This window comes from Glossina fuscipes, unplaced genomic scaffold, assembly GCF_014805625.2.
Source record: "Glossina fuscipes isolate IAEA_lab_2018 unplaced genomic scaffold, Yale_Gfus_2 61, whole genome shotgun sequence".
In the NCBI taxonomy this organism is placed as follows: domain Eukaryota; kingdom Metazoa; phylum Arthropoda; class Insecta; order Diptera; family Glossinidae; genus Glossina; species Glossina fuscipes.
In genome coordinates, this window is record NW_023998433.1 from 5,297,216 (window position 1) to 5,368,048 (window position 70,833).

Sequence of the window (70,833 nt, forward strand, 5' to 3'; positions counted from 1 at the left end):
ACCTGCCGTTGTGTTCTTTATTGAATTATTTGATCATAACTTTGTTCAATACAATGATACCCCTAATTGCAATGGTAGATTGCTTGATCTTTGCTTTGCCAATTTTCCTGAGATTTGCGTTAATCGTTGTCTTCCGTTTAGTTTACCTGACGAACCATATCATCCAGCATTGGGTATTTCCTTTCATCACAAGCATGTTGGTTCGGTGAATTTCTATAACGTTCCAAATTCAAATTTTTCATATAAATTTTATGATTTCCATAAAATCAATGTCTCCATGCTAAAACCACATCTTTCTCATATTGTGCTTGATTTTTCGGTGGGAAGTATTGATAGCTTACTGAAGCTATTTCTGCATACGTTCTGATCAAGCAGTCCCGTCCTCGAAGCAAGTGTCCTCCGTGGTTTAATAAAACAATTAAATATTACAAGAATAGGAAAAACAAGCTTTTCAAAAAATTTTCGAAAAGTGGTTCTTCTTTCGACCATTTCGCTTACTCTGTTGCAAGGCATAAATTTAATTCCCTCAACCGCCAATACTACTGCAGATACCTTTAGTTTGTTAAATCCTCCTTGTTTGCTAACCCTAAATACTTTTTTAAGTTCGTTAATTCCAAAAGAAAAATCTCCATAAATCCGTCGTTTGTGTCTTTTAATGGCTCCGAGTCCTCGGATGATTTTGAAACCTCAAATCTCTTTGCGGAATACTTCCGACAGAACTTTTCAACTGCCAATTTTGATTTATCGGTAAACTATCCATATCCGATTTCTAATTCGATTTCAATTCCTAACTTTGTTATATCTGAAAATGACGTTTTTGAAGGATTGAGCTCTCTGAAATATAATTGTTCGCCTGGACCTGATGGGATTCCCTCATGTGTACTTATATCTTGTGCTGGCGAGCTTTGTGATGTTATCTCAAAGATTTGTAATAAGTCTTTGAATTTAGGTGCTTTCCCTTTGTGTCGGAAGACTTCTTTCCTTATTCCTATTCACAAAAGTGGTAGTAGGCAACTTGTAGAGAACTACAGAGGCATTGCCAAGTTGAGTGTCTTACATAAACTGTTCGAGCGAATTGTGGCTCAGCATATAGCCTTTTCCATGAAATTGTATATTTCTCATTTCCAGCATGGTTTTCGAAAGGGAAGATCTACGGTCACCAATCTGTTAGAGTTTACTTCCCATGTTTTCAAGGCTTTTTCTAGTGGTTCTCGCACTGATGTCATTTACACTGACTTTAGCAAAGCGTTTGATATGGTTAATCATAGACTACTTAGATTTAAACTCCAGACCTCTGGCTTTCCTCTCTTCTTAGTGGAATGGTTAAGCTCTTATCTGCATGGTAGATCATTCAGGGTTTTGTTTAACCTCATTACCTCGGATGAATTCCCCGTGACGTCTGGCGTACCTCAAGGTAGCCACTTGGGACCTATTTTATTTAATTTATACATCAATGATTTGCCCTCCGTGATTAAATTCAGTGAGATTTTAATGTATGCTGATGATGTGAAACTGTTTTCTTCTTTTTCCGTAGAATCGCAATCATATCATCTTCAAAGTGATTTGAACAATTTGGTTGCATGGTGCTCTCTCTATCTTCTGAAACTAAATCTATATAAATGTAAGAAGCTGTCTTTCTTAAGAAGGAACTCGTTCAGTACTCAATACTTCATTGATTCGCACAGGTTGGAAGACGTCGATTCGTTCATAGATTTAGGCGTTCTATTCGATTATAGGTTACGTTTCAATTTGCATATTGAGTCCTCGTTAAGCAAAGCTAGGTCCGCGCTTGGTTTTATAAAGAGGTGGTCCAAAGAGCTTGATGATCCTTATATTACGAAAAGGCTTTACACGTGTTTGGTTAGACCTATACTTGAGTATGCCTCCGTTGTGTGGTCTCCTTCGTACAAGTGCTATGTAAACTCAATTAAATCTGTTCAAAAGCAATTCTTGCTGTTTGCCCTTAGAAATTTGGGTTAGGGCCCGATTGCCTCTCTTCCTCCCTATGAAAATAGGTTGCTTCTGTTGTCCTTACCGTCTCTCGAGAAACGTAGATTTGTTCTTGGCGTTTCCTTCGTAATCAAAGTAATAAATGGTGCTATTGATTCGCCTGCATTATTTGGTGAAATAAACTTTAATATCCCCAACCGCTTCTCTAGGCATTTCACCTTGGTTAAGCTTAGTTAATGTATATATAATTATGAGCTGTTTAACCCGCTCAGAGTTGTTTGCAAGAACCTAAATGATGTCTATCACTTATTCTCATTATCGGACTCTTTAAAGTCCATTAAAGCAACATTGCTTAATGCGCGTAATTTACCTATGTCGTACTTAAACTGACTTAACCTTAAATATGTCATTATGAGTCGAAAATTAATTTGTTGTGAACAATTATCGGTTACCAAGCTTATGCATGTTTGCGATGGCTTAGGGGTTCGCTTGCAATTTGGTCCTGTATCGATTGTGGGTGTGGCTCTATGCTAATTGTGTACATGCTTTTTTTTTTTCTTTTTTTTCCTCCTTATTTGTTTTATTGTACTTATACTAAGTTTTATTATTAATTAATTTTAAGATTTACTTAAGAGTCAATTCAACTCGACTGCCATTTTGTTTTAGTTGAGTTTCTTGTATAAGTGGAATAAATAAATAAATAAATAAATAAATAAATAAAAAAAAATAAATTTATTATAGATATACTGATATATGTGTTTCTTACTATTATTAAAGTCACATTTCTTACACGTTACTGTCGAAGAGAAATGACCTTGCTGGCGATATATCAGATACTATTTTTTTCAAGGGAAAAATGTATACTGAGAAGAAGCGTTCGAACTGAGAAGAATAGACATGCATATGAATGCAATAATATATATATGTAGTTTCAATTATAATATCGTTATTATGCATATAGTTATTTGTACAAGCATCGCGATTAAAGTACGAATTTGATCAGAACGCGCCGATTTTGATGCCGCGCAGAGGTTCAAACTTAATTCATTTTTGCTTAAATGAGTTCTTGAGTTAATTCGGCAATAAATTGACGAAAAGTGAGAAAGTAGAAGTAATTTTACACGATTCCGATACAACACTGTACAAAATTTGCGAATAGTATTATACGATTTCAAAAAATTGAATATCTGTTTTTTGCCAATTGACTTCCCCTTTTAGTTTTAACTTATTGTTAATAAGAGAAGGTTGAATTAACTTTAGGAAAAAAAATAGATTAGTTTTTATTTTTGATGACAATTGATTTCATGATCGTCACCATTACTTTTAATTTAAGTAAAAAACCTAGCGATCTCGCTGCAGAAAGATAAAAAATTAATTGTGTTCAACGGTGGTCGCCTATAAACGGACAAAAAAACGAAATAAAAATGATCTCTGATAAAATTCTGAAATTTTTCGAAAATTGATTTACCATAAACCATAACCACAAAGTAAACAGACCACTTATTAGATCTTACAAAAGTTTGAAGTTCTTGACCTAGATGTTTTTACAGTAGATCCAAAAATAAGCAAAAAACAATACCACAAAAGAAATAACCAAGATTGGTGATACTCGAAACGCGAACAACTTTTAAGGAAAGACATGATGAAATATTATAAATATGCAGTGTTTATTTATTTAAAAATTTACAGTAAAATAAAAAACTTTTCCTTCGGTTAATAAACGTATGTTACAAAAAGAAATTCCTGTAATATTATATACACATAAACAAAATTATAGTACCAGTTATAATACAAATTGTTATATAAATGTAATATAAAACAAGTAAGAAAATTATATTCAGCCTCGAATAAATCCTTTATACCTACACCTGTTATTAGTTGTCTTCTTTATCTTTCGAGTAATAAGCAGAGAGCACTAAAAAAGTCGCGTACGCCTTTATGTAGGCGTGACCGATTTTGCCAGATGCTACAGAAGCACCCACATAATATGCATACGAATTCTTATCGTTATATCTGTTGTATTATATTTGTAACGAGCAAAAAATAACTGTTTTTATTTTTAAAAAGAGGTGGTTTCAAATATGATGATCGGTACAAAAAAATAAAAAGCTATTACAAATTATCTCCCCAGCCACATGAGGAGATTAATATTGGAAAAAAAATTAGACAAAAAACAACGTCCCAAAGAAGTAGCTACAGCAACTATAACAAGAATATATTATTTATACTGTTTGTTATTATTTTATATAAACAAATAAGCATTTAAATAACGGCTACCAACTTTTAAAACCAACAAAACGAAATTTCCGCTTCAATATTCTGTTTACTTGCAGATTACAGATAAAAACAAATTAAACGGCCTTACACTCTAGTAGAGAAATGCAGAGAGAGTTGTAAATGAAACGGCTAGTAATTCCAACATCGAGCAACTCGAACGATTGCTCAAAACAAACACGTCTTATTCTAGGAATAATATTATGTATTATAATTATATATTATATATTGCAATTATATATTATAATTACATATATATTGCAATTATTATTGCGGATTTCTAGTAGAATTAGCAAAGCAAAAGTTTATCCAAAGCTTAAAAATTTACATTTCGTAGGGGTTACAATTAAACAGCAAATGGCAAAAGTTAAAATTTTATGTTACAGCTAAATAACAAACGGGGGAAATTAAAAGTGTTTTGTTCATCTGTTTCATAATAATTTATTCTATATTTTAATTATTCCACTAACTACTGCAATATACTGAAAAATATTCGAAGTGTTTCATATCGAAAATTTTATTTATGGCAGCGCTGTTGGTTTCTGCTTGGTTTGAGTCCGAAATACCTTGCTAAAGGTATCAAAGGAAAAATCAAAATGTATATATACAGTCCCCTCTCTAACACATTGACAAATCAACGGTAGTGCAAAGTATTTTTTTTTCCAAAGTTAAGGAGTTCATTCACTGTTGTTGGAATACTTTGCAGTAATGTAAGTTTTTATATGTATTTAATTATATGTGGTGCTATATAGGAAGTGATATTGTCTAAAAAAATTTAATAGTGTTGTAATGTATGGATTTTGTTAAAAATAAGCAAATGAATATGGTAATTAAAATATGATTTTTTTTAATCAACGATTTAGAATAAATGCTGGCGATTGAAGTAGAAGGAGAAAATCAATACAAAAAGCAAACGACAGCAACAACAATAGCTATACTAAAAGCAAATGTATAGTTAAAAAAGAGGAACAGGGACAAAAATTAACAAACAGAAGAACGCTATAAAAATTGCAAATTTTTTATTTATCGAAAAAGTGTATAAAATAGCAGAGACAAGTGCAATCGCAAAATCAGGTAATAATATAAAATTATTATAAATTTATAAATGAAAAGAGAGAAAGAAGGCATTTTTCTACCTCCCCTTATTTAAATCCTTATATCGAACAATAATGTTTAACACTGAGTACTCCATGTATAAATTAGTACAGTCGTTCAAAAAAATCTGTTGACAATTACTTCATTAAAAAGAACAATAATAATTACTAGGAGATCTTTATTTATTATTGCACAAAACTTTTAGTAAACTTTTAAAAAATAGTTTAAAAAAATATTACAAATCGAAAACCAAAAAAAAAAAAAGATACTTGTACACTAGCACTCGAAATGTTTTGAAATTAAAAACAAAAACATTAAGGAGATTTTATTTATTGCTTTTCGATGTGCAACTATTCTACGTCCAACACATTGAATATATTACATATCTTAAAAGTTTTTAATATATTGAAATTGAAAAAACTATCCTTTACTATATCAGTTGAGTTGAGTTGACAAATAGATTCAACCTTAACTGCTTCGGTTATTGGTTCATATAGTTAACAGAAAAAAAAACTTGGATTATTTCCACTTTCCCTTTTTATAATGACCGTAACTTTCCATATGTTTTGCTAAGACATTTCGTCTATGTTTATATTAAATTAATTATTTTATGTATATGCTCGTCGATGCTTATTTTCCCACTATGGTGAAAAAAAACCGCAAAAGGTAGTATTAGAAGTTTTGATTGAAGTTAAGCATCACACTTTTTATTCCTTTATATTAACGGTATTAGAAGTTTTTAGATGGGTTTTATTCTTTTATGGCTGAAAGAACCTCGGAATAAAAAACTATAGAGCAGTAGAAATTTTCAAAGTAATTGCGACATCGTATGCAGTGACAGTACAAGTCAACTAAAACAGATATGAATATAATTCATTGTCTAAATACAAGCACACACACACGCACAACAATTGCTTCAATTTATAGAATATCGCCCAACCCAACCCAATATCGCCCAACGTCAACCAAAATACACATTAATAATTTTACGAAAGAAAACCGTACAAATGGATTCAATTTTTTTTGATTATCAAACAAAAATTTTTTTTTTCCTCTGTAATCATAAAATAAAAGGAAAGATATATACAAAATCTATTTATAATGAAGTTAGTTTGACTTAATTAATTGCATTCAAGTAATAGAGACAAACTTTTAACAAAAATTTTTCCATTTCAGATAAAATGTTATCTTAATTTAATTAGCTTTTTTGAATTCAATTAGAAAGACTGTTGTGCAGTTGAATTGCAAAATTTTTTGATTTGGATATTTGACAATATATGAAATAATAAACAAAAAAGAAAAAAAATTAATGAGCCCTTAAAATTCACGCAAGACAATTTCGCTACGATAAAATTTCAGACAGTAGGTGCAAACGTTAGTGTTAAATATATGAACGTAAATGGATTTTCAAGCGACCCGAATGACGGCAATGGAGATACAAAACTTATATGTTAACTAAGCAGAGCAAAGAGAGGGAAATATGTAAAGAAGAGGAATCCTCATATGGTCGGTTAAGGCATAAGTAAGATTCATGATTCGTAAATAGGGGCAAGTCCAAACTAAATTTTTTTTTTTGTGTTTATTTATTCTCTTATATTGAATTACTGTCCCCTATTCCCAAAAATTTTTCAATTAAATAATAAAAGATCCATGTTAGTTTATATATGTATTTGTATAGAACCTAGTGTCCCTTAGTCTCATATCTCATTGTAATTACCGATAGCACTGAAAAATTGAATTGAACTACTCTTTTTCTAAATAAATTCCTTAAGTGATAGAAATTTGTCAATGGAAATATGGACAACGAACAGCCTCATCAGGAACTAGTTAAATGTGTACTTGTGGGTGATACAGCTGTTGGAAAGACACGTTTGATTTGTGCAAGAGCATGTAATAAACACGTTTCTCTTTCGCAATTATTATCTACACATGTTCCCACAGTATGGGCTATAGATCAGTATCGAATCTATAAGGATGTAAGTAGTAGTCCACTTATATTAATTACTACGTTATTGTTAAATGATCTCTAGGTGCTTGAGCGTTCTTGGGAAGTAGTTGATGGGGTAAATGTATCATTACGTCTCTGGGACACATTTGGAGATCACGACAAAGACAGACGATTCGCTTATGGTCGGTAAGTTTCTACATTCAATAAATATAATGCGCGTTATAATCATAATTGTCATTGCAAATTTTTACTTTGTTTCACCTTTTTCTATTTTAATTTTCCCTTTTTTTTCAAGTTCCGATGTAGTTCTGTTATGTTTCTCAATAGCTAGTCCAATTTCTTTAAGGAATTGTAAAGCAATGTGGTATCCAGAGATAAGACGATTTTGCCCTGATGTCCCGGTAATACTCGTAGGATGTAAAAATGATTTACGTTACATGTACCGCGACGAGACCTATCTTTCATATTTTGGTGAGAGAAGCACATTTGTTAGGTAAGTAAATATACGTACTTGAATAACATCATTAAAAATTTGAGTTATATTTATATTTGCAACAATTGAAACAGAGCTGCTCTTAAAAGTGATCTAGTAATGCCAGATGAGGCTCGAGCAGTTGCCAAGGAATTGGGTATAGCATATTATGAAACTAGTGTTTTTACATATTTTGGAGTAAATGAGGTCTTTGAAAACGCCATACGTTCTGCTTTAATTGCTCGACGGCAGCAACGCTTTTGGATGACAAACCTGAAAAAAGTGCAAAAACCTATATTGCAAGCCCCTTTCCGACCACCCAAACCGCCACCACCAGAGATAACGGTCATGGTGGGAAATTACCGTCAAGACATGTACAACATGTTTCTTGCTCAGACCTACACTGATCTCATACTTGTTATTAGCACGAGTAAATTTCCTGTACATCGATTTATGCTAGCTGCTGCTTCCAACATTTTTTATAGAATATTGAACACGGAGATTCCAGATATGGGCGGACGAAGTAGTAGTGAGTCAAGCATGGTAAAGCCTGTACAAGATTTTTTTCGATAAGTCGGAAATATTTTGTTTATTCATTTTGAAATTCTTGCAGGTTAGTTCTACTTTTGGCGAAGCGACCACAGCAGACTTTAACGATGACACTGAATGTTTGATACGAAATGAATCACGCACACAAAGGTAAAAATTTCCTTATCTAAAGGATAGGGCCTTTTTATCTCTTAATTATACCCACCATCAAGTATGGCATTTCATTTTTAACATTTTGAAGATCGCAGAACCAACGACTAAAATTAATCCTAATAATTTTATAACTGCATCTACACTTTCCCTTAAAAAAATGCATGAATGTTACTGAAAGAAAAACACTTACAAAGAGATGTTAGCACCGATATATATGGAGTGCGACCGGTGATAAGCGATTAGTCTGTCAATCTTAGACGTTGTATGGTTTGTTAGACCCACTTCCAACCAGCTTTTTCATTTTCATACTTTTATATTCTTGAACTTAGCCATGTATACTTTTATTGAATTTTGCATTGTTTAAACAATTCGGATGGAAAAATAAGAAAAGTGGTTTGAACTGTTAATGGCAGTAAACTTCAATTTAAAAATGAATCAGCATCCTTGCATAATAATTTAGCATTAGTTATTCTCTCTTTGTAAATATTGTAGTGAAGAGTGAAAAGAGTGTGAAGGTGGTGGGTATTGACAATTTGAACTTAAACGATTTTAGTTATCTCATTCGTTGTTCAACCAATTTTTCATTAGAATGTGGGAACATCTTAAGCGTAGATCAAGTTACCAAGCACTCCCTTTAATTGAAACTAAAAGACCCAGTGATCTCTACAAAGACCTCCATCATCCATTATTCCAAAGCATACGCATCATACAAGTGGATAATAATCGAAGTAACTCGGTTAATCAGACCATAGTTAACTTGACAAAACTCGTAACATCCCAAGCTTTACATCAGTGCCTGAAATTCGTTTACACTGGTACAATAGAAATAGAAAAGGAGTTAAATAATTTACAGGTACTTAAATTATTGAAAACAAATTTCATTTCGATTTCATATTGAATGCTTTCTTAGGACATTAAACAAGCTGCAGATTTACTGGAACTAACTCAATTATCGCAATTATTATCAAAGCCCCAAACTGTCTTATCCAGCATAAATGATGAACCAAGTCCACATATATGCCTTGTATGTTCCATTAAGTGATGTATACTTTTATATATTATACATTTATGTGGATTTATTTTTTAATAGAGCATTAAAGAAAATATGGAAAAGCATTGCATTGGTGATGGTTGCTTTAGTGATATTATTTTTGAGTTAGACGATGGCCAAATGAAGGCGCATCGCGCAATTTTAGTTGCTCGTTGTGACGTTATGCGAGCTATGTTAACTGGAGACTTTCGAGAGGCTCATTCCAATGTGGTAAACATAATCAGTCATAAATTATGTGTACACAAATTAATCAAAACTATTAATGATAATTTCAGATTGTGTTTCCTGGTGTTACTTTATACACATTTCATAAATTACTATGCTACTTGTACACCGACGAAGTCCCGGCGATTTCCGCTGATAAATGCCTCAATTTACTGGAATTGGCAAACCGTTTATGTCTACCGCGCCTATTAAATTTAGTAGAATGCCGCGTTATTGAGGATCTGACATTGATATCTCAAAATGAAACCAATGAAACGGTGGATCATTGTCTTAAACTTTTGGAGCCGGTAAAAGTTAGTCTTCTCATCTATATATATCAGTATCAACATTTCGATTAGAAAAAATCCTTAATTATTCCAGCTGCATAACGCCCATCAATTGGCTGAATGGTGTATGTCCTATCTGTGCGTCAACTATAACATAATATGTAAATATTCCATTAAAGGGCTTAAAGCTTTACATCAAGACAATCAGGAATATCTTCGAGAGCATCGATGGCCGCCAGTCTGGTATTTAAAAGACTATGATTACTATCAACGCTGCATTAATGAAATGAATAAGGAGTTAAAGAACTCTCGTCGCGACTCACGTAGCGATGAAGAAGTCTGCCTCTGCTTTACTGGTGGTAAGTAATGCTTTTAATTTATTAATTACTTACGACCTATTATTTACACTTTTTTTGTAACACGCTTAAATTTAATAACATAAACCAAGTTTATATAATGAGAATATGCATACATTTAAATCAGGCGATTAAATTCATATTCATATTTTCATTTTAATTCATATTTATTTTTTTCATTATACATACCTACAAGTATATGGTTTGTATTTGCATTCTTATCAATTATCAATAATAATTCGTTAAAATAGCCTACAAAATATGTGATGAGAAGGTTACAAATATATGCGCATATGCGTATTTTTATATTCAAATCGAGAACTAATTATATATAATGTATAGAATATATAGTTCTTTCAATATATTTCTTATTTAAATTTATACATGCATAATCCCATTGCGATTGTTTTTCATTCACATTTTGATTTATTAACGTATGACGTTTCGAAAAGTATTTTCTTGGCTATTAGGAAAATCAAAACAGAGACTTGCATCCGGGGTTAACAGTGGCGAAAGTTCAAATGAAAATCAAATATTTAATAGCACAGTGAACTCGATGAACAACATTGATTTGGAGGCAGATGTTGACTTAAATCTCTGACATCCAGCTTTGAGGCACCGAAGGTTTATATATATATATACGCAAACAGATCTGAATGTCTTTCAATTTTTTTTTTTTTTACAATCCTTATTATTATAGATCGCTGCGCTTCATTGTGATCTTGCCCGTGTTAATTTGTTTTATTTGCACCATTTTAAGTATTCTCATACTTTTTCAAATCTACACATAACGGTTGCAACATTGTGACACCATGCCAACTCGAAAAAAGTTACTTGTATTTCATCATCTTCCAAATGTCGTCATAGCATACCAACAAATTCAAAAAATGATAGGGAACTGTGTCTAACCATTGTAGCTTGTAAGCTTTATACATATATAAGTGCATTTATCATATGTAGTAATTTTAGGTATTTATTTCTCCTTCTAATGCAAATAATTTCCTGTTTTTGTTCTGGAAATATGTGAGAGTATGCATACACCCAACAAAAGGACTTTAATTGTCGATCGACTTTAAAATTCAATTAATACGTACTGAGTGTGCCGGCTAATAATACGGGCTTTGTAATCAAACCAAAATAGGAACAATAAAATTACTTCAATTGAATCCATCGCCAGCGTGCACATATTCCAATATTATCTCAACAAAATTTTTTTAATTTTGTCTTGTGGCATTGAGAGACGCATTTTTCACTCAGTTCACTGTACACTTGCTGCGCTTAGAAAAAGCTTTTGCAAGAATTCGTCAACCGCAGCAAAAATTTCGGATGAGAACATTGGGTTGATTATTATATGCAATTGTTCTTTTTCCTTTATCCCTTATCTTTATCTATTCTAGTCTAGTTTACGGTTAAAACATTATTTAAATTGGTCCATTTATTGCAGAAATCGGCCAGTATTAATAGTTTCATTATGTCTTTGAAGTTGAAGATTTTATTGGTTTTCGAGAACGCAAGTTATGATTTTCATAAAACGCGACTCTCAAAGAAAATATATTGTTTATATATTGGTACACTTTCAAAAAAACCAATTATAGCTTGGGCAAATGCGCTTCTGCTCAGTATAAATTTTTAAAACTTTTCATATTTAACATTGACATCGTATTCAGGAATGCTTAATGTATGGATTTTCAAGCGTGCAAAATATTGGCGTTAATTACACGGCACACCCTACATACTCCACATCAAAATCTAAGATTAATTGTAGCTGCGATTTGCTTTATCCCTAACTTTGTTCAAATGAAGCTTACATATGCATGTACATACAATTATTTAAACTGGAAGCACAATTAAATATAAAAAATGTGTTCAATTGAAAAAATTTAAAAAAAAAACGAAATTCATTTCGAACCTATGGACGTTTAATTGGCTTATTTTATATTTTAAGGTTTTTTTTTTAAACTTTTGCTTTTTTTGTTTATTTATTTCAAAAAAAAAACGTCAATTGTACATAAAAAAAGAACATATTTGCATACAATAAGCATGACTTTGTATACCGAATGGGACTGTTTTATTATCAAAGGCAAACTATGATTAGTGCATAGAATTGATTTTCATTACACATTTTTGCTACATGTTTCAGAGCATTTAATCTTTTTTACAAGACCTAGAAGCCCTAAAAATTTAGAATATATTCTAGATAAATGTAAATTTTTTTTGAATTGCCTCAATTCGTAATCAAACTTGTATTAGATCATGTGCAATGTCAATGATATTTTTCGAAACCCATAAGTTTTGCGTCCACTATCGAGAAATAGTTTCAAGTACATTAATTTCGGAAACTGGTTTTTTAATGGGACCCATTTTATGATGAATTACTTTTCGTGTTGGACACGTACAATTTGTCCTAAGGCGAATAAAATTTTTCTTGATTAGCTTAAAACGGGTCAAGGGAATTATATGTTGATTGGGGCTTATCGCAATTGTTTATAGTCGAAAAATTTGCTGTAAGCTTAATATTATCACAGGTCATGTACACAATAATAAATTTATTTCTTTTATTATTTACACTAAAATCGAACAAATAAATTGTTATATTAAATGTAAAACACTCACGTGTATAAAGAACACAAATATGCTTTCGCTCTTCAACCAATCCTTTTTATATTAAAATATTAATAACAATGATAATTTAATAAAAATAAATATATTATAACAATTGTTTGAATTTTTTTTCTTTTTTTTTTTTTTAATAAAGTAATTGTACTTTTAACTCATTACAAAGCACAGGTGTGGTTAGCGATATCAAATTTACACACCCCCAGGCACATAAAATATTATATATAAAAATAACACAAAAAATACGCTTGAATATCTGCTGAAGGCAAGAGTATTTATTCCCGTAATATTGAGACAATCTCAAGTAAGGAAAAGGCAAAATTTCCGCAACACTTCTTTCCAGACGTCTGTTAGATCTACAAATTAATATCGTGTTATGTATAGTATAGTCAGTCATAATTGCATAACGATTACATTTGCTTTTTGTGCCCACCACAGGAGCATGGTGGCATACACATTTTGTTTTTTTTTATAATGCGTGTCACACTCAAAAGGGAACTTCAGAGACCCTGTAATATCAGTATATATTCTTAATCAACGTGAAATTCTGAATTGATTAAGCCATGTCTGGCTGTCTGGGCGTCTGTGTGGTGTTTATCGTTGGCACTCTCCTGAAGATATCGACTTCAAATTTGGTAGACGCCTTGGAAATTTTTGCGCGCAGGTTGACATTGACAATGTGCCAAGTTAGTCAAAGCAGAAATCCGCAGCGGCGCATAAATTCCGTTTCGTTAACAAAAATTTGTAGATTTTTGCTCATTACTCAGAAATTATAAAATTTAGAGAAGTTAGAATTTCCACATTTACTTTACGAAACGTTGTATTTTATGGGTATTAAATAAAATAACTTAAGAAGCAGAATACGAAAAGCATAGTGGGGGGTATACGAAATTCGGCCCCCGCCGAACATAACTTTACTTTTTTTTTTTTTTTCTGATACTTTTACTATTTCGCCTTTCGCTCGTAATTTGTTGCAAATTCGCCTTGCATAAAGGATTCCCTGCAAATTTGTTTCTTAAAGTATTCCAAACGCAAAAAAATGATAAATTTCATAAAAGCAATTTCAAAACACATCTGATAAAAACAAAAGATGTTAAAGACCGTAGGATAGAGAAAGAACTGAAATGAAAACATTTGCTGGCATTTTTACGACAAGTATGCATAGGCCTGTACTATGAACATGTGTGTCCTATACTAGGACATTTTGATTAGACCTTCGCGCGAGTGATTCGCGCTAAAGCAAAAGTGCAGCAGAGATGTAGTTGTGGGTATGTTTGCTTAAGCAATTATATTAAACGCACCCTCAAAATTTTTCAACTTTTGAGTTTTTCGTGCTTGGCTGTTTTTATTTTTGGTATGTTCATTTTTTTATGAATAAATTTTTTTGGATTTTTTTTTTGAATAATTGCCATTATTTTTCTGTATATTGCTAAAAAAATTTCATTACAATTATTCTTACTATACATATATTTCCTATTACTGTTATTGAAAGCAAAGTGTTATCATATTATTTTTTATTTATTATTATTATAGTATTTTTCCTAGTCTCTGCTATACTTATTTTTTCTATCTATTGGGCACCACCCCTGAGGCATTGCACCAGGCGCGATAGCAAGCATTTTAAATAGCTGCTTCCCCGAAAATATTTCACGCCTATGTAGCACTACTATGTTACTGCTATACTAACTCAATACTAAGACTAATCTCACCGTATTATTAGAATATTCATAAAGTACAACTACTTCTAAAAAATAGTCAATATATAATACGATAAGATACATAAGAGAGAATATGATAAAATACATAAAGAACAATGTATTAGTATAATAATGATAAAACAAACTTTAAAAGAAAAATTATTATAAATATATTATTATGTCAAATGTTCTGCATTGATTTTTTTATGTTTTGTCTCTTCCTGATTCTACCATCGACTACCAAACTGTCGGATGAAAATTTCACGTTGTTAAACACCTTAACTAAACTATCTAAATAACTAAGGCGACGCTTTTTGCAGTCGTAGTCCACCACAAATCAAGAAAAGTCATTTTCCGTTTGTTTTTAGGATTGTCTGAGTGATTAAATATCTAACCTAGTAGTATAAATATCCTTGCTCTATTATCAAATCTGCATTTCTACGATCGAACTGCTACAAAAAGCAAATTCCTAATTCGATGAAATTATGTCGAGAAGAAATTACTTTGCAGATCAGACATCAGGGTGCATTTTTCCATGCAAATTTTTAAAAGTGCACTAAAAGCTGTATATTAAGCAAAAATATTTAGATTAAATAAAATAATAGCGCATATGAACCATACATAACAGTTTCAACCACAAGAACATATATCACCATGGTGGTGCGGGTGGCATACGTCCGCGGTTGAAGCGTGAATTTAGTTTTAGTGTTGAGTTCGACTCCGCTCTGCATCATGCTCAAATTATTTTTGTTTAAATTTTTATTCGAAGAATATTGATGAAAATGTAGAAATTGGAAATAGTTATAATAACACTATGCTTTTAATAACAGTAACAGGAAATACATTTATAGTAAAAATTAGTAAGAATAATTGTAATAAAATCTTTTCGCAAATATAGAATGGCAATTATTAAAAATAAAGCCAAAAAAAAATTTATTTATAAAAAAATGAACATACCAAAAATAAAAACAGCCAAAAAAATCAAAAGTTGAAAAATTTTGTATTGTGCACATACAATTGCTTAAGCAAACATACCCACAACGGCATTTCTGCTGTATTTCTGCTTTAGCGCGAGTCACTAACGCACAGGTGTATTCAAAACGTCATAGTATAGGACACACATGTTCGTAGTATAGGCCTATGAATACTTGTCACACAAATTCCAGTAAATGGTCTCATTTCAGTTCTTTTACTCTTTCTTACGATCTTTAATATCGTTTGTTGTTATCGGATGCCTTAGGCTAGTACTTAATAATTTTGCTCCAGAAGTTGCTAGCGAAATATCCTATCTTATATATGTAACATTTTTGCTCGAATACACTTTAATACATACTGTGAGGGCATAAGTCGCCCGTTCTCTGGGGCTGCGGTAGCTCTTCGGCCCAGATCATCTTTAACAAAAAATTTATGGTTTCGTTTCATCACTTTATTTCAATATTTCCTTTTACTTCAAAAAAATAATAAAATATTTACAGCGAGCGAGGCGTTTCGTCGCTCTTTCTACTCGCGACCGACTCCCCTAGACTAACTTACTTTTCTCTAACTTAGTCTATCTTAGTTTGCTCTTATCCTACTCTTAGTCCTAGTCGTATCTCTCTAACTTATTCTCTAACTTATTGTCTAACTCATCCTTTACCTTAAGCTAGTACTCTCCCCCACCAGACACTGAAAAACTGTGAAGCGAAAACGAGGTGCGACTTTGTCTCCTCACAAATCCTCCGTTCTCCAGGGTTGACCTGTCGGTGACGGCTTCGGTGTGGCGGGTACTGATCGTTGTTGCAGTTGATGTAGTCTTGAGTAATGCTGCTATGATTCGCATGGCGTTAGCTAGCAGTGGTTGTTGCTTCAAGATGGGCGCAGTGCCTATTGCCTATGCAGAGCAGGGTGCTATTGTCTCGAGATGGGTGCAGTGCCTGTTGCCTATGCAAAGCAGGTTTCTATTGTTTCAAGGTGGGCGCAGTGCCAGCGGGCGTGGCACTCGCCTCTTATCGGTGGAGTGTCGTACGAACACTCTTGTATCATTGGCTTTCCGACATCGGAGTGTCGGATCGTTGGCCGGAGATCCCATCAGCTCTCATGTATACCTGGCTGTCCGTGATTAGGATGCCGGACTATTGGCCAGAGAGGTACGGGTTGTGTCAACGTTGGCCACTATGGGCTTGCCCTTGGCTGTGGGTGGAGATTTATGATGGACGTTACCTCTGCGAAATCGTTCGCAGGTTGTCCCATTCGTGGATTTAGATGACTGTTGTTGGTATTGTTGTTGCATAGGGATAGTACGCAGAATTGTCGATGGTAATAACCATGACCTTTCACGGATTGTCGTTGTTGTTCTGAATTTTGTCGTTGTCTGTTGTTGCTGTAGTTGTTGCTCTTGTCGAAGTAACAGCGGCTTCCAAAAATATTGACGGCGGCGATTGCAATGTTACCGTAGCAGTTGATATAAGAGTAGTTAATTGCGGCTGTGATTATTGTTGTGTTACAATTTTAGGCTGAATTTGTTGAGGCAGTGGTATCTGCTAATGGCGATAGCCACCTGTTGCCGTTGATGTTGCGTTTGTAAATGTTAATGATGTTATTTATGTAGGCTGGGCTGCCTCCGTGCCGGTCATCACATACAGCTTCCCGTCTACCCATAGATTTCTTTCAATGCGCGATATTTCATGATCTTATGAGCGGGTTCGTTGGATAACGAAAGACCTTTGCGTTATAGCGCTGTTTGTTGTTGTTGTTGCTGCTACTGTTGTTTCACATTGTTAATAAGGAAGCAGTGCGGTAATTGTTGGGGTATGTAGTCCGTTCGCCGTTGATGGTTTTCGTTGTTGCTGTGCGTTTAGAATTATTATTAACGCTGCAGTTCGATAATTGTTGCTTCAGGATGGGCGTCGTGCCATCGGACGTGGCATTCGGCTCTTGTTGTTTGAGAGTCTTACTAGCACTCTGGTACCTTTGGCTTTCCGACACCGAAATGGCGGTGTGGGTTGTAGTAAGAGGCATGGCGCCGTTGACTTCCCTGAGGACGATTGTTTGTAGGCCCGGATAATGCGTTTGTATCTTCGCGGGCTTGATTGCATGGAAGGCATAGGTTTCGGTGGGTTGGAGGACTTTGCTTCGTCTCGCTGAGTAATGGGGCATCTAAAATTTCCTTGCTGGGAGGTGGATAGCCGCAATTAACTTTCAGCGTAAAAGAAGGGCATTGCGTTGGCAAATCGTAATTTTCGTTTCTGTAGGTTGTTGTAAGATGATTTCGATGACTCAGCTGGGTAACGTAGTAATTGGCCCTGGCTTAACAATGAACCTATCATGGGATGTTCCGCATTGTAGGCATGATGGCTCGGAGGGACAGGTACGTCTCGCTATTGGCAGCAGTTGACGGTTCGTACGCCTTTTCGGCCGCAGATCCAGCAGTGTAAGACCTATGGGTTCGGACAATTAAACTGGTGGCGTCCGCTCCGGGTACATCGTCGGCATGCCGTGGTCGCATTTGTTCACTTCTTTTCGGGCATTGGGTCCGGTGCACACGTTCTTTTGTTCGGCAGATCGCGCCGTCGGGCCACTGGCTGAAATTCTCGGTGTGTCTCACAGGGGGCTTCACGTGGCATGTTACCCGTTGGAATTGCCTCAAAATCGCCGGCGAGTTCCATGAGTTCGTCTATATTGGTGAAATCTCGGCGCCGTATGTACCACGTGTAATCGAGTTGCCCATTCGTATAGATGCGTTCCAACTTCTGCTCTTCTGTTATTGTGGTATGGCGCATCAGTTCCTGCAAGGCCAACACATGGTCTTGAAATTTCTCCTTCGGTCCGTCGGCTCCTTTTGGGTGTGCCGGCAAATGTCATCTTCAAGCCGGGTGAAGTATCGCGGTGGCACAAAGAATTTTGGAAATTCGACCTTGAAATTCTCCCAGGTCGCCCACCGCTCGTTGTTAAGGCCGGTCGCGTAGTATCACCATCATGTTGGCTGGGAAACGGTTTTTGTCTACGCTGTATGCTTCTGCTAGCTTTTCGATCCATTCAGTGAAGGCAAGCGGCTCGCTATGGCCGATAAAGTTGAGCTCCCATTTGCTGACTACTTCGATGACGGGTCTCGTGTTGACCGCTGTCGGAAAACCTCCGTGTGCTCCGCTAATCGGGGCGGCGAGCTGGATGATTTTGCTGGGGTTGTTGATTGATGTCGAGATATTGGGGTAGGATCCCGATGCCATTTTGGTATTTGGTGAGATGCTGGAGAGCGATAATCGAAACAATATTGGGCCAACCTTGAAGTTGTGATGGCGCTGCGGCCGCTTCCGGATGGAGTTTAGTAATACGCGGGCTTAACTTAAATTAGTAATAAGGGCAATACACAATTAATTTCCCTGGGCGTCCTGATACGATTCTTTATTATTTTCTCTTTTTCTTTTTTTTTTCTTTTTCTTTTCCATTGGTGTACTATCTTTTACTCTTTTTTTCGAAAATACTTTCTTCTTTCTTTTTTTCCGTTTACTTTTTTTTCTTCTTCTTTTTCTTTCAATATATCTTCAGTAGCCTTTATAAATTTCTAAAGGGTGGTTAGTAGCTTATGCCGATATGTTTATTTTGCTCGCTTTTGTCGAAAATACTTTGCTTTCTTGACTAATTACACCTCTACCATAAATTTCATATCATCATTTCAATTTTATGGTATCTTTAAATTATGAATACCGAGTTGCATTACTTATTTGAAAAAAATAAATTTATTTTTTTAACTTTTGGTAATTTTCGGTCAATGTATTGACCGACCATATCTGCAATGTTATGTTTGTACATCGGAAACTTTTACACGATCTTCAAGATCGCACTATTACAGGAAAGTTTCCATCAAATTTTGAACAATGGTATAATATCCTACTAGGTGGTTATCGCTTCCTCACCTGTATTTTAGTTTTCGAAATTTTGGAAATAATTACAGGGCTTGTTACAATTTCGTGTTATAACAGAGGCCATTCGCCCATTACATTCCTTAGGATTCGTAACCGGAAACTCTTTCAAAATTTTATGTATTTCCAAGTCTTTTCTTCTTTTAAAAAAAAAAAAAAAACGAAGAAGCGATTATATTTTGAGACAGGTATTATTTAATTTTTTATTCAAAGGGAAGGGGACTTCGCTATCTTTGTAATTTGTGTTTTTTTCTTTGCGAACGAAAAATGTTTTCAAGTGATCTGGCTGCGTTTTGCTTTGGTTTATATCTTTAAGTATTGTGACTGCATAGCTTTACGAATGTTTTGGTTTTTTTACTTTCTTCTTTAAATCAAAATTTTATTATTAATGGAAGCAATTCTGGTTTAGCCTACTGTTTATCATTGAATGGTTGTCCATATTTGTTCCTCATAGTAGTACTATTATTTTGTTTATTTTATAACTCAGTGCTGTTATCTAAATTTTGTTGGATTTTTGGAATTTCAATTTTCGCGATTCATTCAAAATTTGGTCGTTTCGTAGCTATTATATAGTTTTCTTCTTTTTTTTCAAAAATCTACCTGCTCGGCAAATATAAAGAAAAAAGTTTAAGAAAAAAACTATTCTTTTTTCCCCTTCTTTAAATTAAAGGACAATTGTTTATATGTAAACGAAAGAAACAAAATACAACACAGACACACACCGTAATTGAGTGGTGTTGTGTAGGGTGTTAACTAGCTTTGGGTAACTATAAAAGTAATCATATATCGGATTAGCTGCACGTCGGGCACCTTAGCCACTAACGAGAAAATTGAGTTCCAGTAGCAGATGCTTTAGTGTACATATACACACGTTGCTTGCTTACTGACCTGTACTCACACCCTGTTGTTGCTGCTTTGTTTTTTTGCTGTTGTTCTTATTATTACAAAAATTAATTAATAAATCTTCAATGTCGTGCTAGTAAATGGAGATTTAAAATAGATTTTAGCAGCAATTACCATATAAACGACATGAGGAAGTCGAAAATGTTCTACCAGTCAGTACACGGGACTTGTCTGAACTCAAACCTTGTTGTTGCTGCTTTGTTGTTGGTGGTATCGGGATTCGAATTTTTTCTTTCTAAGATCTGTAAAGGAGGAGATGGTTAATAGAGTTCTTTTGTTTAATTTAATTATTTCAATCCGCAATTTTAATAAATTGAACCTCTTTTAACGTCCAGAATTTTTACAGCAAGGGACCCTTAGGAGCTTTTATCTGCTTGTAAACCCTCTAATACTTCTAGAATTTAATGCATTCTTCGAACCAAAAAAAGAGGTATCATAAATTTGACACGACAGTCGCCGCAATGAATGAAACCTCCAGCAATGATATTCACTTTTCTCGTTAAAACTCTTAATTGAAGTCTTTTAAATTTTTCTTGTTTTCGTTTTTATTAATTTGTCGGATATTAGTTTATTCTCGGTTTTGTTTAATGTAATTCTCTCCCGTTTTGGTTTTTCCTTATTTTATTTTACTTTAATGTGGACTTTTGAAATATTTTCTCGGCTTTGTTAGTTTTTGTGTTTTTTATTTATTTTATTTTTTTCTCGCAATTGTCCGCGATCACTTATTATCTCGTTGGTATCTGAAGAAGAATGTCATTTCGCCTTATCTTATGCAGACCATCCGGCAAAGTTGTTATTACCAATTCGCCTTATTATGCGTGGTGGTTCCGCAAACACTTTGCGGTATTTTAGTTTACGTGGGTTCTTATGGGCATTCAAATTCCCGTCATTGTTGTTGCGTGCTCGCAACAAGCACATTAGGCGGTTACGTTTTCTTGGTTGCTTGTTGGCATCTTCTATTTATTATACCTTTTGCATACAAATCATACAAATACTCGTTTCATCCCTTATTCATATGATTTCCTTCGGTGATTTCAACAACATTTACGACAATGAGTGAAGAGTTTTACTATATATTATCTTGTTTTTTTTTTTTATGTGTTTCGAAAGTTATTGATATCATTTTCTTTTTTTTCCGACGCTTAATAAAGATTTTATTAACACCTCATAATTAAATTTTCTTGTGATTTCTTCTCTCCGTATTCGTTCAATAATTATTCCTATATTTTTTTATTTTTTTTTTTTTTTTTGTAAAAGTCCCTGCTCGGCCGTCACCTGTGAGGGCATAACTTTCCCGTTTTCTGAGGCTGGGGTAGCTTAGCGGCCCAGGTCCCATTTCACAAGAAATTTATAGTTCCGTTTGTTACAACAATTTATCACTTTATTTAAATATTTTCCTTTACTTCAAAAAAATTATAAAATCCGTATTTACAGCGAGCGAGGCGTCTCGTCGCTCTAGCTGCTCGCAACCGACTCCTCTAAACTAATTTACTTTTCTCTATTTTAGCCTACTTTTATCCTATTTTCATCTCCCTAACTTATTCTCTAACTTATCCTCTACCTTAACTTAGCATTCTCCTCCCAACATAGACGGAGAAACTGTGACGCCAAACCGAGGTCTGACTTTGGCTCCTCACAATACATATACATAACCTGCAAACCTATAAGACGATCTTTTTTATACGCTTAAATAGAACAAAAACAGAAACATCTAACATGAACGTAAACTTACAATGTCAGCATAGAATGATTGAATTTCCTTAAGCGAATTTCATTAATTTTAGTTTTAAAGAAATTATCGCAAAACTATTAAATTTTGAATATATCTAAAATTTTCGAATATATACGTATATATATGTACTCTAACTAAAATAAAATATATTGTCTAGTTGTGGAGATATCAGCATCAATTGCATTCACCATATGATTTCAAGGAATTTAATGAATATGTATGAATTAAATGCAAGCGAACATTTCAGACGAGTTAACTAACTACATTGATTAAGCGAAATGAGCGTTCTTCTGACAATCAGTTTGACTTATATTCTGGTATTGCTGGTAAAGCCGATGAATTCAGTCGAATACAAAATGTACTTCACGACGGCAGATTGAATGTTTCCAAGTGGCCGTCAATTAGTATCAATATTATCGACTTCAATAACATTCACGTGCGTATGTGCTCGCAAATCTTGGGCAACGATACGGTTGATGATACCATTTGTCCGGAAAGCAGCCGACAGAACATCACCGTCGACTTATTTCTTAGAGGCTACTGTTGTCTAATAATATCACTTTTAATCGCGTAGACACACAGCATATGAATATTTACCTTGATAGATAGTCAAAAGGGCAAGATCCGCCCACAACGAAAAATGTCGAAAGGCATTCACCAGCCCACGAATTGAGTACTATAACTTCTGCATCGAGAAATTGGTGAAATTTGCCAAGAAATTCCTATTTTTCACAGTGTAAATTAAATCAAATGCTCCTATACCTAGGGTGTTACACCGAGAAAGACTTATTACGATTGCTTTAAATTAGTTGTGCTGTCCTTATTAACGCATTTTAAAAACCATACTATAAACAATCTGAACCATACTCCAGCAACAGAGCCATTATCCTAAATACCTGCAATGGTCAAGTAATCAAATTGTTTTCATTTTCCCTGCATTGATGACAATGCGGACGTTCACTTTGATAATACTACATACAGAGCATATATGAATAATTAAAGAAAGGCCTAACTGCTTAATTTTAAGGGTATTTCCTGGTTTTTGATGGGGTTTTCTTGTTCAATCTCCAATCCCTCCAACGTATTTACAACTAATTCATCCACTAGCAACATTGTTTCAAATTTCATTGTGTTGACGTTCTTTAGTTCCGGAACTGATCTTGTGTCTGCGATTATTTTGCTATTATCTTTCATGATTGGCGAAAGTTCGCCTTCTTATTCGTCATCGTCATTTAACGCCGTGTATTACGAATTCCATTACTGAGGGCATTTTATACTTTTTTATAGGTTTCTATTGCTTCGCGAACATCAGTAATGATTTCTTCAACATTGTCGTACTTAAGATTTGAAGCATCCAAAATATTGCGCAAGGCTTTTAATCCGTATTTATATGCACCTAAAATGATGACATTGTGCTTCGCTTCCTCTACGCTTTATAACAGTGTTTCAATATTGCGCGATAAAAAGACTTCACTTCCCTTGAAATATATGATAAACTTTGAATTATACAAACGTTACAGTCAGTTTTATACTAACTATAAATACTTTCTAGTAAGTGTTTCTTTTGTAACTGAGATTTGGCTATTTGCAGTTTGTTTTCCTGAATATGTTGGCAAACTTTCTACGTGCTCCCTGCAAACTTTTTTCAATTTGAAATTTTTTTCATTGCATTCTTTCGAACTATGTTTATGTCATGCACAGCCAAGTCGCTTTCGGTAGTGTTGAGGTCCGATTCATCTTCAGAAACTGCAACATATATATATGATTTGTACACAATTGCTATCATAAAATATATATTTTGGCACGTACCAGGTACTTTAATTAGTTGTATACGATTTTCAATGTTTCTCAATTTATATGACAAACCGATTTTATATTTATAATTCAAGCTTTCAGCTCACATTTTAATCAGAAAGAACCATTCTCCTTAAAACATCTTTCGTAAACATTTCAAACGTTTGCACTTTTCCCAAAAACAGTGGTTTCTTCAATATTTCATGTAATTGTTTATAAAAACTCTAAACAACATCAGAAATTTTTTCATTATATTGAACTTTTACAAATTCACAACGTAAACACTGTATTAAGCATACAACCAAAGATTGCGTGGTGTTGCCACGAGAAGCGAATTCAACAACTTATTTTCCTTTCTATGGAATGATGATAAGAACTTGTAAACAAAAATATATTGTTAATTGGGACTTCAATGTATGTTCCTTTTTTTAATAAAGGAAGTACACGTTTTGGGCCTGCCTTACCACATCATTCTGTAAGAAAAACTTTGGAAATTACTTTCTAATATAATACACTTTAATAAAACAATTTCACAAGTATATTTTAAATTAATTATTAACCACCTTTATTATTATTTATTTATTTTTTTTAAATCGTTTATAGTCAAAATTGCAATCCCGTATTATATAATGAAAAAAATAACTAAAGTAATGTGATATGAAATACAAAATTAGATAAATAGCTTTGAAGTTCCTAATAAGTCGTTTTATTTCTTCTATTTTTTTCTTTTTGTTTTATTGGTTTGTATACATATAAAACCATATGATCGTGTACGGAATGAAGCTTCGCTTATATTGTCATGTCTGATGAAGACATTCAATTTATATATTTTATAAATTTTGCAAGTGAAGTTATGAAGTTATGTATCTATAATTTAAAAGTCTCCTTTAATACCGGGAATATAAGTGCCCTTTGAATAAAAAGTATCAAATGGCAGACATAACTACAAAGAGGACACAGAATAACTTGTATTGCACATAGTAACTCCTAATAAACAAGTGTATCCGATTATTAGAACACATCAAGATTCACCAACAGAACAGCTTTGCTGCCTGGTCCTGATATGGTAATTAATGTAAAGGTATTTTGGTAACTTAATACGATATTGGTTTATCATTTACTTATTTAAAAATTGTATATACTTAAGTCCGATGTTTTGCCTACAAAGTTTAGCATGTCAGATTCAAGTTATTGCACGTTTTACATTTTATCGTGTTATATGGAATAGGTAACAGATGTTATTATTTTACAATATGCATCCACCTCTTTTTGTACACAGTAGATACGTTCCTTAGAAAACCGTGTACAAAGTATCTTCAAAAAAATAAATGAGACATATCGTAAATTTGAGATGTTCCACAATTAAAAAAAATCGTATAAGATGAAAAATAAATATCATCCCAAAAAACCGCACGAAAAGAGCAATAATGAAATCCATATTACATGTTTATAAATCAAAAAAAATTAAAAAAAAAATTATAATTAGTGCACAGAGACAATTCAGTTCATAAGTACAAACTTAAGAATTTTAAAATGAAATTAGGAATAAAAATCAATTTCATAAATCTTCATCGTAACAAATCTGCGCGGTTTGAACTCTCTATTACATAAAACAAAATATTGTATTCAATTTACTAACACGTGTGGACATAGACCGACAGACTTCTGATCACGGTTTGCCCCCAATAACATTTTGTTGATATATAGATTTTTGTAAGACACTATCGAAATTGTAATTAAAAGAAAATTTGTTATGGGATCCGTGCTAGAACAAAAATTCATATAATACATCTCTTTGCAAGCTCTCTTTGTTTTTTTTTTTGGTGAATCGTATTATTTCAAAATCATGTAAAAGAAGACTATGCAAAAAAAAGAGGTGGGTGTACCACATTAAAATATTTTGTTTTTTCTTGGAACAGCCGGGATGGACCAGAATCTCCTCGGGCTGGGCAGTAGGTGAGTACTGCTTCCCGTTCGTATTCAGGAGACTATTATAGTATCAATTTATTCACATGCATATAAAATTCGTGTCAAAATTAACACACTGCTTCATTCAGCTCTGTGTCATATGATATCGCGATATTCTACTTGAATATTGTCAAATTCCGTATAATTCACTTTGCTGCTGTATTGCAATTGACAATTAAAATATAGTTTCAAAATTATTTGCAGTGATACACTCGCACTATTACAATTGTCAGTGTATCGTAAGACTGTAATCGAACAAGTGACTGAAAATTCCAATATATAAGCACTATATTTTGTTTGCTTATATTGTCATTATAAGCTTTAAAGAATATGCAATATTATTATTATAATTTACTTTTGTTCATTTTATAAAATTCGAAATAGCTATGTGTACTACTTGTACGTTTATATACATAAAAATTATGATAAATAAACGAGCTAGCGACATTTCTAGGGAATGTAAACAAAAATTAGAATATTCACCTATAAACACATACGATACTACTTTTACAGTAACAAAATCTATACACACAAAATAGTGGTTTTTTTTATCAACAGCTGAACACTCAGGGAGAAGAAGAAGAATAATTTTCTAAAGAATGCGCTGCATAATTATAGATGAAAGTGTATCTGAAAATGGAAAAGTAGCTGCGTAAAAAGAAAGAATTAGAGTTAATGATATTTTTACAATTGGAATTAGGGATACGAATATTTATTCAATTATTAAACTGATATTATAATGAATGTAATAAACAAAAGATTTTAAAATTACAAATAAAGAATATAACACGTGGACGAAAGATAATATCACAGCAGAACGATTGGATTTGCAAACATTCCAAACATCTTATTCTCCACATCGTTAATGTTGCCTTTTGCTAGCACTTAAGTTTTACTTGTGATTGTCTAAGGTAAACGCCAATTCATATATTATTGTAAATGCAGTAATTCACTAATTGTCCACTAATCAGACTTGCCGGAAAGGAAATATAAATAAGGTGACACAATGCAAGAAGATTCAAAACAGCAACTAGCCAAGGGTAAGTGTGTGAGAAAATTTTGTTTACTTCTCTATAAAAATATATTATAAAATATTTCCACTTTCAAGTCGTACCAATCGAGGGTAAAATACATATATGATCACAATGATGATCAAATAATATAATAGAGCAAAATATGGGAAATTAATTTATAATCGAACGGGAAAAAATCGAAGTAAAAAATAATCACACATGTTGCAACATTTCGTAAAAATTTAGAAATAAACAGAGCGCGAAAATATGTATACATAATCACTTATTTGTTGAATCCAGTGCACATTGAAGTATCTTCTTCCTACGTTATTGTTAATACGGCGTTCACAAAAACTAGTTTTTGTCTTTTCTATATCGTATGCTGCCAATAACATAGATCATATTAACTTTGTAATTTTGAAGAGTAATTCGGATTTCATGAAAACTGTTCCATGAAAATGTAGCTAGTGTTCATGTATCAAACATAGTCTTTAAACTTTTATAAGATGCAATATACATGTGTTCTTGAGAACACATGAAAACACAGAAGAAAATATTTTTAAACATACAAATTTTTTAAACATATCTGCTTGTTCGGTTATAATTTTTTCTTTTTTGAAAGCCATCACTCGATCAGGCCATATCCAATAAAATATTTTGCAAATACATATAAAATTTGATCAGCTTAGTAGAAATATCTCAGTAATTAAGATTAGCAATAATAATAAAAAAGAGAAACTTAGAAACAAGGACATTGCGTATATCTTGGAATAGATAAAGAATGTGTGTCATATTAACTAGGGTTTTAGTGATTGTAAGTATGTCAGTAAAATGATGGCAACAGTTCTAACTGTTCATTGTGCAGAATGTATGAATTAATAAATTTGTAATAAATATTTAATTATAGTCTTATATGACTACCTGCCGCTTGCAACAGAAATATGACGAATTTATAGTAAAAACTTTGTCCCGTATTAGAAAAGCTATAAAGTATTTATATTCTTGATCAGCACGGATAACGTAGACAATTTAAGCATATTCATCAGCCTATTGTTAGATCCTTATATAGCAAATAAACTTAACCCTACTTTTTTTCTTTAACTCTCTGAAATTCTAAAATTAGTTTAACCTGACACCCGCGCGTGATTATTAAAAAACTGATCATTTCTTTACATCTTAGTTTGGGATCTCAACTTGTTTAAGACACTAAATTTCAAATCTGACGAATATGACGAATATCAGCTAAATCACTCTTAAGAGTTCACTCATTAATCTTTCAAAACGACACGTAATTAAGTAAGTAAGTTAGACCACAGTGCGAAATGCTGTTGTATAAAATAATAATGAACATATAGTTATAAAGGTATATCATATCGCTGGATTACTGGATAGGTGCAATATTTATGCGCACACTGACCCGTGCGATAGTGCTTTACATTTCAAGAACTAACTGATCATGTTACAGTAATCGCGACCTGAACGTGGGTTCGAAGTAATCGTTACAAAACCGTCGTTCAAATATTTTCGCAAATTATACGATCAATTATTCTCAATATCAATATTCTCAATACTCAGATTGTATAGACTATTGACTCTTTTTTTTCTATTTTTCATTAGCATATGCAAATATTACAGTAAAACTCTCTCGAGGAAGAAAAAACAAAACAATACATTTATTGCCACTTCCTTAAATTTAGATTAAATTTAATATACATTATCAGCGCAATGTAAATTTTGCGAGTTGTAACAATCAACTGCTATAGGTCTTAAGTAGAACTTGCTTTCAGTAAAACTCTTTCAGTCAGTTTCTCATTTGCCTATCGTTACACATCTATTTTTTGTTTTTCTTTTTTGTTAATTACAATTTCTTGTTTTTTATTTCTTATTTTTCACCCCGTCAAATTATTTCACGATTAAGAGCTCAAGCGATTTTTATATTGTATTCGACAAGCAATCTTTAAATGAAACATTAAACATTAAATTAATAAAAGTTTTAATTTTCTTCAAGTAATTTTACTAAACTTACTGAAATGAAGGTACGAACGTGTAATCACTCAACTTTTAATCTGAAAAACTACAAATTTCAAGCAGTCAGCGGTAATATAAACGGAATTGGAAAAAAACCCAATGGTCTAGCAGCAGTACATTATAATAATAATAGTAAACGTAAATTTTTACGGCCTTCCCTAAAAATTGTAAATCCCGAAAAAAACAACTCAGAAACTAAAATTGCTAAAGAAAGTAAATACAAAGGTAATATGGTGGAAATAAACGTTTTTCCTAATACAAGACAACAATTAGAACATGAAATACGCACTAAAGCGTCTGCTGTGATAGAGGATGAACTTCTCATGTGTAAGTTAATTAAAACGCAAGCGACAATATGAAATTCTTTTTACATGAATCAACTATTTTTCATTCTTATAATGTAATGAAACTTTAGAAAACAAAAAAAAAAAATATATATATATATATATATATAATAAGCATTGAATTAAGTAAATTATGAGCGTTTTTAATCCAGAATATGCAAATGGGATGAAATATGCAGTACCAAACAAAGTACAAAATCTATTTCAAAGACCTTACACAAATTACATTATATATACACACATATAAATATGTTTTTAATTTTAATTATAGCAATGCCTTGGTTTGGAATGGATATTGGTGGCACTCTAACAAAACTTGTGTATTTTGAACCTAAGGATATTACGCCTGACGAACAAGATCAAGAAGCGGAAAGCTTACGAAGTATTCGACGTTATTTAACAAAGAATTCTGCTTATGGTAAAACAGGCCACCGTGATACTCATTTACAGGTATGTAAACGAGAGATGAATCAATCTTAGCTAGTGCTAAAGATTAAAAAAATCGCACAACCAACCTATTCGCACACGTATAAATGTAGCTAAATGTGCTTCCATTATTAAATATTTTAAATCCGTTTTTTTCTTGTCCTTGTTTTTCCGCTTCGTTCCTTTTATACTATTTCTTACAAAGTAAAATTAAACAAAATATACATTCGTCTTGCAACCCACCCATAGCTTGAATGGTGGGTAACCGAATTTCGACTTCGATCGAGTAGCGAATGCCATTCTTGTTTGCTCTATTCTGTTTATTCTGTCGTCAAGTCGAATGTATATAGTATTACCGAAATGAATTTGTAATTTTTTTTTTGTTTAATAATGAGTTACGGCTGTTCTCTGTTTGTTTGCCCGTACTTGTATTACAGCACCCATACGTCAATCACATGATAATTATTAATCGAAATCTTTTATTTACTATACAAATATACAAATTTTTTACTTACGTGGCAGATATTTTCCATAGATGGCTAATTATTGCCAAATTATTTATATTAACAAAAATGTATATGTATATTTTACAAATAGGGCATCAAGCCATGGATAAGAAAAATGGCACTTTCTTCAATTATGTTCTAAAATGAGAGGAAATTTTGTAATAAATTTTGATCTTTATGCTAACGGGGAAATATGTGCTATTTATATGTGTTTTCTGCCCCGTTTCGATCGAGTCATTTTGTCTTAATTAATCATTTCATATCGTTCAAATGTTTTTCATATTTATGTATTTGTTATTTGAAAGTATAAGTTCTTCGCAAATTTTTTTTTCAGCCGAACTTCAAATATAGTCATAAGAAATGACGTGTTTTTTCAAGTCTGCAATATTTCTTTCAAAATTGTTGTTATAAATCTTTGTCTGTATGTAACAATTATGTTAAATTATTTTGAATAATTTTTTCAAAGTTAACGGGGTAATGCGTTTTATTTATCCACATTGCAGATAAGAAAAGAAAGAAAAATTCGATATAATTTCTATCGTAATTATATGAGCCATGCTCACCCAATAAGTCGTAAGTTACATTTGGCAAATTTCCATGCGTTTATATCCGTTCCAAAACCTATATTGTTCATATCTACCCAGAGCATAAAAGTTGAAATTTTGTCTCTCTACACCAATTTTTGCGATCATAAAAGTTAATGGAGGTTTACTTACCCTTTTCATTGGATTTTAAAAAAGAAAACAAAAACATTTTTGTTTACCGATATATGACACCACCATGTTCAAGTAGTTATATAAGCATAACGGCAAACGTAAACATTTGCAAATGAACCATAACATATATTAGGCATGAACAACCTGCAAATGAACTATCGTCAATGCCGTCTCAACTGTGCAGCTATCAAATATAAATGTGATATAAAAATTAATGCAGGATGCTGCTTTCTTGATAATAGCACAACACGGTTCTGGCCCCGTCGCAATATGAAAATTAAAATTTTGGTCCGTTAATGAAAAAAGTTGTCCACCCTTGTTGTTCAATTGCTCCTTTCATCAGACCTGTAACCAAATCAAATTTATGAAGAATATAGGAGAAACTTTTCCTGTTTTACGAGCTCACGAGTGGGTCGATCAATGTAACATTCGCCTCCCATTGTTAGCTTAATAAATGTAATTGAAAATCTTAACAATTACAGAAAATAATTTCATTTTCAAAATGTTTAATGTTCACATCTGCAGCCCTAGAAACTGTATACTTAAGAAAAAATTTTTAGATGGATAACGTGGAAATACGACAGCGCCGTGGGTCCCTGCATTTCATACGATTTCAAACAACAGATATGGGTAATTTTCTATCATTAGCAAAACAAAAAGGCATGGCGGAATTGGTGACAACAGTATGCGCGACAGGCGGAGGGGCATTTAAATTTGAAAATGATTTTCGTGAGGTATGCTTATATTCAAATTCAGTATTTATAGATTTAGAGAAACATATATAGTTTATTCTATGTTTAAGCAAGTGAATATGAAATTGGCGAAATTCGATGAACTAGATACGTTGATCAAAGGTATTTTGTTTTCCGAAGTTCAAAACCGGACGGAATGTTATTATTACGAAAATGCTCGAGACATAACGTAAGTTTTGAGAGTGTGAAAACATTTCACTACATCGACGTTTTGTTCGTATATTTTTATTGCAGAAAAAGTGAGAAGCGAGTTTACGATTTCTCCCAACCGTATCCGTTCATTTTGGTAAATGTTGGATCTGGCGTATCAATATTGGCCGTTTATGGACCCGATAATTACAAACGCGTCTCCGGTACAAGGTAAAATGTAAAAGATGTAAATTTAAATTTAAATAAAAAACTTGAATGCATTTCTAGTTTGGGTGGTGGTACATTTTTGGGTTTGTGTTGCCTTCTGACTGGCTGCAATACATTTGAAGAAGCAATACAGTTAGCCACTAAAGGCGATAACCGAAAAGTAGATAAACTAGTGCGTGATATCTACGGCGGTGATTACGATCGTTTCGGTTTGACGGGTGATTTAGTAGCTTCTAGGTAAACATATTTTAGATAAATTCTTAAAAATCTTATTACCTTGCTTTCATGTAGTTTTGGTCAAATGCACATCAGAGATAAACGTGCATCGGTTTCGCGCGAAGATCTTGCGAACGCGACTTTAGTTACTATTACCAATAACATTGGTTTAATTGCCCGCATGTGTGCTCTCAATGAGAAAATGGATAAAGTATGATATATGTTTTAAATCTCCCTAAATTATTGTAACACAAATGTTTTTCAGGTTGTATTTGTTGGAAACTTTTTACGAGTTAACCCGATTGCTATGAAATTGCTAGCGTACGCCATGGAATTCTGGTCAAATGGGACGCTCAAAGGTTTATTTTTGGAACACGAAGGTTATTTTGGAGCTCTAGGTTGTTTGTTACAATTTAATGGGGAAATAGCTGCAGCTCTTAATGAAACTTCCGATAAAACTGCAGTGAATAATCCACCGCCGTCAGCACTTTTTTCGCAGTCGGCTCCCCAAAGATAGTTACAAGGCGTAATGAAACCTATTATTTCGTTTAAAAATAAGAATTTTTTTTTTTTAATTGATTATAACACTTATTCTTGTAAGTTGATGGTGCAGTTTATATAAATTCGCTTTCAATGCAATCGAAAGTAAATTTCCTATGTCATGGAAGGGACTGTAGCACAATTTTGGTGCTTCCGAAACAAAATGCACATTCAAAACGGGCCAATATATTTTGTAGTAATATCATTTAAACGATTTGGTTTGGGTACATATATATAAGTGACGGTTGACAAAATGCATATTAAAAATCTATCAATTAACTGAGACGTCGAATGAAGCCTACTGTTTGTCATCGAATTTTTTTTCGTAAAATGCCCTTTTTTGTAGCATTTGTATGACTTGGATTCCAAAGGCGAAACCACTCGGTCTTAATTTATTCTTCTGTTTGTTTTCGCTTTTTTTCTTTTAACTTTTATAGTCTAAATACACCTAATCCTCTCCCAAAATGACCGCGTCCATGCACAAATTCCGTTACAAATCTTCAACAGCGTCTGTAATTGTCTTTGCTTTCTCGCATAATACAGCGATAGTCAAAACGAGTATGAAATTTATACGGGCATGTTGCGAATCTACTCTTAGAGTTCTTTAGCGTAAAACAAATTTACTTATATTTTCAACATGGGAGAAAAAGCTACGTACATTTAATTATAAAAATTCATAATAAAACGAAACCTTTTAAAATTGTATGATTTCTACTATAGGTCTTTGTATAGATTTATTACTTTTCTAGTATAACTAACAGATCTTAACTAAAACTTAGATTGGGCATTATGTGTTGACCATTTACTATCGAACTGGATTGGAAAGTATAAAAATATTTCACTCAAGGTAAACTTGTGAAAACAACATTATGGTATAACTGTTGTTATTTAACTATCAAATAATTTGTGTAAGCTGTATTAATTACCAATCGTAATTAATCTTAAACTTAATCTAAAACTTTAATTTAGGGTAATAAGTTCATTTTTGAATCGAAAATTCACTGGACAAGACGATTCTTTTGGAAATACTGTTTGGCGTAGGGCGTTTCATTCAAAAAATCCTAAGAACATTTAAAATATCTGTAACGGGTCTTCTTGGGCACGGTATACTCAGCCAATCCAGGACTCTTTCCAAGACAATTTATAGAATAAAATTTACTTGGACTTTCGAGTTTGTTCTTAGTTGCTATTTACTTATTTACGGGGAGATTATAATATTCAAGCGAATTTTAAGAGACGTAGGAAGGAAAAACCAGCGTGGTGATGCGACCTTAACGTTTTAGTACTTCTTATTCATTCCCGATTATTACTGGACTTTCTCGTTCACGTTTCCGTACCGCGAGATTCTGTAAAGAGAAGAGCACGCCGCGAGTGTCATAGTAACCAACCTGGGCCTACAGTGCCCCACTTCAGTTCCTAACCGATTCACCTCGCAAGACTTGAGTGTTCATTGGTTATTCAGGGATGACCGCGAAGCCACACCTGTCATCCCCTATCCGTAATGGTCAATAAAAACCCTGTCAGTAAAAGTTAACCAGTTAAGTCCTTGACCGCTTACCTTCGGCTGCTATGACACAATTGAAAGGCTAAGCGTAGTGCGACACGCTCTTTTATAGTCGCGATCACCATCGCTATCCCGTTACATGTATGTTCTAGGCTATACTCACTTCCATGTGTATGCGATGATATTCTTATCCATCTAAGTTGGCGTATGCTATTTTAGGTTTGATCGAGCAGGTTTGCCTGCCTCTATATTATAACCTCAGCTCCGACTTGTATGAAGATACTTCTCTTATATATATCTTAGCGCTAATACTACCTTACGCACCAACTCGTGTGACTTATTACCTGTTATGTACAATGCATGGTTTTTCAGAACCTTCATGTATAACTTATGACTATCCTATTGCTATCGTATGCTTTTATAACGCCGAGTATGCATTCATGTGCTTATGCATGTTTGGATATGTTTGCGTTTATAATTTTGAATACATTTTCCTTTTATGGCGATTTATACATTTGGATGTTTTGTACGGTTTATCTATTTTACAACGTTTGTGCATTTGTGTTCCTTTTAGTTTAAAGTTTGTACATTGGTGTACATTTTAGCGAGTTTATGCATTTGATTCCTATATTTTACAAAGTTGTACATTCGTATGCGGTTCAAACGTTTGTATACGTTTCCTAGCTAGGTATATTCTCTGAAGCTGTAATATGTAGTAAGTGGCATATATAATTTCTCTTCTTACGTCGTCTTATAAACATTGGCTTGCACGGTGTGTGCGGAAGACGGCTGATCTGTGCTGACGTAGAGAAAGGAGATCTTTAAGTGGTATTCCTTCTCTCGTGCGGACGGACAACCCAGACTGACTGTTTTTGGCAAGTATTTGGGCGGACTTGTTACCAGTAAGGAAACAAAACGCTCCTTACATATCTTTATAGAAAGTTATTCATTTAACAAATTTCCAAAAAAAACTTCTGATAGCATTAATCTCAACAAGTATCCAGATAATACGTTAATTTTTGAAATTACTTTTTTTTTTCTATTATCTTCAAAAAATTATACAAAAGCCGTTTAATAGAACATTCCACAATATGAAAGGCAAAATTTAACAAATAAAAAGTAGGATTCTTTACAAAATTTTTCTAAAACATATTCGTATGGTTCAAAAATATTTTTTGAGAGTTGGTTATAAAACATCTTTCAGCACCTTGTCAAATTCGAAAACTACTAAAAGACTTAAAAAAGAAAATCCTAGAAGTTACAAAAAAAAAAATTTCGAAAAAAACTTTATTTTAGTTTACTTTTTTTTTACCTTGCGGGAAGTTTCTCGAGACTTGAACAAAGTGTATTTGACAACTGTACTTAATTCAACACGTTCCCAGAGTAGTTTTAGAATTTGTCATCAGGGTTGATCTGCTTTCATATTCGGTACATTTCTTGAAATATATTGCGATAATCTTTTGTAGCCGCGCAGCTAACCTTGAAATCTAAAACGTGTAAAGTGCGATCTGTAGCTATGAATAGATAACGGCTATCACAGGCAAGACTATACACTGGCGATGATTTGAGATCGTCCCGCCGTCTAGGCTCCACGCGAGGGAAATATAATTGCATATACTTGTTAGGGACTCTGATGTCGTAAAGATTAACTCGACTATGGTATTTAGTTCCGCAAAGTACTGCATAAAGACCGTCATAATCTAAGCAATAAAATGATGAGTCGAAGGGATCTTCCCAAACGCATTCGTCCTTATCCGTACGCCGATCGTATAAACGGAAACTTGTGTCGAAATTAGCCGTAAATATTATGTTGTCATCTTTTAATTTAAGATCATATACTGATATGGTTTTAGAATTCAAAATTCTTTGAAACTCACTGTAAGTGAAATCGTCTATATGTTATGAAAAATAAGAAGACGTAATTTTAACCCTACAGACCTTTCCATGTCGATTTCACGCAGAGCACGCCTATTGACTGATGTGTACATTCCACCATATAATTTTTTACCATCAGTATTGAATTGCAAAGCTTTAAACGATTCATTGAATTCCATGATTTGATCTAGGTGTAGTAAACCAAGTTCTTCTGTCCTCTGCCATAATCTGGAACAATTGTCTGTACTTGTAGCGTATATTCCGCCAAAAAAGTTTACGCACCGCAAATATTCTTTTGGATTGTGGAGCTGTTGCTCTGTAGCGTACTCTTCTTCGTATATGAAACAACTGCCAGAAACGCGCCCCGCGAAAATAGTATCGTTTCTCTTCACGAAATCAGCTAAATCCGCTTTATTCCCGGTAGTAATTTCACAAAAATAGCGACGCTGGAGTGGTTCAATTTTAAGACGCCGATGTTTACTTAGGTAGCATCCAAATGTCAGATAAAGCCAGTCTCGTTCTAAGACTAACTTTGTTGCAAACATTTTCGAACGGCGAAAATACTGCTGCTCTCTATACCGTCCACTTAGCCAGTTTGCTGCGACCTTCACACGATCCTCGAACGACATAATAATATGGGTTCTAATATATCACACAAATATTGATGAATGGTTTTCCATTGCTCACAAAAACTCTCTCCTACCTGTCTATAATCTTTGGAAAATTGCGGTGACCACACATGAGCAAGTCAAGACTTTGAAGTTGAAATATATGCATTTCGATCACATTGCGTAAAAAGCTGTGCACACGACATAAATTAAATAGATCGGATTCACTACAGAAACTAAAAATTTTCAGCAGACAATCAATGTTCAAGTCGGTAAATTCCATAATGTATTTGAAATTCTTATTAGGTTTTTTTTTATTTACTAATACAATTCATTTTCCTTTTTCAAACATCTGTTAACAGAAAGCGGCGAGAGCTGCCATCATCAAATATGGCTTTAAACGACTATAATATCAGCAAATCTTCTGCAAACCAGCGAATCAATAATCGAAAATTCGAAGTTCTGTATAAACTGGTATAGTTTTACCATAAATTAAAGGGATTAGTTTTAACATATTTTTCGAATTGCTTTATGGCAAACGCTTTCTGGATCTCGTGAAAGGGAGTTGTTATAAAGAGAAGATATATACTATTTTCAAGTTACAGTTAATTGACATAAATGTATTCCTATCTAACGTAACGGTACTTAAACGTGCGCGTACGTAAAAGATCGCGACTTTAACAGTCGACATACCAAGGTAAGTTACACCACAACCTCACTAAGAGGAGTAGTTAATTATCTCGAGTATAAGAATTAGTTATCAAAAATCTATTTAAAAAAGCCCAGAAAATGAAGATTGACCCATAATCCTATCTACCTGTATCTGTCTATTATTTACCCTTTAAGGCTATGCTAAACAACCTTAACTTAAAAAAAAAACGGCCTATATAGATACAATTAAAAACCTTGAATAAATCTCGTGATGAGGAAAAACTGAGAGAGAGTTGTTTTGTTTTCTAGACTTTGACGATTCTTGTTTTCCAGTAAACACATTTCGTCAAATCTGCTTTCGTAGGTGCTGCAAAGTAAATAAAGGATAATTCTCTTTTACATACTCACAGCTACCGTCATATTACTCGTGATATATACGGTATTCTAATGTAAACAACAAAACAGTGACTAGGATTGTCATACCTGGTAGCTCTTCTACAATAACGAATACGGGTTTTCTTGGGAAATATTCCACTTTAACTTTAGCTGGGCGTTCTCAATGTATTTGGCTTACGATAATAAGAAAGACTGGACGGTAGCGGTATTAATTTAATTGCTCAATAGTAACTTTCGAAAATAATTCAAAAGCGTTTAACAATGAACTAATAGGGCATTAGGCATGTTTCGAAGTAGAATTTTAAGTATTCAAACTCAACATGGAAAATTACACCTTGTATAATAGTAGAAAGGGCGAGTATGCAATTTAAATTGATGGAGATCCGCAATCAATCAACGCCTCACTCAAATTCGGAATTTTTTTAACGATTACACGTGAACATTCTAACTTTTAGATTTCCCAATTTCCTACCGCTTTTTATGATAGTGAATTTGTGTGCATCCAAGTATATTTTGTTATAGAAATCTATCGCAAGACGCTATAATTTTTTTTTTTAAATAAACAAACAATCAGATGGTTGTTTCCTAATGTTGTAACACGATAATGGGTAGAAGCAAATGCGGAAACAGATGTAGAGGGAGCGACCGCAGTATCGTGGGTTATGCTTTTATGAACATAGTACTCATGTATGCCAAGTATGCTCAACCGCACTAAGTCTTGAACGTGTAAACACTAATAACTGCGGGTAACACAGCCGCTCCAGCATTTGCCACAGGTTCTTGTAACTGATATATCGCAACTGAAGTTATGTACGGGTATTACATTATATTATAACCATATTAATTTTCTGACGGTAATCCATAACGACTTGTTTGATATGAGCTAATTGTTCAGGTAAAAAATCAAATTGTTTCTTGTCACGATTAATGCTCTCGCTATTACTAATGAGGAAGTCTAAAAACAAATTGGGAAGTTATTAACCACCAATGTCGATGGAAAATGTTTTTTCTTTTTTTTTTTTGGATTACGTTAAATTGAGACAAGAACGGTACTAATTGTTTCTTCCGAATTTATTCTCGTAGCTTGGCACTTTGCTTATTTAAGTTCGCTGTTTATTATTTTACCCATAACACCATAATTTACATCATAATGGAAAGTAACGTGCTTTATTGTTCAAAAAGGGATTAAAACTAATAAAAGTTTCTTCGTAATATACAATTAGAAAAAAAGCAATAAACATAATCAGATCACTATATAGAGTTGCCATTCCAACATTCATAGCTCGACACAATCGCGCAGCCCCATTGAATTGCACAATATAAATGAGTAAAGTAATCGAATTCTCTTAATATATTAACTGGGCTATAAAACAAACAAAAAATTACTTTGTACAAATTTATCTATAAAAAAAAATTATTCAGTGATTTTGTAAATAAAATATGTAACGAAAAAATGCAGCAGTTGATACGATTACGGTTAGCAATGCGAAAAAAATTCGCAATATCTAGCCATTGAAACTTAGACCGTTCGTACTATATAAACGTATTGAAAGAAGTAAAAAATATTAACAATATATCGGGCACTTTTATCTTATCATATATCATGAATCACAAACGCTTTAGTCCATATGATTTTATCATATTACATACACTTGCAGTGTGGTAGTAGTGTTGCCTTGTATACGATATAAAATACTTCACTTTTATTTTGGAATCAAAAAATTCGTTTGAGACTTAAATTCCTCATTCTTCACATATGAGGCAAATATCGATGATCTCTTGACGAAAGAAAAGAATGTAACCAAGTCATCGCGCCAGCGAGTTTAACTTAGTATACTCACATTTGTTTTGTCGTCGCAATTTTATTATTTTGTAATGAAAATGTAACTATCAACCCATTTCAGCGAATAATTCACAATTGCTATTGAGCGCCTTACTCGAATGATCTAATAGCCGTACGCCACAATTATCATCCAGGTCTGTTTTATTGGTGTCCTCATCTACGAAGTCCTCTTCAACACGAATATACATATAAAAGGGACGTTGTTCTTTTAGCCAAGGTGAGAGAAAGATATAATCAACTGGCATACGTTTAACAAAATCTTTACATAATAAGCCCAGCAAAAGTTTACGCACTGAATGTGTAAAATAGCTTGGTATCTGAACTTGAGTATGTCGAATAATGGTGATGAGATTACAATTACCCTTCTCGTAGAAAGGGTATTGACCAACAAGCATAGTATACAGTATTACACCGAGAGACCAAATATCAGCTGGTTTTCCTTGATAAGTAGGGTTGGGACAAAGTAACTCGGGCGCCGTGTACATGGGACACCCAATCTTGTCGCTTAAAGTATCATCATTCAGGTTATGAAGAATCATCGAGCCTTCAAGTGATTCATATTGGAGCATTGTTCTAGAGCAAATAGAAAAAATATTTTTTTTAATCCAAAATACATAAGTAACAAACAATTCTTTATATTTATTTTCTCAGTTTCAAACAGTTTGATACCAAAAAAAACGGGAAATGCATATATCTTGATCTGACCCTGACGTTAATAATCTTGCAAGAGTGTACAGTAAGTATATTTTTCTGCAGCTGCGAAGACATATGAAAAAATAAAGAAAATAGTAACTATACATATATATTAATTCTGCTACTTCGCTGGGAGAAACTCCTATATGTACTCAAAGGAGTTTTGAAAAATATTACAAACATACTGAATTTTAATGCATTAATAAGTCAGTTACCTGCCACCGTCAAGTATTGATGTCGACATATGATGCAAAAAATGGGCACTTCCATGCCCACAATCACAATTAGTTTGAACTGTTTAAATCATAGATTATTATAGTTGTTTCGAGCAAATATACGTCAGTGAATTGATCAGAAACACGTCTTCCGACTGTTTTAAAAAAGAATAACAAACTTACTTTTGCGAATTTTAGGACTACATGTTGAACAAGTAAAAAATAACTTGTCATGTCGACAACCCATTTCCAAATTCCCGTGTGAATTCCACCAGATGTTATGGAAAGAAAGCTTTCAATAAACTAATTCAATCGCTCCCAGATATATATATATATATATATATATATATATATACTTTATATGTGTATAAGTATTTAGAGAATTACGGTATTTGATTGCAAAATTAAGCATAATACATCCCTAGAAAATTGGTTATTGGACAGACGTTTTCTCACCATCGTCATCACTTCTTTATTGGGAATTACGCCGGGCTGATGTAATTTTTCAGTTTCGTTTATAAGCGCTTTTTAATTTCGATAAATCATCGGCTCGATTTATCTGATTTCCGAAACATATGTGAAGATTTTTGTAACAAAATTTTTAGAATAAGCTTAACACTTTAACGACAAAAGGCATTAATTTTAACTAGTAAAAAGAATATTTAAATTTGAAATCGAATTCCCTTTTCTACATCAGACTTAATTATCACAATTAAGCAGATAAATAAGCCTTAATATATTCTAATATCCATACTGATCAAGAGTACATACTTTAACGCACCAACAGGTATCTCTACGCGTGACAAGCCTAGTTTATCTGAAGATGAATATAGTTCTTTTAATAGTAAATTTATGTGCTTGTTTCGCAGCAACTAAAAATATTTTTAACGTTGTTTCTGAGGCATAATGAAAACAATTATTCGGAAACCAGTTGGTAAATAAAAGACACCAATTATTTATTGTCGAAAAAAAAAAAAAAAGAAAAAACAAAAAAGAGTATAAAGGACGTGATATTTCCCCAATATATTCGAAGAAACAAAAATTAGATGAGGATCGTGTACAGTGCGTAAAAAATCTATAAGCTGTACAGCTGCATATAGCAGCTTTTGTAAGTACTAACGTAGTTGACCCCCAAATTTTTTTCAATGTGACTTTGTGTTGATAGCAAATACAATTTTTTGATCTTTATATATCCGTGTGCATGTATATATATATATATATATATATATATATAACAGTTAATTTCAAAATTACAAATATGTACTTGCATTATACACATATATATCTATATATGTGAGAGCGCGCTCAATGTTATTTTATATATAAACCCTCAAGTCGAATTCATTTCCTTTTTTTTTAATTGTGGACGTTGTTATTAGCAACGCCGAGCTAGTCATGCACATGTGTGATGTAAAAATCTGCTTGAAAATTTATGTATGCATACACTTGTGTGCCTGCCGATACAAAACGAAGGTATACACAGGTCATTCAGTATTACTACTCAGCGATAGGAGCGGTTGCTAGAATAATACAATTGATAAAAATTTCAATAGCTTATAAAAATACATACACCAATACACAATTTTCTATGATGCAATACATATTTTGATATTGACAATGTACAAAATCAGTATACGCGGATACATCCTCGATAAAAATATGCAAAAATAACATTAAAACCACATTTTTTAAATATTTGAATCATCACAAAAATAAATTTAGAAATCATTAAATTTCGAAAAAGAGAAGGATTATTAGTATTTTACTTATCTATTTATATGCTACTTCACAAGATTAATATAAAATAATTTTAAAGCGTTAACATTTAATTAAGTTTATACTTTCAGAATAAGATTGCAGTTTGGCTAAAGTCGAATATTTCAGTATCAACAACACATCTATGAAACCCATATTTTGCAAGAATTATACTTTTTGTTGCTTACCTAGCATTATTAACAAAATAAAAACGTTTCAATTTTAAATCGCGTAATATAACACCGTTGTGATGACAAGTCCGCACGGTTTCGCAAATTTGATAAAAAAGCGCTCGTGCTTCTTTCTCACACAGGCGTCGTTTATTTCTAATATATGTATGCAGATCTTCATAGACAAGTTTTGAAGATAAAATCACGTACGTACGTTGATTATTTAAAGGTAAAATATCCTTTACAGGACGGATAAGTTGATGGCCGTAAAGATAACTTTGACATTGTTGATTTTTTTGATGCTGCAGCGCAAAATATGCCTTCTGAACTTTATCAAGTGGTTCATTAATGATTTTGCATAGATATTGTTCACCTGAAAATACATCTGTGCACTTTAAATTCGTGGTCAAGTCAATTAAGTGCCTGTACGTTGGTGTATTTGAATTTGCAGGAACTGTTTCTTTGGCTGGTTGAGTATAAATTATATAACGATCTTTGATGAAATTAACATTTGTTACATCCCCCTCGTGATCCAAATGCAATGATTGCAACTCGCACGTTTTTCCTGGCGTGCTGAGTTTTTGGTGAATGGACTGTAACATTGCAGGATCGAGAGTACTTTTCTTAGGGGTCGAAAGTGGAGATGTTTCTAAATTGTGACATGACGTAGGACCACGGATGGCATCTGATGTTGAACGACTAGTTGGAGAAGAAGCAACAATCTCAACGCCAACAGATGTTATCACAGAAGTCGATGAAGATAATTCCTTTTTGTTTACTGTTACTGTACTTGTGGAAGACGAAGATTCTGAATTAACAGACGGTATCACGTTTGAAGTATTTGCAGCATCCATCTTTTCTCCATTTAATACAACTGCAATTCGTTTATTATCCATTCAATTGCTTTTACTTCCTTTTAGGCACATGGGATACAGTTGCGACCTTCTCTTGTATTTGCAAAAATTATTTTACTTCTCCGCACTTATTTCTGAATTCGAGGATAAAGTCTAATGAAAAATGAAAATATTCTTACGAAATCATCAAAGCACTTGAAAAAGCAACACGCGGATACCTCTGCACAAATCAGTTTTACGAACACAACCACACAACAAGAAAGAAACAAATATATAGGCAAAAATACTACTGCTACTTCAGTAAAGAAAGCGATAAAGATACCGTGCGTACGCATTTAAAAGGCGTAAATTTTAACTTTTCTTAAATATATTGCTACTAATTGCTGTTTTATTGTTGTTGCTTTTAAGACGCTCGCTTTTATTGTAATTTAATTTTATACTTTAATTAATTATATGTAAAAGTACTTATTATGTGTTAATAGTTTTCTTTTCAGTATGTACGTATATTATTCCACACAAACTCTCGCTGTAAAAAATTTACATCACTTATTAGTATTCAAAGCACACTGAGCGGGAACTCTGCAAAATTCGTTTTTGATTCTCTTGCGCTTTGGGCTCATTTCATAAGAAATACGCAGCAAAGTAAATTGTAATCTCGAAAATAGATTTTTAGTTTCTCCGACCACTTTTATAGATAAGAAATACTGCTTTTGTAGATAAAAATGTTGCTCTTTTAGATGGGAAATGCTGATTTCATAGATAAATTGTTTGAACTAATATACATATACAATTTTTCATTAACTAATTGAAACAACGTCATTTATATACATATATATATATTTTTGGTATGTTGAATGGAGATGGACTAAGTCAATAGATTTGTGGCTTATATGTCCAGATAATAAACTGTCGTAATTTTTGGTCACAATTATGTACAAAACGTAACAAAAAAAAAGGGCGGCAGTAATAACTGGAGCCAGCATGTTAAGTATAATTGTGTGTGTGCGTAATTGTGCTTGTTGAGTGCTTGAAAGTCAAACAGTGTTGCAAACTTTGGCTGAAAACGAAAAGGAATGCTATGGTAATAGAAGATGATTGAACGCAAAAAAAAAAAGAAAGAAAAGGAAAATGGAATGGCGTAAATTTTTTGCTGCAAAAAGATCGAGGAGACAGCCATATAACTTGAAGAAGCTAAAGGAATCTCTAATGCCATCAAGCCTGTGACATCTGAAGATTAGATGCTCAGCAGACTCAACAACATTGCAAACTTTGCAAACATCACATGGTATAGCACGATTCATTTTTAAATAAACTTTGTCATAAGTGTGACCACTCATGAGTCCATAGAGAATTTTGATTTCTCAGGAATTAAAAGAAGATACAGAAAAGGATTTGAATTGAAATGTGGGATTTAATTTATAGAAAAGGCGATTGGATTAACGCGCGCGATCTCTTTAATTTCGTCGTTTAGCAGTTGAAGGATGTGGTTGCGAATTGTCCGAATTGCTTAATTGGGAGTGTATTTAATGGACAAAATTGTCCCATCAACACAAGCTCGCCCTGCATGAAGGTCGGCGTTTACATTAAAAAAAAAGCCGCAGGCCGCAGTGGCCAGGTACCCAAACGAGGTGACAGTCAACCACTTGACATGCAACATTTTATGAATATCAAACATATTGAGTCTCCGCATCTCTTTTATTTATTAGAAGTATAGCTAACCTGCTGTCAGAAAAAATAACAAATCTTCTGATACCATCGGAGATTACAACCTTACTAGCATGTTGAATGGCGAGCAACTCAATAAAAGTTGAGGAAAGATCCTCCGCCACTTTGACTCGATGTACTGTTTTAGATAGATGTTTCACGACCGAGAAGCCAGATACATTATGTCCGACGGAACCGTCGGTGGCACATATATCGTAGCCGTTGTTGTAATAAAAAACGACCTTTTCTTGGCATAACATCCTCATACAAGAGAAGTTGACATTTTGTTTTGAGGTAGAGATCGATTCGAGAATGTTTATGAAGACTCTGCATTTGCTGGTAATGAAATTCAAGGGAGGAATTGAATCTAACTTATCAAAAATATGACGAAGTTTTTGATAGCAAAAAGTATAGCTGCAAGTGACAGTATTACTGAGATATATAATAATTTCCTGAAAAAAGAAAGGATTTATCATCTTGACTTTAATTAACTCTTTGGCAGTGCAAAAAAAGTGCTCTTTCGGAAACCGGCCATTCACTAGATATGACATTGAGAATATGTTGAGGAGTTGAGGGGGTCAGTCCAGTAAAACGCTTCAACATTCGGTTTTCAAATGCTTATATACGTTTCTCGATATATGTTGGGAAACTGCAACATGTGGAATGTGCAAATTCAATTTTGGACCTGACTAGAGATTTGTAAACGGTCAAAGCATTTTTGGGAGGCAAGACTGCCTGATTGTTTGTCATGAGTTTGATGATGTTGCATCCAGACTGACAGTCTTAGAACGCCTTCTCATAATGCCCACGAAGGGTTAAGCTGTCATTTAAAATTCTCCCAAGAAATCGAAGAGATTTCACCTGATTAACTAGGGTACATTTGATAAGAAGTCTGATTTCACGTTTAGAACCTTTGGCAAAATAAGTAGTATTTGTTTTGCTGGGGTTAAAATATAAATTAAGATCAGCGCATGCATCGAAAAACAAGTTCGCTTTCATCGAGAGGTTATTGACAGCAGCTGAAAAAGGTGAGTCCGCAGATGCAATTAGGAAATCATCTGCATATTGAAAAATATGAGTTTTGTCATCTTGAAGATCATGCAAAGAAGCTGCGTATAAATTGAAGAGTATGGGGCTTAAACGACTGCCTTGTGAGATACCACCACATATTTCAACTTTTTCGGTACCCATCACCAACACACGCTTGGATAAAAAATTAAGTATCCACAGCCGCATTTGAAGAGGAATCGAAAAGTTTAAGAGAACTCTACCAAGCGTAATCAAGTTGACACAATCATAGGGTTTGCTGATGTCCAGGGAGAGCAGGACAACCATATTCCCTGCTCTTTTTAAGCTGACTATGAGAAAACACAGTTCATTAACGCACATATTCGTAGATTTGCGATTTTGATAGGCGTAAGAATGAGCTGGAATAATGTTCTCAGTTTTCAGGAAAGCAGTTAGTCTCTCCTTAACCATGAGGTTGGTAGTTTTTATGAATACAGATATCAGTGAAATTGGTCTGAAGCTATTTAAATCATTAAACTCTTTATCTGGCTTAGGAATGGGAACTATTTTGATGCATCGCAAATCTGAGGGTATAAAGTTGATGGACCAGCAGTTGTTAACTGCATGCAAAAGAATACTGAGGCTTCCTCCAGACAGCGCTCTGAGCATGTCATACTTGACTCCATCACAACCTGCAACAGTAGCTCTCTTTCTGGAATGTAAAACATACATTAGCTCATGCAATGAAAAGGGTGTGTTGCTGAGACTCCTAAAAGTAATTGAAGGTATTGTAATCGGATTGACACTTGGAATGTAGCCTTTGAGCATATCCAAATATTTTTTATTATCATGGTCATTTCATACAGCACAACCGCTTAATTTTCGACTAGAATGTCGATGACCATTGATATAATTCCAGAAAGAACGTGGGTTGCCGTTATCACATAAATCTTTAATCGCGATAGCTCTATGTGTCCTTTTCGCCTTTCTAACTGCAGACCTCCATTCTTTCAGTGTCTTCATATACTCAATGTAGTTGGCTGGATTGGCATATTTACTCATTTCTTTCTTGCAGCTTGGTATTTGCGGAAATGTACTGACAGGGAAGATTTACACCAAGGTTTAGGTGAGAGGGACTCAATGTCAAGAAAGTTGGATCTAGCAGACCTGATCACAGACTGAAAGGCACTTTGAATTGATGATAAATCAGAAGGAAGATCAACTTTAGACACGCCGTCCATAAGGGAGTTGCGTGAAATGAAATTTTCTGTTTTCTTAACGGAAAAAATGGGAGAATGATGACCAATGGAAACGTTGGACGTGTTTCAGTTGAAAGATAAAATGGTTGAATTTGAGAAAATTAGATCCAAGACACTGCTCGCCGTGCGACCACTCCGGTTACAGTGAAAGGTAGTATTGACATCATATAAGATACTGAAACTGCTTGAACTGATGGCATTTACAAGGATCTTGCCTTTGTTGGTCGAGAATTCACCGCCATACAAGCAATGTCTTGCACTGAAATCTCCAGCTTGAATCGCATTTTGTTCACCGTCAAGAAAGTCACATAATCTCTGAATCTCATCACGAAAGCTTTGCACATCGAGACTGGGTGGAAAGTAGCATGATGCTATGAGAAGAAACGCTTTCAGGTTCATGGTTTTGATGATGACAATGTCAACAGCAGAGTTTTAGGGAATACGTTTGAAATTGACACCTTTCTTAACTAATATACTAACACCGCCATAGCCATCATTTCGGCACTTGGTAGCTGACGCATAATTCGAAACTTTAACTTCAAAACAATTTTCATCTTTCAGAAAAACTTCACTTAAGATGCAGAAATCAACCTTTTTTGAGTTTAAGTAAAAATCCAAAACGATAGGTTACGTCGGACACTTCGAATATTATATTGTAAAAAGGATATCATGTTAAAACTTGAGAAAGAACCCCGGCGGATTTCCTCGTAGTACTGGGTGCTTGAACGTGGCAAGAAATGGCACAAACAGACATTTTTTCTTCAAATTCTTTTAAAAGATTATGAGGGATCATTGGACGGATACTTTCTTGAATCGCGAGAATTAATCTTTCAAGTTCTGAGGACCGCAAATAGTTGTTTCAAATTATCGGACGCCGAAGACTTGTTCCAGACGGCTTGGGCGGTGAATTGAGAGAAGGTGGGTGAACTGAGAGGAGATTTGGAAGGAACCGGTTTCCTTTTGACGACAGCATTATATTTATTGGGCGAAATTGCAGACGTGTTCGCAAGTGGAGGGAAATTGCCGTCATAGGTGATATCATCGAGACATTCGAAATAATTTGCGGAAAAATTCTCTTTTACCTCTTTATACGAGAGATTTTTAATTGCCATGATCCTGTTGATATTTGATTCGAGGTCCCTGTTATGGCAACAACTATTGAGAGTGTTGTGCTCACCTGAACTACAGGACAAGCACTTCAGCGTCTCACAGTTCACACACTTCGGGGACAGTTAAGGCACCTGCTCTCTTTAGCTTTGAAGAATTTTGACACGTGACCATATCTATCGCACTTAAAGCATTGCTTTAAAGTGGATACAAAGTACTCAACCGACAAATAACAATAATTATATACAACAATTTTGATGCTGGTCATGGGAATAAACTCATCTTTGTTGTTGGGATTTCTTCTTTGAAAACGGACAGCGGACTTAATCGGAATATCGCATACAGCGTTTTTAATTATATCATCGACGCTGTATGTGCATGAGATGTTTCAAATGACTCCAAATCTCCCAGTGAAGGACCTCGGTATGTACGCCTTTAAATTCTTTTTAGTCAATTCATTATTCGTAACAAAACTGTTGGCATTGGCAGCAGAGTTGCAAAGCAGTTTGGTTCTGCCCCTGCTGACAACTTTTAATTCTTGTAAGCCGTACATGTTGAAGTCCTTCAAGTAATCATAAAAATAGAGATTTGAGTTAATATTGATGCGATTTCCTTCTGTGTCTGCGCACATTTGGACAAAAATGGCGAAATTCCACTTCGAAAGGCAATCGTACAAATTGATCTCATTTGGGTTGGCCCTAGCACCCAAATCAGAGGGTTTGTCGAATGCCGGTTTACTAGGCCTAATTGAAACATTTGCGTTATCCTCTCCATTGGGAGATGAAAGAAGGTTATTCTCACCCATCCTCGATCTCTTGGTGCGCCCAGTGGTATTCATATAAAAATCTTAAAAACAGTCTCTATTTGTAGTTATAAGATCAGACCCAGTCTCCATAGAGCGATGGGCTGATGTTGTTTTGGTTGTTATCACCGGGAACACCAAAAAAAAGAAAAGATCACAACGAAAAAACAAAAAAATTAATATGCATATATTGCTTTTTAATTTTTCTCTCACGAGAGACTCCTCTTCCTTCCCTCCTTTTCTTCCTTTAAATTGTTTTCTTTGGTTATTTTATTACTTTATTAAATCCCTTTTTTATTTTTTTTCACTAACACCGATAAAACACAAAACTTATCCAGCTGCCGTTTGCAGAGATGACGTGTTGTATGAAGTGTGAATGAAATGCAAATGACGTCATTTATATACATAAATAGAATAATAATAGTATCTATAAGGACGGTTATATTGTTCATATATAAAAAATTGTATTTTCTCTTTTAACCTTAAAAATTTTGATTTTGATTTCTGAACTTGCAATAACTAAATATATCCATGTAGAAAAAGCTTTATATTAGTGCTACCAGATCGTATTATAGTAAGTGTTTTATCAACAAAGCGCTACTAACTTGTCATTTACATCATTCAATGATAGATTTAGTTTAAAAAAAATTTATTTACAACTTGTGAAACCTATGTTTATGCACATATAAACCTTTTAGATAGAATGTTTGAAGAGCATTCAGATAAAGAATATAAATGCGTGAATTTCGATGAAAGGTTGAATAAACGAAAGATTAAAATCAATGATTGTGAGCATTTGCAAATGAAACAAAAGTTTACGTTTATTATCTGAACATATAAGCCACAAATCTATTGGCTTAGTCCATCTCCGTTCAACATACCAAAAAAAAAAAAAAAAGTTTATGTAGAAAGCGAGCGTTTTAACTTCATTAAAAATTTATTTAAATAATGTTTAATTTTTAATTATAACCAAGTAACAAAAGGAGGAGAAATTAGCGACCGGCAATCTACAACCGCTCATGTGTTTATATACCAATCCGGCGTAATTTTGTTGTCAACGAAAAAATAAGAGACAATGGCATTGTCTTCGACACAAGCAGAGTTCATGTCATTAATCGCTGCTATCCAAGAATCGGTTTGTAGAAACGCGTGGACACTTAATGTGACCCTAAAAATAAAAAAAGTATGCTGTTAAATCGCGGCAGCAAGACCGCTTTACACGTTGCTCTCAATAATAATTATTCATCAAAAACGAAACACGTGGGTATTAAAGCCAAATTTATTCGAAAGAAAATCGATATTAAAGAAGTGGCTCTCAACTTAAACTAAGAAATAAATGGATTTTATACAAGAGTATCCTCCAACCTATTTGGACTTACCGTTTACAATTTGATCGATCTAAGACTTTCCATCTCCTTGTTAATAACCCATGCTTTGTTAGCAAAAAGATTACTCATGGTCACCTGGAAATTCAACGCATTTCTTCAAAATATCTTGTTAGACTGAGTAAAAGTATAAATCTGTCGATAATATCTCTTATAGATGAATCCAATAAGATAAGAAGGTTGAAAAGATTTTATAACGTTTGGTTGTATATTGTAATATTTCTTACAGATACAACCCTGCAGTTGTGGTATTGTAATTTTAATTGTTAAAGAAATGATTGTGTTGTGATTTTTTTCTTGTCCGAGAAGGGGAGGAGAGAGAGTGATGGCGAATCTTTAAAGAAAAGTTGGTCGGACTTATTCTTAAATTCTAAGGTGAACAGAAAATTTTATACAAGTAAAAATAATATACTGTTACATATAAATGAAGATATTGGGATAAATATAATTGTGAAATTCAAAGAAAATCGCATTCGTTTGAATCTTTATACATACATACATTGCAGCGATCTATGTAAAAAAACACAAAAAAAAAAAAAATATATATATATATATTTGCCCTCTTCAATAAATTACAATAAAAAGACATTAGTTAGGAAACATTCAGTATATAAAAAAAGGATAGGCGAACGTTAACGAGACAAGTGCTGAGGTACACGACGAGTTTAAAACATCTAAAAGTCATGACATGCATTTAAATATTTTTAATAAAAATACTGCTATTTGAACGCTTGTTTGCTGCGAGAAATTTTAGCTATTTTAAAACAAAAAATGGGCTTTAAATGTAAAGCATAAGAAACTGTAAATGAACGCTAACGTTAATCTCCACGTTTATTTAAAATTAAATGTAAAGCGTAATGTTAAAATAAGAAGTATTTGTGTAAACACATCTCGTAGCCACGCAAAGTGACTACCAATTACGTACCTACACATATATTCATACTTCTGATAATAGAGAGGAAAGAAAAAAAGTATAAAGTATGTTGTATGATAATATCGAAAGCAAGAGATTAAAAAGATGGTTGCCAGAGTTTTGAAAAGGAACCTTAACTCTGCAAAAACAATTCCTGCAACGATTATAAGTGGTAAATCACTTCTAATTGTTGTAACATAAGAGACTCTTGAATAAATCAGTTGATTTCATTTGTCATGGTGACATCTTCAACTATATACAGCATATTCATCATCCATAATATCAAAATTTCAGCAACACACAGCTGACATGTTAGGTTTTTGTTTTTATTGTATTTATTTTAAACATATATCGTGCATATATATAATTTGTTTAATACATAAGTAATCATATATGTACACTTGCAAGTTATTTTTTGAGCTCCCTTCTTATTATTATATTGTCATTAATATATTTTCTGTGCTATTAAAAGCAATATGAATTAAACAAAATAAATACAAAATGTATTCAAGTTTTTAGTTCGGGTCTTCCCATTACAAATCGTGGGGCGAAGGAGGGTAGAGGTCGGATAGGGTTTAGAATGGCCCACAGCTTATGATCTGTCCGTTCGGTAAGATTCATCCGTCCGTTTATTCCTACAAAGGCGTAGTACGTGTATTTCTTTTAGATGTATCCGCCAGGGTTGTGTCCGAGAAAAGTTTAAAATACCCCATATCTCATGAAAGAGCTAGCTCAGTAAAGATACGTGCCCCCATCTCTATAACCTCCAATCCTCTTAAAGTGGCACCTAAATGTGGCCCTATAAATAATTAAGTCCGTCCGTAATCAAGTTAGACAAACTGCGAGGGCTTACAGACTTACAATATTACAACATCGTATACTGGATTTCCTATTTTAATATTAATTTACTTTTGTTCCTCAAATTGTAACATTGAATTTTCTAAATGTATAAAGTTTCCTTCTACTTAAGCACCGTATCTATTATTTGTTTTATTACTCCCACCTTGGTATAATATTTATTTATTACCTTCATGGGTATATTGTAAATTAAATATATAGTAAAAACAATTATTGTGGTAATTTGCTTAGCTTTTCACATAACTCTTTCATATATTGTGTCAATTCAAAATTCGTGTATTATTTACTTACAAATATTGAAAAATAATAATCCGCTTTATAACACATTACTTGAAGTAAGTATTGAAAGACAGTTATTCTGCTTATAACACGGCAAGTTCGTTCGAGATTGTACGAAAATGCTCGTACAACGTGCTCGTATGACCCTATATAACGCGTTATCTTTTTGTTATTTTGTTTACTTAAGAACATATCTCTTTGTTCGTATGTATTAATTGAAATTTCAAGCCAAAGGTACTCCCTTTTTAAGCCTGCGTTATCGTCGTTTACTTCTTACCAATAATATTTCTAAACAAAAACTATCATCAATTTCCGAAATTCTTAAAATTGCATACTTGGGGAGGAGTAACCGTTTTGATTTTTTTTTGTGAATCACTTACAGCTAATTACTGTTTTACGTTATTTCGATATGCAATGCTAAAATTCTTGTACATGGCAACGCTAAATATATTTGCTTCTCAAAAACTGGGAATAAACATTTCTCTGTATGCTAAGACGTGCAATTAACGTGATCAAGGTTCAACACAAATTCAAATTAAAGGCAAACTGTCAAATGTTAAAATTTAAGTTATTCAAAAAATGATAAACCTATCTCCAAGATACCAATTGCTGATAAGGGTACAGTAGTGGACTGCAAACAAATGCAAAAAAAAATGTGAACAGTATCGATCGCAGTTTCCTTGTTGATTATCGCAATTCCGTATCGCTCGCCGTTTGCTCTTCCTTATTATGAACGCGTTGTTGCGTTTGTTTGTTTTTTTTTTTGATCCACTCGGTATAGGTCGAAAAGTTTTCGTACGCCCAACAGTAAGATTTGCTTTAAAGATTTATGACAAATTTAAAGTAAAAGCCGATGAGAAAGTAAATACAGTGCGAGAGCTAATTTTACGTTTAGGTCTTATAGCATTCGCTGTTGTCTTAATAATATGGACAGCCGTATTTATGTATGTGGCATTCTATTATGCTTACATGCCTCCGATCTCTCATACACGCCCCGTGTACATGCAGTTCAAGTAAAGTGATTAAATTTGCTTTCTTCCTTATCTTATCTCTTTTTTTCATTTTTTAAAGGACATGTATAGACACAAGTACACCATGCACATTCCCTCATGCACACGTTTCGCTAACTAAGAAGCAACAATTGTTGATGGTGGGGCAAGCGTATCGTGTACTTATTAACATTGATATGCCCGAATCTCCGCAAAATCTCGATTTGGGCATGTTTATGGTATGTGCCGAAGTGCGTGACTTTGAATCGATGCTACGAGGTCATTCCTGTCGTTCAGCTATGTTAAGATATCGTTCTCCACTTATACGCACCATTTCTACTTGGGCACTAAGTCCACTGTTTGTGCTGGGTCTAAAAGAAGAATATCAACAAGTATCAGTTGAGATATTTCCACAATATCTAGAGCAGCATCAACATCCAATTACTGACGTCTACGTGGAAATACAATCCCAGAAAATAGAATTCTACGCAGTGTCTCTCCATATTATAGCAGACTTCGCGGGCATCCGCTATATAATGTACAATTGGCCTATCTTCTCAGCTATTATCGGTAAGTAAATAAAAGTGTATGTTTTCTCTTAACTTCGTTTTGTCCTTTTTTTTCAGCCATTAGCACAAACTTATTTTTCATATTGATGATATTTCTGCTTAGTTGGTATCATTGGTCAGATGCCAGATGGTTGCGGAGCTTGCAACTCAAATATAATGGGATCACCGCTACTTTACAGCACTCTGCCAGCAAAGCTTTGTTATCATCGAAAAGTGTAAGTTTGCAGGATGAAGAAGAACTTGGCTTTCCCGACGACGACAAGTCGCATATATCAGATATCGATGAATATAACGATAAAGAAGAAGAAAAGGAGACATTCTTAGGCCGAAAAGATATATCTAAAGAGTCATTTTGAGATCACCAATAAAATCCTTAACTAGCAACTGAAGATTACAGAGTTCAAGAAGAAAAAAAGAGTGCAAACATGTATAAGTAATCTAGAAATAACTTAAATAACTATAAAACAAATATTTACGCACAAATGATAATTTATATAAAATTTTCTTTTCACCATCAGTTGCGTTATCAAACTAACCATCGAGTTAGCAAATGTCTTATAGAAACATTTATTAGCAATAAACCATAATTGACTGATGTCATTGTAAAACAGTTATTTTAAAGTTGGATTATGAACTTTATAAATCACTCACGTGTATCAAGTCTAAAGCATCATTAATTTTTTCAGTTTGCAACAAATTCATATACCTGACTCATGTATTCCTCTACCAATCGAGACACATCTAATGGTAAAGGCAAAGCCCACAACAACCAAAGTCCTAGCCCTTGTAGGTAACCTGCATCGTTCGTCAGCCTTTATAAAAGCGTGTAATTATAGCTTTATATTTCTTCACATTGATACCAACTTTCATCATCGTTTCACTATTCAATAAATCATTGGGCGAAACATGCGAAGCGTTAAAATGATTTTTGAAAACCATTTTAAACCAAATCGAGTTTAGTAGTCATACGTACTGAAGAAGAAGAGTACTTGGGTGCATGGGCCGCTTTCCAACACATTTTCCATATGTCACCGAAAGCCCAAGGCTCTTCAATTTGTATGCCAATTCATTATTTAGATTCCCCAAAATCGGTTATACCTTCATTCATTGTCTTTATATAAAAACAGTGAGGTGAACTACATAAGATGGCCGCTCCCAAAGACTATCCTCTACGCACTTGGCTAATGGAATCATATGACAACCTTAAAAAAATTCACAAATTCGACTTGAATGAAGCCATAGGCACTTTTAGATATTTTCTCACGATGTTTTGCAGCATCTCTTCTTAAGAGTAATAGTACAATTTACTCAAAGAATTTGAAGAGTTGTACGACAATAACTGTCTGGGCAATATGGACATTTCAAGATATTTATGCACTTTGAAATCGCAATTATTATACATTATGACAATTCCAGCTAGTCAAACTGCAGATATAGTTAAAAATTGAATGGGTGGCAAATATCTACAATAACTTTCAAACACATTATACTCAATTATATTGATTACGTCAGAAAGTAACCTAGAGCAAAACAAAAGTTTTAGACAAATTCTTCATTTTTCGTCGATATGAAATTTACACATAGAGAATTTTTTAGAGCAATAGGAAAATGCCAACCGAACTGATTTTGATTACGGTTCGCCAAAGAACAATGCAACTTTCCTGTACTTTGTTACAAACATAACAAAAAAAATATATAATCACTTGTTAATGTTCTACATAAGATAATCTATAATGCTTTGGTATTGTCACACTTCAAAAATACAGTTCAACTGATAGGTTATGTAGACAGACTTTATTCATAAAAATAAGTCAAGGAAAAAGTCAGAAGAGGAGGCGATAGTTGAGCATCACATGTCCTTTGAAGCTACACTGCAACTTTTTTGACTTTTTTGTATAATTAAAAAAACAGTTGAGATATTAAAACTTGCAAATAATTCGTTTTACTTTAGAATATCACATCGATCAAGACGAGGCATCTTCGCAGGCTTATCAAAAAATTCCAGGTAGTTGTGATACAGATGCTGTATCAAAGTCGACGGCGCGCAAGTGATTTTTCCGTTTCCGATCCAAATTACGGTATTAATGACGCAACCTGTTCTGACAAAATTTTTTAACAAATTTTGAAAAATCGACACACCGACACACTTTGATTAAGGAACAGTTTTGAACTGTATATAGAAGACTGAAGTTAAAGACAAGCTTCATACACGAGTATAGCATGAATTAGCATTAACAAAATTAATGCATCGGATTTCCAAATCCGATTTTTTACACATATTTAGAATGCCAGAATATACAATGACGTTTGTCGGGAGATTCCGAAAAAGTAAATAGAAATCGTCGTAAGTTTCGTCACAATATTACGAAAGCTAGCATGTTGCACACAAGAATACAAACAAGACAAACAAGATGTTGGGAAGGCTTAAAAGGTTTTTCTTGAATTGACCCGTATAATAAGGCGAGAATCTATGCCAAGGCCACCTGGCTATTGTATACGTCCGCACAAACTTAATATACTTGATATATTTTTGCCACAAGTGATGTAGGATATAAATGTAGTGTACATTTATTTTTATTTGAACATTTCCCTTTATAATGCTGTAGTTTGTTTTGAGCAAGATGAACGTTGACAATATTGAATAATGGCTGTGAACGTTTCCGCATATTTCAGAAACTAAAATTTCAGTACGTACTTCTCTAGATTAAGAATTTATTAGAGTTTAACTCAACAAATGGTAATCTACGACAGAAAACTGTACGCATCAGAGTATATAAATACACATACGTACTTACATATACATATATATACAATTTTAATGTATTTGCAATCGCGTCATTCGCGTTGTCTCAGTATGCTAGTTATGAAAAATTCGCCTGCTTTATAAGAACTGCGCACTAGCGGTCCGCTGGCTGTATAAAGAAAACCTAACACATTACCTCGTTCTTCCCAGTGTTTAAACTTTTCTGGTGTTACGTATTCGATCACTTTTAGGTGCCTCCTCGTGGGTTGCATATATTGTCCAAGTGTTAAGCACTCAACGCCAGCCTCACGTAAATCTTGCATCGTTTGTTCTATTTCTTCGTCCGTTTCTCCTAGCCCTAACATTATGGAACTTTTTGTGATGAGGTTTTTATTAAATCGTTTAGCCTCCTTCAACACATGCAGCGTTTGACGATAATTCGCTCGTCTGTCTCGTACATAGGGTGTCAACTTTTCCACTGTTTCAATGTTATGCGCATAAACATCTAAACCTGAGTTGGCTATAATTTCTACGCAGCGCAATTCCCCTCTAAAATCAGGTACTAAACATTCCACAAAAATGTTAGGGTTGCTGCAGAAAACAACGTTATTACGCATATGCTTTCACATTAATTTACATATGGCAATTCCAACCGTAATTTTATTTCCTTTACAGTTTCAGCAATATGTTGGGACCCACCGTCTGATAAATCATCCCGATCGACAGAAGTTAGAACAATATAATCTAATCCCCAAGACGCTATCGCTTTCGCCGTGTTTGTAGGTTCTAAAGGATCAAGTGGCTGAGGATTTCTTGAAGTTTTCACTGAACAAAACCGACAACCACGTGTGCATGTATCACCCATTAACTGATAAATAACTACATAACAATGACGGAAGATTAGGATATCTCGTTTACATACGTACCATAATTGTGGCTGTTTGTGTACCATGTTCTCCGCCACCCCAACATTCACCGATATTAGGACAACGTGCTTCTTCACAAACTGTTGCTAATTTTAATTCTTGCAATTGATTTTTTATTTTAGCAAAATTTTTGCCCATTGGTATCGTTGTTTTCAACCAAGGGGGCAAGCGCAAACGTCCATTTTCTCCTTTTTGTCGACGCAAATCACCGTCATATTCTTTCCATTCTTCCTTTGGTAGATCCGAATTTTGTACAAAATCTTGAAATGACGGACCTTTTGCTAGACGCTGGCGAATTTCCTCAATTTTATCCGGAGCAGCAACATTGAAGCTATGGCGCACGTTTAATAAAATATGTTGCTAAAATTTTACTACGTAAATACAGTTTAAGATATATGCAAAATAAAAAGATACCGTAACGACTGAATATTTTAGATCTTTTCCTCTAATCATGACACTCTCAAAACTTCAATTACTCTCTTATGAAATTTTTCTATAAGTACAGAAATCAACAAATATTCGAGACTTAATTCGAGACTAATATTCTAATTATCTGACAATTAGTAAAGTTATGACGATTGATCAGCTGTTTCATTATCAGATACGACAAAGTAGAGTTAGTTTTTATTTCAAGAGAAAAATGGCAGTACTGCCGTAGTGCTGTATTTAATATGTACAAGTTTTCATAATTAACCGGGATTGAATGTATTCTTTTCTTTTCAACACATTAGGTTCTTTATTTTTAATTTCACTAAAAAAATATATTATTTGCGATACAGAAAACAGCTAATCTATGTTTGGGTCTTTGGTACCGAGGTCTTTTATAATACATATGTTATTCAAACAAACATTATATAACTAAGATTATGACGAAAAGGTTGACAAATAAAAAATCCTTCTCACGAATATGAGGGTTTTAATGAAAACTAAGCATTCACATGAAAACAAGGTATTCTTTATTATTATTATGAAAATGGATGAAGAAGGGTATAGAGACGATTACAATAGTGATAACTTAAACTTTGTCGTTACGTAAATCTTTATTTTTTATGAGGATCGTGTAGGTGATGGTGTCCAAAATTATAGATGAACTTGAACCAAATTTCGCGTAATTTTTATATTCCATTGTTTTTAACGACTTATTTTCTTTATAAAAAAGGCTTACTGTTCGTGTGCACCCTTTGTAAGGCCGGTATGCAAAAAATATACCTACTTGTCCCGTGTTTGATACAGTTAAAGTTTAAAAGTTTTAAAGTTTAAATTACCGCTATGGATTAATTTTTGTGTGCGAAATTGTTCAAAAAATTGCTTCATCCTTTCAAATTTTTCCGTCACTTTAGTATAACGAAATGTTACTAGTGGTCACAAAAAAGGTGAGATCTTATCCATTTTGATGGCTTTCGTCTAGACGTCACAACATGTCAATGTAACAAGTTTTGTCAAAATATTATAAAAAATACAACGTCTAGGTTGGACGTAAAAATACACGGATAGGTATCAAATGGGCAGGCAAGTTTAGATAGATTCAGAATGCTTTTTATACACAAAATCTTTGAAAATCTTCTCTTTATACCGTTGCAATCTATATAATCTGTTATTATGAGCAGAAATGTCTAGTGATCTGCTCAAGCGTAGAGAATTAATATGTCGACCTGTTTGTAGTTACCAAATTTACAATTAAACGCCAGAAAACAAAAAACAAAACTTATCTTGTTGTCTCGCAGAAACATACGATTAATGATGCCCCAACTGCGTCGATCAAAATACGTTAATCTCACTCATTCATTTTATTGCATACGTTGATCTTCATTTCGATTTGCATTGATTGTCCGTCTCCCAATTTCCTAATTTATTTCGATGTGACCGTTGTTCTTGAGATTGATTTTCTCGTACTTTTCAGTATTGTCGAGTGTGTACTTCGACTTGTTGAACTAATATTTGGTTGTAGTTCTTGTGGCAATTTAAATCAATATAAATGAAAATTATTTATGTGATGAATGCTGCTAACTTATTTCTAATATTTTTCATAATTTATTTAATTATTTATTAACGATATTATTTTTCAAACTATAATAATCTTCCCGCTCATCGTTAGTAAATAAAACAAATTGTTAATATGTTAATATAATAGTACAATTTTCCAACAACTTTCTTCCTCATCTTGAAATTTCAGTGAGTCAACAAAAGATGATTTATTGATTAGTAGAGAATTTGCAACAAATTGGGGACTTTTGTCGACGGCTTTGCAATTAACATAGAGTATTACGTTCTAGCTGTAAATAAGCATAGAGTATTGCCATCATAAGATATTTTGCTAAAGCTCAATATAATAAAAAATTTTACTTCTGGCAGCACGAATAAAAATGGAAATTATTACATTTTATTATTATTAAATTATTTATGTAGCTAAGATGAATATTGTATGTAGCGGCATCAATCGAAACATAATAACTTTACCCATTTTCCTTGATTATTAGGTACAAGTCTCACTTTAATCGAATGCATAGATTCGTTGTTTTTGAATGATACGAGTTAGAATATACGGCAACCTATTCATTAAGCATAATAGCTTTTAGAAGCTATCAAGTTCTAGTAGTAAGTTTAAGCGATTGAAGTTTAAAACTGTAATAAAGAAAAATATATATATAGATAAAGTTTTTGATAAATCTGAAGTGATGGCTTTTCTGTAGCTATAAAAAATTTAACAAATCCGCTTTATCCACAAGATGCTCCCGCAAGGGTTTATTTTAAACTAGAAAGCATAAATGAGGTGAAAATCGTTTAGTACTAAAACCTGAAATCTAAATCAAAGCATTTTGCTGCAGGCAGCTTTGTTTATATAATGTTTGGAATGTAAGCTTTCAGTTATTATTATAATGCTAGATAAAACGCAGACACAATGATATAGTATAAAAAAAAATGGGAACGAAAATATTTCCTATCCACATTTTTATTACAACTTTTGTATATACCTTAAAATTAATTTTGTGGAAAGTTCGATAAATCCTTATTAATTTGTGTACAGAATTTTCCGTTAACAAATTAAAAATTCAAATTCAATTAGTGATGATAAGTTTACAATGCTTGCCAAAAGAAAAATTACATTATGACCAGTTGTCGTTCCATATAAAGATTGCAGGAATTACTTGTTATTTAACTTTATTTACTTTTGAGAGGAGATTGCGGTGACTTTGTCGTTGGATTTTTTAGAGACACAATGTATTTGAGTAGGTTCCTTTTCAGATATTAAAATTGGATGGACGTTGGCTCTATGTAAAGCCGTGCATAAATATTTTCTTTTTGGTTTTGTCTATTATGATCTATTATTCTGATTATAACAATTTTTTAGAATAATGAAATAAATTCTCAAATTAAAAAGAAAGAATTGAGCACTAGCAGCATAGACTATCAGTTCTATTATTTTATTGAAAAGAAAAGTAGATGTTGAGCCTAATAATTTTAATAAAGTAATATAATAAATTCTGTGAGAGAGACGCTGAGACATATTGTGTTCTGTAGTTGATTTCAGGATGTCAATAGGATTAGTTGTTCCGATGCGATTCTTCTAATAAAGGAAAAGTGCAGGCAGTCATCAAGAATGTGCTATATTGTGAAAATTTGTCCACAATTTAGAAAGAAGACTTCTTTAAAATCCATTCGTGTATTGAAATCATACCAAGGCGAATTCTCGAAAATATTTTTAATATTTATTTTCCTATTATTTGTTGGATATAATGGGGGAGTTAACAGAGGGATAGTGTTCACGATACTATTGTAGATTTGCTCCCATAATTTTCTTTTTAGCTTTTCTTCCACTGTATCCAACTTTTCCATGGTATTGTCTATAATTAGAGGTTTAGAAGCAACAAACTGCGCTGATCGATCAGCTTGCTCATTTTCTAATTAATTGATATGACTTTGGGCACAAAGCAAGTATGAGCAAGGTTCATAGTGTGAAGGAAAGCTCTGGCCTCGGTTGCGAAATTTGAAGCACTTTCGTGAAGCATATCATTAAGAAGAACTTGTTTTGAAGCACCTACCACGACGTAGGCAAATAGCTGATCATCAGATAGTCAGGTTTAAAGCCATTTTTATATAGGCGATGCCATTTTAAAGAATATGTGATTTTTTTTTACAGATTTAAATGTGAATTGAAGTATCGTAAATTGCCATATAAAACGGATATAGATATGTGAAAACTAAAGTATAATGCAAGGATCAGTAAAGGATACGAAATCTTTAAGAAAAGTGACAGCACAAGATCGTTTTTTGCTTGACGAGAAAAAATTGTGTTAGTTCTTAAGCTGTGTTATAATACGTACTGTGTTATAATACGGCTCATGTATTTTTTGCATTGGACTTTAATTTGTTAAAATTATCTTTTAATATACATTCGTGAAAGCTTTTTTAGCTTTTGATTTTTATTATTATTATTATTTTTAATTTTAGACTAATGAAATGAATTCTTAGACTAAAAAAAAGACATTGAGCACTAGCAACACAGGCTATCGGCTCTAATTAAAAAAAAAAATAAATAAAAAAAAAAATAAAATGTACATTAGATAGTGAGTTTTGTAGTATTAATAAAGTAATGTATAGAATTGATATTCTGTTCTGAAGCTGATTGCAAAATGTTCAAAGGGTTAATCGTTCCAAATGCAATACTTCTAGCCAAGGAAAAGTTGAGGCAGTCGCAGAGAATGTGCTTTATACTAAGAGTTTGTCCACAACAGCAGATTGGGGAAGAAGACTTCTTCAGGATTCATTGGTGAGTTGCAATTGTATGACCAAGGCGAATTCTCGAGAATGTTTGGATCTTGGTTTTCTCAACATTTGTTGGATATAGAGGTGGAGTTAATTGAGGGTTAATGCAAGAGTAGTGTTGATGATGGTATTGTAAATTTCCTTCTGCAATTTTCTCTATAACTTTTCTGCCAATGTATCTTTGAAGATCCAACTTTTTTATGACATCATCCATAATTAGAGGAGCAGAAGCAGCATACTTTGCCGCTCGATCAGCCTGCTCATTTCCCAGTAAACGGATGTGACTTGGTACCCATAACATTTTAATTTTTCCGTCGGGTGTAGTGATTATATTCCTTAATTTGTTGATGGTGCTCCATCTCGAAGTCGAAGGGTTCCGAGTAGCTTGTAATATAAACAAACTGTCGGTAACAATGACGGTTTTGAGTTTGTTTTTATGGGCAAGGTTGGCAGCGTGAAGGATAGCTCTGGCTTCGGTTATGAAAGTTAAAGTACTTTCGTGAAATATGTGGTTGAGAAGAACCCGTCCTGTAGCATCTACCACCGCACAAGCAGGAGGCAGACCAGGAGATTTTGAGCCGTCTGTGTACAAAAGATTCCAACCAGTACTGTCCAATACTTGGGTTTTTTCAGCTATTAGATTCCTGAAGACGTAATTTGGAGTATCTTCTTTCTTGTGCATAGACAGTGAGATGTCAAAAGAGCAGTCTTTCAAAATCCAGGGAGTTTTAACACCAAAAGAGCGGGAAATTTTTAAGGGAATGTTGCGATGCATAACCAATGGTCAATTGCAGATGGTGACTTTGGAATTTTCTTCGCAATAATAATCTTTCTTACGTCATCACCGAGAATGGATTTGTTTGAATTAAGAAGCTTAGGGACTATTTTAGCTTTTAACTCATACAGTCTATTTATTAACGTAGGGAGACCAGTTTCAATTATAATATTATTTATGGGCGTCGTCTGAAAATCATAACAACTTGTTCTGACTGCTTGGTGGTAGACCGGTTTAAGGATGTTGATATTAGATTTGCAGCTATTGCCATAAATTATCAAAGCATAGTCAATCTTGCTTAACACAAGCATTTTCGTAAGATAAGCAATAGTGTTAATATGCGCATCGCTTCTCCGAGCAACGTACTGTATGAAATTTACCCTTGTTAAAAGGGAGTTTTTTAACCGAAGACAGTGTGATTTCCAACGATAATTGTTGGAAAAAGTGAGCCCGAGAATATGCAGCGTCTGCACGTTTAGTACTGGTAAGCCATTAATATGCATCAGTAGATTTCCTGCATCGCACATTTGTTTTCGACACATGTGCATTTTTTTTGATTTTTGTATAGAAATTTTAGCTCCTGACGAGTTTGCCCATGCGGAGATCTCTCGTCCAATAGAGTCGAGGATGTTGATTGCTTTCGTGTTGTCTTTTCCTTTTGTAAAAATGTATACATCGTCCGCGTAGAGACAATGTTCCACTCTTGGTACACGGCAAAGAATTTTGCTAATTTCGTTGAAAGCGATCTGGAAAGGCGTGACAGAGAGAGGAGATCTTTGCGGAATGCCATTCTTTAGCGGAAAGGAATCAGAAAGATGATTGTTGATTCTAACTTTGAACCGCCGATGCGACATGAATGATTTAGTGTAGTTGAAGAATTTGGGTCCAACATTCCATGATTTCAAGAGTCTTAAGATAACATGAAGACCAGCTCTGTCAAATGCTTTTTCGAAATCAATTGAGAGAATTGTTACGTGATTTCGTTCGGAAATGGCTTTGCTTGTGAAATAATCAATATGTAACAGAGCGTCGATGCATCCTCTACCCCGCTTGAAACCAACTTGTTGCTTTGTTATCAGGTTCTTGGATTCAAGAAACCAAGATAATCTAGATGCCATAATCTTCTCTAAAACCTTAGAGAGGCAAGATAAAAGAGAAATTGGGCGATAATCAAATGCGATGGAGACATTTTTTGACTTTGGAATTGGAACAACTGTTGCCAGTTTCCACATGTAGGGTATATGGCCAGTCATAAATACCGTTTTATATAGATCCAGTAATTTCTTTTTACTAGACTTAGACATAGCACTGATCATTTGGTATGAGATGCGTTCTAGACCAGGTGTCTTCCCCTTCAAATTGGAGAGACAACTTCCAAGTTCTGAGGTGGATACGCAATATTCCAGGAACATGGCACATCTATCGATATTATTTGAAAGAGATATTGGAGTCCTTTTATTTTCGATGAAAGCACTGGAGAAGTTGCTGTCAGAGGAGTATTCGCACTACACTTTTCCAAAGTAATTAGAAATCTCATCTGCGTCAGTTAAAGTTCCATTGGGAGTGCAGATGGCAGCAATTTGGTGCAGGTTTGAAGTCCCATTAAGTCTGTTGATTTTGTTCCAGACAACTTTCATTGATGTATTTCTGTGAATTCGTCTCGAGAAAAGTTCGAAACTAAGTGCCTTTGATTTCCGTAATTCCTTCCTGAATAGAGCATTGGCCTTTTTGTATAATAACAAGTGATTCTGATCAGGACGTCTCTTAAAGCGGTGCCATAGATCCATTTTATTTTTCCTCAAAAACGAAAGCGTGTTGTTCCACCATGGAACCCTAGCTCGTTTAACAGAGGTGTTGGATTGAGGAATAGAAAGATGAGCAGCCGTGCGAATCGCTTTAGACATAATAGCAGCATCATGGTTGCAGTTTCCGTTAAATGGCTTTGAGTTCAAAAATGACTCCACCTGTTTGGAGTAATTGATCCAATCCGCTTTATCTAGGAGAAATTTGGCCTGTTTTGCTGGAGTAACAGAGGACATTGAAAGTTTAAGATCGATTGGAAAGTGATCACTATTATGTAGATCATCAGAAATAGACCAGGAAACCAAAGGAAGAAATGAGGGAGAGCAACATGTTAAATCAATATGTGAAAAAGTATGATGAGTTGAGAAGTGCGTTGGTTTTCCATCATTTAAAACGCAAAGGTTGCTTTGAAAAAAGGCCTTTTCTAAAACAGTACCGCGAGTGTTGTTCACTGTTGAGCCCCAGATGGTATTCCAGCTGTTGAAATCGCCGCATATAATTAATGGGGGGGAAAGTACGGAGAATAAATTGTAGAGTTCTTGCTGAGAAAACGATTGCGAAGGTGGAATATAGACCGAAAGCACTGTAAATTTTATATTTAACCTTATTTGTATCGCTACGGCTTGTATATTTGAGCTTAAATTTAAGCGTTTGTGAGGTTTACTTGATTTTATAAAAACACCTACTCCTTGTTTGGAATACGAATTTTGATCAGCATTCGTGAAGTATCCAGTATATGATTTGGGTGGAATAGGATTAAAAGAGCTTTTACAATGGGTTTCTTGAAGCGATAAAAAGGTTGGATTAAAAACACTTATGATTGTACGGAGTTCATCAAAATTATTAATAAATCCCTTAATGTTCCATTGTAGAATTTTAAAAACTTTATTTAATTGTAATGATATGTAAGCAGAGTGGAGGGCGGGTTAAGTTGACATGTCAGCGTCTCCATCGAGAAGGTCGTTATAGGAATTTTTCGTGAATGATTTATTCTTACCAGCAGAATAATCTGTACTTAGGTGATTTGGTACATTTGAAGCGCAACGAGTTGGCGCACGTGAATAATTTGAAATTGAAGGTTGATTAATGGATGAAAGAATGGATTCATTACCACTTGTGATTTGTTGAGTAAAGTTGAGAGCTGGAGATTCTGGAGAATTTGGTATATTAGATTTTAGCATATATGTCGTTGTTTTAATTTTTTCAATATTTGCAGTTGCTTTGGTTTTTTCAATATTATCTTTGGCGGGTGGTGTAACTGGTTTCGCAATATAATTTTTGGTTAATGGTGGAACAGGTTTTCCATTGGAAGCAGTTGGAGTTAAAGTCTTACTAGGCTCGATTTGCGAGGCAACAGCAGCGTAGGTATTACTTTTGCCAATTCCATGGGCTACAGATGGATTTCTTTCTCGATATGTGCATCGCGCTTCGCCCATGCTACAGTAATTTTCTGTTTTGATTTTTAGTATTTCACGCATCTGTACAAAACGTGGGGATTGTTTGTCTAACGCTGAGTGTTGATCATTGCAATTTATGCAGAAACTACTGGTACAGCTTTCAGCATGTGGAGGATGACCACAGTTAGCACAAGATGCAGCACTAGTGCATCTTTTTGCCGTATGACCCAGGCGTTGGCAATTTTTACACCTCATAGGATTTGGGATGTATAATTTTACTTTACATTTATACCATGCCACATCAACTGTTCGCGGTAATCGATAGCGATCAAAAGTTAAAATAATCCTTCCTGTAGGAGAGCGTGTTTTTACGTCATCATTCAGTTTAGTGAATTTATATACTTCAGTTACTCCTTGATTGCCCATTTCGCGGACAATTTCATCTTCCGGCACATGCTTTAAGCAAGGGGCATAAATTACGCCTCGAACCGAGTTAAGTTTCTCATGTAGTTTAGCTGAAATAGCACATAGATTAGCTAAAGATTTGGCCTTTATGAGCTTTTCGGTTGCGCGCGGGTTCCCAGCGAGGACCAGTAAATTCCCATCGCGTAGAATCGAGATGGAGTCGATGTATGTTGTAATGCTATCTAGAGCTTTTTTTTATAGCAAAAGGGCTAATTTGGGAAATTGTTATTCTAGCATCGGTTGAAGAAATAACAATATATTTTTTATCAATAGGGGTTATATCGCTGATTGGCAACACCGGAAAATCGGAATTTTTACTTTTTTTTCGTTGGGGGGATGTATCACTTAACAGATGAAATCTATTCGAGTTTTTATCTGGCGGCCCCGGGGCCATTATGCCTTATTGTTGTCTATTGTTTATTATTTGTAAAATAGCCACTCACCTGAAAAGGTTTGGGAAACTACTGAATAAAATGTCAGATTTTAATTTTTTTTTTTTTTTTTTAATGTTTTTAAAGGAAAACACGTACGGTATCCGCGATGAACAGTTTTCGTAATAAACACACAAAAAGTTGAATAAAGTTTAATAAGTTTGAAAACTTTTAAAAACGTATAACGCAATAAAGAAATTAAATAGAAGAATAAATTTCAAAAATTTTTTCACAAAGAGAAAAATATGACCACAGCGCTTGAACAGAGTTGCTATTCTGAGCTTTTGATTTTAATTTTTACAAAATTGAGAAATCCAATAAAAGATTAAGAACGTTATTTGCCATAATGAGCAGTTAGACTTGTTATAAGCGGTCAATTAAAACTAGTTTCGCAGAACCGTTAGAAATTATGGACCTACTGGCAAAAATGCAAAATTATTTCTGGAACATGAAAAAATTGAGTTCATTGCACTGCCAATTGCAGAAACAGTGAACCCATTTTAAACACTAAATTATTGTGTTGAATGTCATTCGCACTTATTTACCACTTGCGCATTTCAGGTGAGGGGCATTCATTGAAGAACCAACCCTGTATATATGTGTATTTATGTATTAAAGGTAATTTACATAATTTCATTGCGTAGAAACAGTAGAATTTGTTTTGATCGCCTAATCACTGTTCAAATCATTCGAATCGTGTCTTCAATCGATATCAGTCGTTATTTTTCACATATAAAAATCAAACATAATCAAAACAATGAACACTCGATTGTGATTTGTAACAGTATTGTGTTAAAAGAGCTTAACGAATAATGTTTTAGGGAATTTGTTTTGATTGTTAAATTACAATTATTTCACAAGATCTTTACTATAATTGACACACACCAAAAAGGAATGAATGATTGAATGTGATATATAATATTAAAACCTCGAAATAGTGCAATGCGGGATGACGTGCGTAGATGTTCTGAAGGTTTAATCGTTCGCAGGCTAAGGGCTGTTGAGAATTCATTCCCTTTCTACTTTTTAAACAAAATTTTAATGCTAGAGGAATGTTAAGATCCTCATTGGAAAAGAGCGTTAGACAGAAAAGTTATTAAGCTCTAGACTAAGAAACAGATAAACCGTTAATGCCAGAATTTAGCAATCAAGTTAACTAATGACCACTTGAAGTCCCGCAAGAAATCAATCGGACTGCTCCGCACTGCATGTTTTGGTAAGCTTAATCGGTAAGCGCCACATCGCGCTCAAGCTTAATATACCTTGTATCACCAATTGTGTTTGGTATAATATACCGTTTGTTAGAATAGTAACGCCTTATCGACGAGAACAGATTATTTCTTGAAAGTACACATATAACCACTCCAAAGTAGAGCAATTGCGGATCAGGAAACTTCACGCCGCGATCAGTGCGTTCGGTAGGAAACATTTTTATTCCTTCATATCTCTGTGGAATATTGTTTAATCCTTAGGCTTTATCATAGTGCATATGTCACGATAAAAATTCCCTTTAAAAAAATGTCCCAACGAAATTTAAAGTTTATAAAGTATGCAACACTGTAATAAGTAACTTAGCTGAATAAAGAGAAAGAAAAAGAGAGAATTTATAGAGGAGAACGAAGCTGTACTCTCATATGTGACGAGAGGAAAAGTCAATAAAAGTGAACTACTACGCACTAGAGCTGCTCGTAAGTCAATATGAATGAAGCTTCCTTCTGAGTCTTGCAAACATTTTGATAAAATGAATATACCTCTCATCTCTAGCTAATCAAGCTACATGTATTCGGCATTTTGCCGTGTGGTTGCTCCTACCGTGGATTCAGTTACTATTCTCTCTTTAAAAGTAGATGTGAAATTTCAGTAAAGCGTTGATTTCAAATGAGTCGAGTTCTTATATCGGGTAAATGTTGTAGAAATTTTGAGAATGGGCGTAGGTTTTTAGGTAATATAAAATACAAAGAACACCAAAAATTAATTATACACATGCATTCATACGTATATATATGTATATATATGTATACATATATATATATATAAGAATGTAAGCATTTAACTTTGAATGAATAGTGAAATGAAAATTTACGAGTGCGTGAATTTCGAAAGAAGTGCAAATATTTACATATAATGCAAATGAACGATAGATTCTGCCTGAATTGTGAATAATATTAAAAAAATAGTTTCATTTAATTTATAGATAGCTATGCTTGCAAACAATTGTTCACATTTGCTTGAGTTTGCGTCTCTTGGTATAATTGTGCTTATCTATATAAATGATTTTGTATGAGTACTAACGAAACTGGTTTAAAACTACCTAACATTTGTGTCTATTATATACGCGTATATATGTATATTTTTGTAAATATAGTGTTGTATATTGTGTACGGAGTGTACGGATATGTATTGCGTATAACACATATGACGCGAATATTACGGTTAATTTTATAAAACTTCAAAGATAACATTTTGAATGAATATAAATACAAAATATATATGAAGATGATATTAAATGTATTGATGATATATATTTAGAATACTGATGAAAATATCTGAACGCGCGCTATGCAAATAACAAGCTAAATGCTAATGAAAGTCAAATAAAATGGACGCAAAAAAACCCAAAATAGCTAAATATCTTATATTTTTAATTAGAATTACTGGAAGAAGAATTTGAAATAAGTTTTATTAGTGATGACGACTTTATTGAGAAATTCTTTAAGAAGCTAGAAGAAGAAGTGTAACGCATGGTTAAAGCCATATATTGCACTGTGCATTGTGTGTAAATCAATCATTCAACTATGAACGCCATTTGGCGTCATAGCTACTTATCCAGTTATCCTTATTTAAATATACAAACATGCAATTTAATGTACATAAAATACAGCAAAGATTTTAAAATGTTTGTGTCCTACATGAAACATAACCACTCGTAAGCATAAAAATTTGTGTTTTTAATAAATAATCATTGTATTGAAATGTTTCTTGCACAGTCAAGATGAGATTTTTTTTCCTCTTTTTTTTTAAATTTCTTTTTTTTGCCATAGCAGTGTTCTTCACTTTACATAAGCAAAACTGGTTTCCGATATGGATATTTGAAATACAAACATATGCATGCTTACTTAAGTGTTCAAGTGTTTATCGCTAGAGTCAAATAAAAATTCAATGTGTGTGTGTGTGTGTGTGTGTGCATAAGCGAGTTTTATTTAATAAATATATAAAGCTTATTATAAATTACATGGCTTTACTTCGG

At 33.6% G+C, this 70,833-nt stretch overlaps 6 protein-coding genes and 2 long non-coding RNA genes across 14 annotated transcripts; 4 read left to right on the forward strand and 4 right to left on the reverse strand.

The window, feature by feature from the left end:
- The first annotated feature begins 4,976 nt into the window (after nt 1–4,976).
- On the forward strand, nt 4,977–13,447 carry LOC119637757 (rho-related BTB domain-containing protein 1). 2 transcript variants are annotated; one of them, XM_038033999.1, is made up of 14 exons: nt 4,977–5,015; nt 5,088–5,298; nt 7,092–7,295; nt 7,350–7,453; nt 7,563–7,760; nt 7,835–8,282; nt 8,353–8,438; nt 9,030–9,294; nt 9,352–9,465; nt 9,532–9,702; nt 9,768–10,010; nt 10,078–10,342; nt 10,810–10,963; nt 11,040–13,447. In XM_038033999.1, the coding sequence occupies exons 3-13, from the start codon at nt 7,116–7,118 to the stop codon at nt 10,938–10,940; spliced, it is 2,205 nt and encodes a 734-aa protein (XP_037889927.1). In that variant the 5' UTR covers nt 4,977–5,015; nt 5,088–5,298; nt 7,092–7,115; the 3' UTR covers nt 10,941–10,963; nt 11,040–13,447. The 2 variants fall into 2 exon arrangements, with proteins under 2 accessions (XP_037889927.1, XP_037889926.1); XM_038033998.1 differs by having other exon boundaries at nt 4,978–5,015; nt 10,792–10,963; nt 11,040–13,446.
- A 5,651-nt stretch (nt 13,448–19,098) lies between these two features.
- On the reverse strand, nt 19,099–25,724 carry LOC119638008. Of its 2 annotated transcripts, XR_005247368.1 has the most exons (3): nt 23,995–24,657; nt 20,773–23,931; nt 19,099–20,695 (listed from the first exon to the last, which is right to left on the reverse strand). It is a non-coding gene; the product is annotated as an uncharacterized LOC119638008 (long non-coding RNA). The 2 variants fall into 2 exon arrangements; XR_005247367.1 differs by lacking the exon at nt 19,099–20,695 and having other exon boundaries at nt 21,403–23,931; nt 23,995–25,724.
- Nucleotides 25,725–26,451: 727 nt separating this feature from the next.
- On the forward strand, nt 26,452–32,944 carry LOC119638004 (pantothenate kinase 3). Of its 2 annotated transcripts, XM_038034516.1 has the most exons (9): nt 26,452–26,858; nt 26,919–26,987; nt 29,604–29,782; nt 31,541–31,714; nt 31,783–31,901; nt 31,967–32,092; nt 32,150–32,326; nt 32,381–32,516; nt 32,571–32,944. In XM_038034516.1, the coding sequence occupies exons 2-9, from the start codon at nt 26,954–26,956 to the stop codon at nt 32,820–32,822; spliced, it is 1,197 nt and encodes a 398-aa protein (XP_037890444.1). In that variant the 5' UTR covers nt 26,452–26,858; nt 26,919–26,953; the 3' UTR covers nt 32,823–32,944. The 2 variants fall into 2 exon arrangements, with proteins under 2 accessions (XP_037890444.1, XP_037890443.1); XM_038034515.1 differs by lacking the exons at nt 26,452–26,858; nt 26,919–26,987 and adding an exon at nt 28,755–29,315.
- Nucleotides 32,867–37,215, reverse strand: LOC119638006 (F-box/WD repeat-containing protein 4). 2 transcript variants are annotated; one of them, XR_005247366.1, is made up of 4 exons: nt 36,928–37,215; nt 36,288–36,866; nt 35,662–36,225; nt 32,867–35,600 (listed from the first exon to the last, which is right to left on the reverse strand). XR_005247366.1 is itself a non-coding variant. In XM_038034519.1 (3 exons), the coding sequence occupies exons 1-3, from the start codon at nt 37,113–37,115 to the stop codon at nt 35,769–35,771; spliced, it is 1,224 nt and encodes a 407-aa protein (XP_037890447.1). In that variant the 5' UTR covers nt 37,116–37,215; the 3' UTR covers nt 32,867–35,768. The 2 variants fall into 2 exon arrangements, 1 of the variants encoding a protein (XP_037890447.1); XM_038034519.1 differs by having other exon boundaries at nt 32,867–36,225.
- Nucleotides 37,216–37,306: 91 nt separating this feature from the next.
- LOC119638005 (tribbles) lies at nt 37,307–43,830 on the reverse strand. Of its 3 annotated transcripts, none has more exons than XR_005247365.1 (3): nt 42,574–43,830; nt 39,005–40,295; nt 37,307–37,377 (listed from the first exon to the last, which is right to left on the reverse strand). XR_005247365.1 is itself a non-coding variant. In XM_038034518.1 (3 exons), exons 1-2 carry the CDS (start codon nt 43,449–43,451, stop codon nt 39,770–39,772), a joined length of 1,404 nt encoding a protein of 467 aa, XP_037890446.1. In that variant the 5' UTR covers nt 43,452–43,830; the 3' UTR covers nt 37,729–39,657; nt 39,721–39,769. The 3 variants fall into 3 exon arrangements, 2 of the variants coding, with proteins under 2 accessions (XP_037890446.1, XP_037890445.1); XM_038034518.1 differs by lacking the exon at nt 37,307–37,377 and having other exon boundaries at nt 37,729–39,657; nt 39,721–40,295; XM_038034517.1 differs by lacking the exon at nt 37,307–37,377 and having other exon boundaries at nt 37,729–40,295.
- A 2,748-nt stretch (nt 43,831–46,578) lies between these two features.
- LOC119637938 lies at nt 46,579–47,027 on the forward strand. Its single transcript, XR_005247354.1, has 3 exons — nt 46,579–46,595; nt 46,676–46,906; nt 46,988–47,027. It is a non-coding gene; the product is annotated as an uncharacterized LOC119637938 (long non-coding RNA).
- Nucleotides 47,028–53,160: 6,133 nt separating this feature from the next.
- LOC119637870 (seipin) lies at nt 53,161–54,858 on the forward strand. The gene is made up of 3 exons (XM_038034262.1): nt 53,161–53,737; nt 53,796–54,283; nt 54,340–54,858. The coding sequence occupies exons 1-3, from the start codon at nt 53,454–53,456 to the stop codon at nt 54,636–54,638; spliced, it is 1,071 nt and encodes a 356-aa protein (XP_037890190.1). The 5' UTR covers nt 53,161–53,453; the 3' UTR covers nt 54,639–54,858.
- A 2,022-nt stretch (nt 54,859–56,880) lies between these two features.
- On the reverse strand, nt 56,881–58,525 carry LOC119637869 (lipoyl synthase, mitochondrial). Its single transcript, XM_038034261.1, has 4 exons — nt 58,366–58,525; nt 57,952–58,311; nt 57,679–57,893; nt 56,881–57,616 (listed from the first exon to the last, which is right to left on the reverse strand). Exons 1-4 carry the CDS (start codon nt 58,402–58,404, stop codon nt 57,118–57,120), a joined length of 1,113 nt encoding a protein of 370 aa, XP_037890189.1. The 5' UTR covers nt 58,405–58,525; the 3' UTR covers nt 56,881–57,117.
- Nucleotides 58,526–70,833: the final 12,308 nt, after the last annotated feature.

Bases quoted from the DNA above. Each gene is read 5' to 3' on its own strand.
- LOC119638005 (XM_038034518.1), bottom strand. From the start codon at position 43,451: ATGGATAATAAACGAATTGCAGTTGTATTAAATGGAGAAAAGATGGAT. The intron at 40,296-42,573 runs GTAAGCAACAAA...TATTTGCTCTAG, and splicing joins TATTTTGTTAATAATGCTAG to AACAATGCTCCAATATGAAT.
- LOC119637869 (XM_038034261.1), bottom strand. From the start codon at position 58,404: ATGATTAGAGGAAAAGATCTAAAATATTCAGTCGTTACG. The intron at 57,894-57,951 runs GTACGTATGTAA...GTTATTTATCAG, and splicing joins CACAAACAGCCACAATTATG to TTAATGGGTGATACATGCAC. The intron at 57,617-57,678 runs GTTGGAATTGCC...TGTTTTCTGCAG, and splicing joins GTAAAGGAAATAAAATTACG to CAACCCTAACATTTTTGTGG.
- LOC119638006 (XM_038034519.1), bottom strand. From the start codon at position 37,115: ATGGAATTTACCGACTTGAACATTGATTGTCTGCTGAAAATTTTTAGT. The intron at 36,867-36,927 runs GTAGGAGAGAGT...GTGATATATTAG, and splicing joins TTTCCAAAGATTATAGACAG to AACCCATATTATTATGTCGT. The intron at 36,226-36,287 runs GTCTGTAGGGTT...TTTCACTTACAG, and splicing joins CGTGAAATCGACATGGAAAG to TGAGTTTCAAAGAATTTTGA.
- LOC119638004 (XM_038034515.1), top strand. From the start codon at position 28,991: ATGAAGGTACGAACGTGTAATCACTCAACTTTTAATCTGAAAAACTAC. The intron at 31,715-31,782 runs GTATGCTTATAT...TCTATGTTTAAG, and splicing joins TTGAAAATGATTTTCGTGAG to CAAGTGAATATGAAATTGGC. The intron at 31,902-31,966 runs GTAAGTTTTGAG...TTTTTATTGCAG, and splicing joins GAAAATGCTCGAGACATAAC to AAAAAGTGAGAAGCGAGTTT.
- LOC119637757 (XM_038033998.1), top strand. From the start codon at position 7,116: ATGGACAACGAACAGCCTCATCAGGAACTAGTTAAATGTGTACTTGTG. The intron at 9,466-9,531 runs GTATGTTCCATT...ATTTTTTAATAG, and splicing joins CAAGTCCACATATATGCCTT to AGCATTAAAGAAAATATGGA. The intron at 9,703-9,767 runs GTAAACATAATC...TGATAATTTCAG, and splicing joins GAGAGGCTCATTCCAATGTG to ATTGTGTTTCCTGGTGTTAC.
- LOC119637870 (XM_038034262.1), top strand. From the start codon at position 53,454: ATGAACGCGTTGTTGCGTTTGTTTGTTTTTTTTTTTGATCCACTCGGT. The intron at 53,738-53,795 runs GTAAAGTGATTA...CATTTTTTAAAG, and splicing joins CCCGTGTACATGCAGTTCAA to GACATGTATAGACACAAGTA. The intron at 54,284-54,339 runs GTAAGTAAATAA...CTTTTTTTTCAG, and splicing joins TATCTTCTCAGCTATTATCG to CCATTAGCACAAACTTATTT.